The sequence below is a fragment of the Phalangium opilio genome, unplaced genomic scaffold, assembly GCF_054372755.1.
Source record: "Phalangium opilio isolate 3A_F unplaced genomic scaffold, DU_Popi_V2 ptg000246l_1, whole genome shotgun sequence".
Lineage (NCBI taxonomy): Eukaryota > Metazoa > Arthropoda > Arachnida > Opiliones > Phalangiidae > Phalangium > Phalangium opilio.
In genome coordinates, this window is record NW_028324225.1 from 4,666,876 (window position 1) to 4,738,964 (window position 72,089).

The following is a 72,089-nucleotide window of genomic DNA, read 5'->3' on the forward strand; positions in this document are numbered from 1 at the left end:
GTTCCTAAAGAGGGGGGATGTAACATGGCTGCCAGAACTCTTGGAGCTTCCACTCCTTGGTTCTGGCAGGGCATATCTAGCCTCCATGTTACAAGCCACTCCCTCTTCCACAGATGTTATCTAGGATAATTTTGGTTTTTTCAATCAGTTCTGTTTATGATTTCTCCGAAGACGGATCGACTTTTGTATACTAGTTCGGTTACGGGTTTATCCCTACATCGGTTAACTGACGTAAAATTATTTTTGAATTTGTATTAAAACTGTAAGTTGTCCTAATTTATTTTATGGCCCTCGGGAAATTATTCCCTTGAATTAAGTTTATTCTACTGAGGGTTACAATAATATGAAAATATTAAAATAATGAAATGAAATGCGGGTTTATTGTGTATAAAAATAACTACAGAGAGTTAACGGGATTATACACATAAATAAAGAAACAAAAAGAAAAGCACAATAATAATTGAAATTGAAGTTTATTGTGCATATAAAAAGTTGAAGAACAACTCACGAGAATATACACAGAAATGGAATTAGTGCAAAATATACTAGAACAAATCATTCAGAATTATACAAAATTAGGCAGAATTATACGAATTAATACAAAAATATAGAAAAGGCACGTAATTACATCGATCCAAGGAAATCTGATAAAATTAGTAATGGTAAGCATTAAATTTAGTAATTATTTTTTTGTTCGTTTCTAGCTATGGTTTAAACATTAATAACCATCTATAAGATACTGTCGGGTAAGATTTTGTACATGAATTAAACAGTCAGAAAAGAGATCAAAAATATTAACGAAGAAATTACAAGTTGTTTGCATTCGAATAATAGGATTAATTGTTAATTTAGGATTGTAAAATGTGCACTGATTACGAAAATGTATGGGGACCGAAAAATTAAGACCATTTACAAGAGGCGAGAGTGGGATGATATTGTGGATTAATTTGTAAATAAACGTTATATGATTTATTCTTATACAGTCATTAATTTTAAGGAGATCAAGGATAGTTAACAACAGTTCATAATTATACTGAGCCTTGGGTAAAACGTGTGTATGGCTAAATTCTATAAATTTTCGCTGTACTCCTTCTATTTTGTTCAAGAGGGATTGGCTGCAGCCACCCCATGCAACCCAACCAAACAATAATCTAGATCGAACCAAACTTAATACAATATGCGAAAATGACGAAGAGATTTTAACTGGCGACTCATTTTAAGGGAAATCGCCAAGGAACGACGGCAAAGGTTTACAGTCCTAGTGGCATGACTGGAAAAATGTAATTTTGCGTCAAATATTGTACCCAAATTTTTGGTTTCATTTTTCGTGTGGATGAGTTTTGAATCAACAAGGTAGGAGTTCATCAACATTCGACTAACACGCCTAGTTTAGCTTACATGAATTGACTTAGCGGGGTTAATCGGAATATTATTATTGAAACAACAAGTGGAGACTGTGTTTATGTCTTCTTGCAAAAGCGAGCGATGAAGGTCAGAGTCAATACTCCGATATAATTTGTTATCGTCCGCAAATTGCAGTAAATTAGAATGTTTAATTTTATACTGCAGGTCGTAGATAGAAATATTAAAAAGCAATGGCCCTAAAGAAGAACCTTGCGGAACTCCACAACAGAGATTGTACTCCACCGTGGTGAGCCAACTATTGCATTTGAGGACATAAATACGCTCCTTTAAGTAATCAGTAATCCAATCGAGCAAAATTCCGTCAACGCCCAAAGCGCAAAGTTTGTCTCTTAAAAATTTATGAGAAACACGGTCAAATGCCTTTGCGTGGTCCAAGTAAATAATATCTGCTTGCCCACGACTCTCCACAACCGGGGCTACATAGTGCATAAAAGCAGCGTGATTAGTGTCAACTGATTTACCAGGGGAGAAACCATGTTGACAATCATTAGGGAATAAGTTAAACCAGGTTTGTAAATGCTTATGCATGATCATGTCAAACACTTTAGCAAATACGCAAAGTAGCGAAATTGGTGTATAATTCCCAGGATCACACGACGCTCCCGATTTAAATACAGGGGAAACAACGTCTTTTTTCCATAAGGTAGGGAAGGTGCAAGTAACAAGTGACAAATTAAAAATATGTTCCAACAACGGTAAGAGAATGGCCTCGCAGCCCTTTAAAACAATGGCTGGGATGCCATCAACTCCCGTCGAGAACTTGTTAGGTAGCCTAGTAATGGCCTTGTGGATGTCTGAACGTGTAACAACCTGAAATAGATAGGGGCGTAGTGACACACGTAGGAGGTTCATAATGATAGTTCTCCGTAGGGTTCGTTTTGTCAACGGAGACACGTGAAAAATGATCAGCAAAGCTGTCTGCCAGAAGGGTAGGATCAGAAACCATATTGTTATCAAGTTTTAACGTTATAGCTCTGGAATCAGTACGAAGGTTACCCTTGACCAAGTTCCAAAACTTTTTAGGGTGTGTAGAAGCATCCTGACAAACACCGGCAACATGAGTAGTTTTATCGCGTACAATTAACCGTTTAAAAACCGCTCGAAGGCGTTTAATTTCAATGAGATCGGCTAAAGCCCCTGTGCGCTTCTTTTCCCGAAAGAAATACTTCTTTTGTTTAATAGCAGTGCGGAGAGCCAGAGAATACCATCATGGAAACCCGGGAGAGCCGCGACGAACCCTACGAGGAATAGCTAAGTCCATTGCAGCCTTGACGTGATCAGTAAGAAAAGCCACGCAATGATTAACATCTCGCGATTCAAGGAACTTATACCAATCCAAATCCCTAGGTGTGGTGTAAAGGAGGTCATAATCTCCTTTTCGGTAAACATAAGTAGAGCCAGGTGGTGGAAGTGGCGTACAAGTTATAACCGGTAAGGTAAGCAAAAATGGGGGATGATAGGCGTCAATGGGAACCAGAGGATCCTCAAGGCCATCAAAACCCAAATTATTAATATTCGTGAGGCATAAATCTAACAGATTACCAGTATCTAGGGGAGGAATAATTTGCTTAAGATTAAAATTAAAACAAACCTCAAAGATAGGAGCAGCCTTGGAACGAGTGGGAGCACTACAGCCACAGGTGCCGTAGTTCTGCCAGTCGACCCTAGGGAGATTAAAATCGCCCAATAAAATAATGTCAGCAGTAGTGCCTTCCAAACCGCGTGATAAGCTATCAAAATACAGCCCATAATCGACGTCAGTGAGTGTAGGACGAAAGTAAGTAGTGCCCAAGACTAAGGATTGAGTGGACGAACAGCGAATTTCAATAAAAACACTTTCAGATATACTTTCAAGGTCACGACGCCTACAGCAGTGGATGGATTTCCTCACGGCAATCAAGGAGCCACCACCGCGGACATTATTAAAATGGGGATCCAAGCGATCAGCACGGAAAACATTGTAAGAATCAGGAAAATAATCAATTGTAAAATGAGAGTCATTAAACCAAGTTTCAGTTAAACAGATTATATCATAGGCTAATGTAGCAGTGTTTCGAAAAAACTCAGTAGCTTTTGTCCGTAAACCACGAACATTCTAATAGGTTAGTAGTAGATTTTTCATTGCGAGGAAACTCCGGTAGGAGCAACAAGTTCACTGCTATGTTTGTGATTGTCACGGGGGACACCATTAAATTCAGTGATAATACAGTCGACTGGCCAATTAGACGGATCGGATAAGGCATCAAATTCATTGGCATCATCAGAGGAAACGTAGAAGGAGGAATGGTCAGCCGTTGGGTTTTTGGTTTTTAAGCGAATGCAAATTGGTGTAGTAATGCCAACATCATCAACAAGGATTTCCTGTAAGTCCTTGGAAAGTAGGGTAGATTCCAAGCGGCTCACAAAAATGGCCTTGCGTACAGTGCCCCTGGGACCCGACTTTCTAGCGACAACTTTTAACTTAGAGTTAACTGCCGACCCTAGTTTAGCCGTTTTGACGACCCTTTGTGGAAGTGATGGAGCAGTAGATGAGGCGTTAGCTGAACCAATCCGTGGGAATTGCTGGTTAGCGTGATTAAGGGCCGACATATGATTCACAAGTGTATGTGAGAATAGTGGAGAACTACGTTAATCAGGTCGCTGCGCAGTCGAGAGATCAGGATTGATAAAAGCAGCCTTTTTTCAGCCAATTTTTCAGAGAGTGCCATATTTTCTTTCTCTAATATATCAACGCGTTGCGTGAGAGTAGTAGTAAGTGTAGTGAGTGACGTAATTTGGGATTGCAAAGTAGCCACAAGAGTTTCTGTTGAGTCAACTTTGCGCAAAATATGATCCAAAATTGAACTTGGATCACGAGTAAGACTATTAGTTGTCAAAAGTTCCTGTAAAGCCTCGTGGACAGTGGTCAAAGGCACGGGTTAATTTTTTCCCGTGTTGTGTAAAGTTGAAGTTGCACCTCCAACACTTTTCCTTGGAGTAGGGCTACGAGAAGGCCTACTATTCCTAGCAGCCCGTTTGCAGTCATGGCAAGAAAATGAATCAGAATCCGTATAAAACAATGAATGCAGTTGCTTAAACATTTATTTAAGATATGTTCCAGCACTATACGTCAAATGCGATACAAAAAAGCCATACACTAAATTTTGAGTAAGCAAACCATGGAAAGTGATAGCTTCATAGCGCAAAAAGCCTTAGCCAACAACTTGAAAATCGATTGCATGAAGGATATTCAGTATATGTTACTATGTACAGTCCTGGACAAAAGTTTCTGGACATTTTCATTTGGCTGTCATTTTGTTCCTATTTGAGCTAGAGTAACAAAAGAGGACTTTCTAAATAGGTTTATTTCTCAAAATCTTTTAAAATTACAAATGACACTGTGGCGCTAATAGGGAGTTAGCCATAGCGGAAATAGTAAAGCCCCCCGATAATGACGTTACGAAATGATGCTTCAAATGGATCAACAATGCTATCGTTGCACGCGTCTTGTCACGTAGAATCCGAAATTGTTTTCAAATTGTAAATCGGTTCAGACAATCAAAAGTTATGACAAAAAACATGACGATCAAAACATTGGCAAATAAGCCTAACGATTATTTATTTCTTCTATATCAACTTAGCTCAGTAGTAAAACATTACGATCAGAAAAACAGGATGTTCAAGCCATAGCATAGTTTTACTCTGAAATTATAGAAATGAGGTTTTAAGAATCACGTTCAGTAATTTATTTGTTTATTAGTTAATTGCCAGTAGGGTCTTGATTTTAAAAGGACAACAGTGTTCCAACTTAGAAATAACGGTTTTGGATGGCTCTTTGAAAAGTAGAAATTTTGGATTTGTGTGCAGGGTAGTGATAAGTCTGTGAATTTGGAATAATAAGCAAGTTGTGATTGCTAAAGTGGAAGGATTTTTGACATTAAAAATCTAGCAAATATAATCTATAATGCGCGAAGTTTGCGTTTTAAGTTGAATTCTTCTGTGGCTTTTCTGTAGTTAATGTTTTAAGCTCTTAAAGAATAAAATATTTTGTGTAGCTTCTGGGTGGGTGGGTTTTCGATGACTAATGTTTTTGTGTCTTTTCGGTATAAAAATGTTTGGTTGGATTTTGTAAGGATATGTTGTGAGTGCTTGGAGAATAAATATCGTGTCAGAACTCCAGTTTGCAGAATAGGTGAGGTGTCAACCATGGAAATATAGCGGAGAATCGGGGATGAAGATTCACGATGACATGAATTAGAGAAGAATCTAACAACGACAAATTCTTGAAGAAGGATGCGAATATTAATTTTCATTGTGAAATAGATTGTAATATCCGAAGATAATGCTTCGAATTATTATATTATTTAAATTAAAAAGACTCATTCGTCCTAATGGCATGAAAATATTGATATTCGAATACTTCTCCTTTTGCCTGGAAGTTTAATTTTTCCACCACTCTTGAAATTAGACAACTATCTCTTTAACTTTTAGAATGCCATATATTTTTTGTTAAATCTAAGGTTAATTATAGAACGTTGTATTTAAAAAAGTAGTCTTCAAAAAATTAATGAAATGGATTTTTAATGTGTATGTAAAAAACTATATAAGTAGTTCACTGGAATTTACACAGTCATCAATATCATAATAATAATAATAGGGGCTGGGCTTCATGAAACGAGAAAAAAATACCTTTTGTATTTTATTTCCGAGTAGGTAGGCTGCCTTGTTTTTTAAGCTTGCAGCATGGCAATCACTTAATTCATCAGCCACGCCAAAGTGTATAATCACGGTAAACAAGTGCCTGCCTACGTTGGAGATGATGTTACGATTTACGTTTATTCACTAATGAAAATATCCAGGAATTTTATCATGAATGTTTGCAAAAATTTAATCATGAATATTTTTGAAAATTTGATCATGAACATTTTTAAGAATCTCATCATGAATATTTTCAAGAATTTAATCATGAAAATTTAGAAAAATCAATCATGATAACTAAGAAAAAATCTATCATGAATATTTAGAAAAATCCATCTTGAATATTTGAAAAAAAATTCTTCATGAATATATAGAGAAAAAATGCATCATGAATACTTGGAAGAAAATACATCTTGAATATTTTCAAATTATAACGAATGGTATTATAGATGTTAAGCATAAACGTGTCTGACCTTTACTAGACGTCCTTAAAGTGTTAGAGTCACCTAAAATCGCGATTTTTAAAACTAAAAGGTTTTATTTCCATCTGAAAGATCAAATCTTTCTGATTTAGAGTATCTATTTATGTAATGCATTATAATTTTTCAAATATTATTAAAACCCCGGCTTTCAGAACCTACTCGCAGAATTTTTTCAAACTATTTTGACAGTTAAATATCGCGGTACCCCTGGAGACGTCACGATTCGAGCGCGCGTGAGCACGCGGCACGCGCGACTCCGCAAGTCCTATTTTTTTATTGATAGGTGGCGCTTTCAAAGTCATCGAATTTGACACGCACGCGATGTTTAAAAACTAGGCTTAGCTCTAGTAATGAAATCTGTCTCGCGCGCGATGTTTAAAAACTAGGCTTAGCTCTCGTAATGAAATCTGTCTCGCGCGCGATGTTTAAAAACTAGGCTTAGCTCTCGTAATTAAATCTGTCTCGCGCGCGATGTTTAAAAACTAGGCTTAGCTCTCGTAATTAAATCTGTCTCGCGCGCGATGTTTAAAAACTAGGCTTAGCTCTCGTAATGAAATCTGTCTCGCGCGCGATGTTTAAAAACTAGGCTTAGCTCTCGTAATTAAATCTGTCTCGCGCGCGATGTTTAAAAACTAGGCTTAGCTCTCGTAATGAAATCTGTCTCGCGCGCGATGTTTAAAAACTAGGCTTAGCTCTCGTAATGAAATCTGTCTCGCGCTGGTCAACCTCTTATGACGTCACCAGGGGTATATTTATAATTTTTTCCGTCTTAATGAGGTATGTGAAGTATCAATTTTCTTTTTCATATTACAAAATGAATAAATTTCTAGAAGACTTTTTACTTTGGATCTACTGTTATTATAACCCAATTAGCCACTTTTCAAAAAACGTGGCACTAACACTTTAAGATTTAAATTGAAATTCCCAATGTAAAAAAAACTCGATGTCTTAGATTAGTGGTGTCTTTGAAATTTGAGTAACAAATGGTATATAGGGAATTGTAGAACATGGGTTTGATTTATTGGTCTTCCAGTACTTATTTCTAAATTAGTATACTTACGACGGTTTATTTAATTATGCAAAAAACGCGATACAGGATTGATTGACGTATAAACAGCTGGTAGTGTGTTCAATACCTGTTCAATACCTCGATTTACATATTAGAACTGAAAAATAGCTTTTAGGTTTTACCGATTCACATGGGTATACGGACTAAACACTTCCAAGACATAGAACCCCAGGAATAATCTCCCATTACTGAAATTGTACAAAATCCCCCTTCCCCAGACAAAATCCTCGCTTGTTAACCCTATCCGAGGGAAGTGAGAAAAATCCCCCTATAATTATCCCCATCATAAAAAAAATACAATATCAATATAATCCGAAACACTTCAGCAATCCGGTCGTGCAATAGATCAGGCGTTGGACTATTTCTAATTAATTCGTTGACTTTCATTCATTTCAATGGAAAAAGTAAGTTCAACCACTGAAAGAACACTTGTGGGAGTTTTAGAATTACTCATACCATTCACGGGGTCTCAGGAAACTCTTGGCCAAATTTCAACCTTCTGTTTTGGATAAAGAATGCGCGCTAGGAAATTTGTTTTCACGCTATAGGATAGGCAACTCCCCGATCTCCGACAGCAGCTTATTCTGTATATACTCTATTTTCAGCTTCGGTTGTTAGCACGCGCAAAGCTAGGTCTCTATGTTATGTACGTTTGTGCGTGCTGACAATTGACGAAGAAAAAAAAGGATTATAAATATCCGCGAGATTTTTATCTCAAATGCACGGACCTGTAGGCTTTAGTTTCAAATACGTGCATAGTCGTATGTATTCAATTGGTGGGTCCTTCAAACATTATCAAGGAACGTTGTATAGTCTAGTTGTATGTATAGTCTAGTTTAGACGATATATTTAAAAGCTATACCCGTTCATAAAGCTTTTATTACACGTAAACCGACAAGGTGGAATTTGAAGATTTGCAGCTCGAAAATTATATATTAGTTAAACCATAAATGATAGGAGCTATTTCTAAATTAGGTCTAGTATTTTTACTGTCAAACAGAGGTCGATTATTTTTGAGTTCCTCAATGGTTAAATAAGTGGCTCGGGGGCAATTAAAAATTACAGAGCCTTGCCATTGTAAAAATCAGTCTGTCAAAATTAATGTACCAATTATATGGGTTTAACTGTAATTTTCCCAAAATAGATACCGTAAAATTTGCGGGATAAAGTGAATGAAATATTAAAGAATCATATCTTTTAGTTTTTGCAGTTTTGAAGCATTATTATCAGGTTGCCGGTAACACACATATCTGAAAATTATACAAAGAACATATTTTGCTTGTTTAATCGCCAATATACTGAAGTTTTCACAGTTTGTTAGTACCGTTAACAGAGTCATGGTAGCACAATATCTGTAAAATTTACAAACGGCATCTGTTTTACCAATCAAATACGTAAATCTGTCATTTTCACAATTTCGGACTAAAACTAACAGATAATACCATGAAATACTTATTTTAAAAGGTACAGAAAATATCTGCAATACCTAAAAAACAGTCACTCTGTGTAATATTTTTGCAAAATTTACAGAAAGCATCTGTTTTACCAATCAAATAAGTAAAGCTGTTTTTCCACAGTTTCGTACTAAAATTAACAGATACTTCTATAAAATATTTTCTGTAAAATTTACAGTAAATGCCTGCAATGCCTATCGAGCAGTCACCCTGTAAAACATTTCTGTGGAATTCACCGTTCAAAACTGAGGATCGGAAATTGCTGAAACAAATGTGTAATTTTTACAGTTAGAATTAGAAATAGCAGATCAATAAGTGAAATATACAAATGTTTTCCGTAAAATAGTAAAAACGATTTTACTGTGTTTCTATTTCTGCAGATAAACTCCGTTACATCATTTTACATTTCAATATTGTAAAATTCTTCTGTTTAAACTACAGAAATTTCTCTCAGTGTAATAGTCTAAAGCCCCATTCAAATTATCAAACTTTAGTCGGCAGACTTGTCAGCCGGACAAGTCGGACCGAATGGTCAGTTCTGTCTCTAGTCAGGTGACCCGTTCAGACCATACAACTTGTCCGCCTGACTTTTGTTGAGGCTTTTGTAGTTCATATAACGTTCACAAGAGGGGACCATATTATAACTAGTGATTGAGCCTTGCAAAAGTGTCTGCTTCAGTGCTAGTTTTTGTTTTTTTCCTATTAGAGTTTAGGGTAATTGATTGAATTTAACTATGCAGTTTGAAGTAGAGAACCGAAAAAAATAGTAGCTTTGATGGGAATCGCTTTAATAATTGATAGAGAAAATAAGCATAGGGAATTAAAGAGGAAACGAACCGTTTGGGTTAAGTCCTGGATAAAGAGAAGGAAAGAAAAGGGAGCCTTCACTTTAGTGAACGAACTACGCTTGGAGGATATACATAGTTATAGGTGTTACCTTCGTATGTCTGAAGACACTTTCATTTCAATACTGAATGTTGTGAAAAGTAGTATCGAAAAGCAGGATACATCGTTTCGCGAGCCCATCCCTGCTGAAGAGCGATTAGCCGTCACTCTCCGTTTCTTGGCAACAGGTGTGTATTTTCTAAATCACACTGTATTCTTAGTACGTGCCTAATTATTTGTTTTTTTTAGGTGAAAGCATGAATTCATTGAAGTTCCAATTCCGTATGGATTTGAGTACAATACATGGCATTATTTATGAAACCTGCAATTCTATCTTTAATAAGCTTGCTTCCAAGTAATATTCAACGAAAATTAGGTCTAAAACACAACAAAAGCTAGCATTAATGGTTCCTCTACATATAGGAACATTGCATTCCCACAAAATACAGAAGAATGGTTAACAATTGCCAAAGATTTTAAGGACAAATGGCAATATGATCACTGTATCGGAGCCATTGATGGGAAGCACGTGAACGTAACTGCCCCACCAAACTCTGGTTCATACTTTTATAATTATAAGGACACATTTAGCATCGTTCTCCTGGCTCTTGTTGATGCTAACTGCAAAGTATGTATAACATTTTATATCGTAAATACACCAGAACTACATTCAATTGGCAATAATGTTATTAAATCTAGGCAATATTTGTTGATATTGGGATCAATGGAAGGTGTCATGATAGTGCAACCTTCATAAATTCGAAGCTATACGAAGCATTCACAAGAGATGCAGAAAAGCTGCCAAAACCACGACCCTTACCAGGGCGTACTAAACCAGTTCCCTTTGTGATAGTAGCCGATGAGGCATTTACGTTAAAACCCAACGTAATGAGGCCTTTTCCCAAAGCAGAGCTAACCTTTAACAAAAGAGTGTTTAATCTTAGGTAATTTGATTAATATGACTATTGGCTCATCTCAAAGTAATAATTATATGTAAATAAATGTAGACTTTCAAGAGCTATGAGAGTGTCCGAGAACTTTTCCGGTATCATTGCAAGCAGGTTTCACATTCTATTGGGCACCATTCAAGCAAAGCCAGAGCACGTCGAAACCATTGTGCTAGCCATTTGCACTCTGCATAATATACTACGTCAGCAAAGCATTGATAAGGAGGAGGGAACTCTTGATTGTCATTCAGATGAAAGTGGGGAGGAGTGTGATGGTAACGATAAAAATGACCAACCATTGTTAAGGCCACTTGCTCATCAGGGGTGCCGTGCATCACTACAAGCGAAACAAGTGCAAGAAGAATTTATGAGATATTTTTGCAATGAAGGCGCCTTGGATTGGCAATGGAATCGGATACAAGATTACTAAATGTCAAATAAATGAACTATTGTTAACTTCATTTAGAATTACTATTCCCATATGTTTTACGTTTTGAGTCATAACTAATCTGTCACATAAATAATATCATTATTTAGATAATACCTTATTAATTAAGTCATGAATTAAATGTTCAATAGTATAGTTTATTTTGTCAACTACTCAGTGAGGAAACGAACATATTTATTTTAATCATCATTAAAACTTCCATGTTTTTTTTCAAATATCAATTCCATTATTTGGGATTTTATTTTATCTGAATCTTTTGCGGGCAGTAACCTTAATTGAGTAGCAATAAATGCTCCAAAAAGTTAGTGCTCATCTCGTACATCCTCCATTTTCCTAGGTGGTACTGGGTTTTTTAGGCATGCCAAAGCTGATCCTAAAAATTCCTCGGTTCTGTCCGACACTTTTCGTTTCTTCCTTTTCTGCGTTTTGGATGTCTCTTCTTCGCGGTTTGAAGTAGATGTAGAAGCTGTACCTGCTTGCCCCGAAAATGATGAATTTGTGCGAGAATTGTTGTCCTCTTGTTGTTGTTGGCATTGTCGTCAGAATCAATGTTATTATCAGAAGGCTCGATAATCTCATCAGAAAAAAAGCTTGGTAATTCAGCATTAACATTCACTTCTTCAACCTTGTTTTGGTTCTGTCAATATAACAAACCACAATTACTTTAATAAAGTCAGAGAATAGTGTTCCCCATATATTTGTTATTACTCGAACGTTGGATACTTGTTCGACATCCATGCTAGATCGCGCTTTTCGTGGTTGAACCGCTGTCTTGAAAAAAAGTAAATCGGCAAAAATCTCCAATTTGGGCTCTTAAATGTCATCTGTCCCGACTCCGCTCTTTTTGGAGCCTGAAACTATGGATAGCTCTCTTGTAAAATACGTTCTTATACCTTCCCAGCGGGTTTTAATATCAATCACTAAAGGTAGAAAGAAACCAAATACTTAACGTGATAAGGTACTGTAATGTATTATAATATAATGAGTACCTGAACAGCCCACCATTTCAGCAACTTCCTCAATAGCTTTATCTCGAAGAGCTGTCTTTTTATAGTGGTCATGTTTTGTATTGTATATGAATTCATTCTCACGAACGAATTCAATTAATTTTCTAGTGTCATTACTACTCCAGTTAAATTTCTACAATCAAATTATCATATTATAGCCCAGAAACATTATAAATTCAAAGCATTTCGTAATACATACGGCAGATTTTTTTTAGCAGCCACAAGTTGTAAACTTTACTATTTTTAAAGACCAATGGGTTGCCGCAGAAAAAAACCATACGTCAGATGGCCATGTGCTCCGCGACTTCACAACATTCGACGTTTTTGATTCGCTAATTCTCGTTCCGACTTAAGTCGGCCCGACTCCAATTGCCTACCAAGGCGATTAAAATCGGACCGCCGGATTGACAAAAATCAAGTCGGGTGTAGCGTTCACACTACATGACAAGTCAGGCTGACTAGTCAGTCCGATCTTGTCAGCCGACTAAAGTTGGATAATGTGAATTGGCCCAGTTTTCGTTAGTTTGTTCCATAATCTGAAAACATTATAATTATTAGTAGAAAAATCAAGTACCATTATTATTGAATATACGCAAAATAAACTATATGTTTCTTATTATACCTGGGTAGCATCTATTTCCTGGTTTATCTCTGAAGCACTTGCCCCAGCTTGGTTGCTGACAGACTTATCTTTCGGTGAACCTCGGTTTCCTTCGGCTTCTAAAAGTTAAGGTAAGTTTTATAATCCCACTGTAGAAAAAATTTTCCAAAATTGTTACCGGGAAACTTACTTGGTACGAATTGAGTATCTTAAGGTTTTAATCCAGTCTCTTTCAAATCCAATTCTGTGACATGCTGCAGATCGTTCACGTTTTCAACACCGATTACTATCAATTTTGTAGCCTCTACAGATGAATCGATTGTAGTTAAGGCCTTGGTTATTACAGTTTTAAGGTTTAATTCTAGAGAAACGGAATTGTTTCGCAAAGGATCGATCAGTTGAAATTTCTTGTGTTTTTTCTCTGTCCGCCATCTGCAAATATATTTAAAAAATTATTGTGCGAGAATAGCAGAATTAAAATTTTTAATTTCAGTCAATTATATAAAAAAGTGTCTATTAATTACTCCAACAGAATTCTTTCTTGCTAATACTATTTTTCGCGAAGTCCTACAGATGTCAAAAATCAGCACTATATCGCAAACTTATGTAAGATATAAATTTTTAGACAATATTGAAATCTTCTTAAAACCATGGAGGAAAGAAAAAGCGAAGAAGAAAAGTGCATTGCAAGCCCTATCAGGTTTTTGAGCACTACCACCCACAATGAGGCAAAAGAATTGAAAGAAAAATAGCATGATAAACATCCTTGTAGATGCACATTTGGATGGGTGCCTAATCTCCCAAATTATTTCTTCTCCTTGTTTAATTTCTCCGTGTTAAAACAAAGTATATGGGTAATATGAGGATAGGCATAGCTCTTATTAAAACCCCGTCCTATTTTTATATATCAAACCAACCTACTTTAAAAAATTATTTAACAGTGATGTACATTGTGTTTTTTTTTCACCAATCAGGCCAAGTCTCCCCTGACGATTTCAGTTCCTTTTTCAGCGATCAAGCCATGTTCTTTCTTGATGATGTCAGCACCTCTTTCACCAACCATAATGGAGGCGGCGTTGGTATTGGCCGAAACCACAACGGGCATGACTGAGGCGTCAATGACTCTCAAACTTTTAACTCCCTTAACCCTAGAATGCAACGGTTTGAATGGAAATATCTTTGAACTTATAGAATAGTGTACAAACTTGAGTCTATAATCGACGACCGTGGTGGGGTCATCGGGTTGACCCATTTTGCTTGTTCCAGCCGCGTGCGCGAATGACATGGTCAAGTGTCTAGCGAGACACTCGAAGTACTGGTCAGTGGCAAGGTCCAAATAGTAGTTGTGGTTTGTACTTTTCAAAGGCATTCATTTGTGTAATTGCACGCGCCTTTCTCATACCTGTTTCAAAATGTTTGTGTTAGAACATTAATTTATTCACTTACACGGATAACTATGTCGAGTAGTACACGGTAATTCACTCTTAAATTGTCAGTGAGAGTCACCTAGGGTAAGCCTTAGTCATGGTTAGTGACTTAACGCTTCACTAAGCCTCGATTTCTCACCGTAGTCTAGTATATATTAGATCTTGCGCCGTTTATACCCGTCTCTAGTTCCAGGCACCCTTCCAAAGTTCAAGCCTAATAGGCTTAGACATACGCGGCGATCAGCTAGGGTTACGAGAAACGTCTAGCCTCCCAATGATGGTTCTTCCACCAAACGTTCACGCAATTGCGCTGTTTGAAAGGCCAGTTTTCAATCATGATTTTTTCAAAAACGTTTGCTTTTGCTTCAAAAATCACAGCTAAACGAAAAACAAAATATTTCAAAAAAATGCCGTTTTCAATCGCGCTTGGGCTACACCCGACGACTCCGCGATAGCAATTGCGCACTATGCAGCTTCTCTGATTAGAGAAGTTCATCCAAGAAATAGACGTCACTGACACCATTCTGAAATACATAAAGGATTGTGATTAATTTGAAACAAAGTTCCTATTATTCTTCTTCGTACAAATAAATGTTACCTAATTTATTTATTTCTTGTGTTTGTTCTTTTCAAACTCATCAAATCCGACTGCCAGTCGACAGAACCAATTCCTTCAAAATAATTTGCATAATGGTCTCTGAAGGCAGCAGCTTCCCTTCGGTAATTTCGCTCTGTTGTGGCTTTTGGTTGTTGAAGTCCTTCTGATGGATGATTTTTAAGTTGATCATTTCATTTTCCGTTTCAAATACATCCAATTTTTTTGTCCACAGAATCCGCAAAGTCCATTGGGCAATAACGTTTTGTTCCAAAGCTTCTTCGTCAAACATTGAAAAATTATGTAGCATATCACAAGCTCTAATAACTTTGTCGACGTTAGATGGCTTCAAAATTGGAGGTCTACGGAAAATTCTCCAACGTGTGGCTAAAATATCGAAGGCATTTTCACTACACAACCTTTATAATTGAACAATAATCTTGAAAGAATAAAGTCACATTGTCATTTCAAATTTGGATTTGAAACCCAAAAATCAGGACTCGCACAGCCCTGGTTTCAAGTTTACCTGGCTCTGCTTAAACGATAAAGAAAAAATAATTTGAGAATTCCTTGAGGCGACCTTCTCGAAAATAGGGTTTCATGAAATTCTTTAACAGTTGAAAAGCATCATATCCAACAAGAACGTGGGGAGAAGAAACGACCGTCTTCGGTAGAAACACTGGTGGAGAAAGTCCAGTTGTATTGCTTTCAACAGCTTGTCCAAGTGAGAAAGACTCAAAAATTCCACCATCAGAATCAGAAACGTATCCTACAATATCCACAACTAAAAATCTATATCTAGCGTCCACAATAGCCATCAAGCCATCAAGCCATCAAAACAATCGTTTTGAAACCATATAAATAAATGTCCCTGGTGTCAGTTGACTATCATATAACCCGAGAGGGCATATCATTTTTGATCAGGGTGCATTCTAAACAAAGAACAATTATTAAATCAAGATAATTATCACTTAGTTTCTAATTATAATGCAATGTTCCACTGGTGTATCATGACATTCTTGCCATCTACGGCAAGGCAACATTAGGTAGAAAAATTCATATATCTTGTCGGTAATTTAGAGAATAAAGAGAACCCAGAAGAAACGGTAGAAATAGTAGCCGTTGTCCAAAGCTTCTTAGCGTACAATTTCTCGAATTACAATGACCTAGAGATTCGTGAGATTCTCCAATCAAAGGGAATAAAATTAGCAGATAATCCCGTCTTAGAAAACGTCGAACGCCACCCAGATATAGACATCCTAATAGGGGCAGATTATTATTGGGTAATAGTCAGTGGAAAAACTGAAAGGTTAGGACCCCGAACCGTAGCATTATTAACAAAACTAGGTTGGTGTTTAAGCGGACCTGAGAAAAGTTCTGAAAGGGCAAATAGAAGCAGTCAGTGACATCTATGCTGATAAGTTTAGGGGAACAACTGGTGAAGAAAACGCTTAGAACGTTTTTCGATTTGGAAAGTGTATAGATTGATAGTTCTGAGAAAAAAAAGAACCCCAATGATCAAGCCTTCACAACCTTTTTTGAGGATACAAAATTTCTCCCAAATCAGGGTTTTTATATTGTAAAATTGCCTTGGATGGTTAGTAAAGAAACCTTACCAAATAACTTGCCTGTCACTAGAAAAAGAGCTCAAGTTTGGAACGAAAATTTGAAAAAGATCAAGGATATTATGAAAGGTACAAGGCCGTAGTTAAGGAGCAATTAGAGCTAGGTATAGCTGAAGTGGTACCAGAAGACTAAGTGCAATTATCTAAACCTGGCACCTATTATATGCCTCAACAAGGTGTCGAAAGAGAACATGTAAAGACCACCAAAACTCGGGTGGTATTGGATGGGTCTTCACACTCCTTTAAACGAATGTCACCTTCCCGGCCCAAATTTTAATCCTAACTTGCTATTGTTATTATTGAGATTTAGATATGGAAAAGTCGCTATAGTCGCAGACATAGAGAAGGCTTTTTTGCAAATCGCTCTAGATGAGTCCGATAAATATTCTGTGAGATTTATCTGGTTCCGGGAGGAAGATGGGAGGATTAAACAGGATCAGCACGTTATACTTAGAATGATCCGAGTGCCCTTTGGGGTTACATCTAGTCCCTTTTTTCTCGGATGCATTGCATGCAAAAGATTACGAGCGAGGCCAGGTGATATGCCAATCGCACCCTTACCTAGGGACAGAATAGGCCAATCCCCACCATTTTCAATCATAGGGATAGATTTTGCAGGTCCTTTATAGCTAAAACCAACAACCAAGAACAAAAAACTTATGCCAACTTGTCCCCTCTCTTAGTACTGATGATTTTCTGCTAGCCTTCAGACGGATCATATCTAGGAGGGGTGTTCCACAAATTATATACACAGACAATGCAAAAATTTAAAAAAAAGAAAACTCAGATTTAAAAATCATTTGACAAAACATGAAACTGGACCAGTTAAAAGAATTCTTCGGAAGACATGGAATTGAAAGAGCTGTTTGGTATGGTGAATGTTGGGAGTGCCTTGTGAGGTCCACCAAAACCTGCCTTAAAAAGTGCTTATGTAAAGCTTTTTTGAGCTATACAGAGTTAGAGACCGTACTTATAGAATCCGAAGCGCTATTAAATAGTCGACCTATCACCTATAATTACAATGACCAAAATGAACCAATTCCTCTCACGTCCGCTGAATTCCTTGTTGGGCTTAGATTAAATTCACTGTCACTGTCACCGTTAACTTTTAAAATAAATGAAAGTGTACCAACCTCGCGACAAAAACTGAAAAAAAGATTCAAATATCGTGAAATTACGATGGAGAAAATATGGAAGCTCTGGCGCCATGACTATATAATGGAGCTTAGATCAGCCCACCAATCCAAAACCGTTAAGAATTAAACGCATGAAGTTTTCATAATGATGTCAACTAAACACGAACATTATTATAAATCCTTTCAATACTGTGGCAAAAACTAAATATAACTCGCCTCAAACATTAGTCATGATTGAACCAAACTTTATGCAAGGTTAAAGAATATAATAAATTTGATCTTAGGAATTACATGAATATTAAACTATTCGTAACCCAGCTCTCTTGAAATTAAAATTCTTTGGCTACAAAAGTTTGATTTCTAGTCATCTTTGACTTCCTTAAAAAATGTTACAAAGCCGATGTGTTAATTCAAGTGTACTTTACTCTGTTTTTTCAGCATTATGATGACATAACTAATGACTGGATGAAGAAGTTTCAAGATAGGGATACTTTTATCCAAAATAAAATTGCGACCATTGTCTTCCTGCTTTGTAATGATAATCATCAAAGGCTCGAGGTAAGTTTCGAATCGTAATCTTGATTGAAATTTTGCGATAATCGTAATTGGCGATCGATTTTTTGCGATAATCGTAATTGGCGATCGATTTTTTGCGATAATCGTAATTGGCGATCGATATTTTTGCGATGATTGTAATTGCGACCAAAATTTGGCGATAATGGTAAATCGCCATCGAAATTGGCCATAATAGTAACAAATAGCAGTTTACAAAAACGGACAATTAAATTATAATGCTCCTTCAAACTTGCCTATCTTATAATAATTAAATTTAAATGTAAATGATCCTGATTAGGAACTGAAAGCTCATTCGCATACTGAGAAAACCATTCGGAAACTGTTAGAAACCGTTTCCCGCAAATCCTCATTCAAATTGAAAGCCTGTAAAGGAATAATGGACGACCACACAGGCTGCTCATGCGCAGAAAAGAAAACCAAAATGAGACGAAGAAGATCCATAATGAGTCAAATTCACCGACCGGAGTTTTCTAGCCCTATTGTAGCTCTACAACATTTTGTCAACTTGTTATAGTTTCTTTAAATTGCCTTTAGTTTCTTTTTAATTTCAATTTTTTCAAAAAAATAAAATTTGATTTTTCGTGATATTTTCATATAAAACACTACCATATTAAATTGAAGATTTTGCTACAACAGTTGTCTTATTTATTTTGTCATATGAACTTTCAGTTTTAAACCCCAAAAGGGTTGGGAAGTTTGGCAGTCTGGAGATGCACCCAAAATACTCCTCAGGGGCAAGCTCAAATTCTTCACAACCGGGCACTGGACCGATTAGTTCTGGCTTGTATTTCTCAAACGCTGGCATTTGCGTAAATTCGTGACCCTTTATCATCCCTAAAGAAGTACAGGACCATTAAACAGAGTTGGACTGGATTGGAGATACGACGCGTGGTTTTTTTATGGCAGAACCTCTAGCGCCACGGCGCGACAAATATTTAAACTTTTTTGACTCGCGTTTCCACGTCTCTTACCTGCTGCGAGAACCTTCAAGTCAATGGGTTCTTTTAAATAATTGGATTGAATTACTGGAGGGTGCCGAGGATTATTTGATTGCAGCGTAATGGTGCCTCTTGATTTAACGTGCAAATTGGCCGGTATAATTGAAAAGCAAGGAACGTCACGAAATTGTTCGAAATAGTCGCTGGCCTATGGGGTGGAAATATGGATAAAGTGAAATCCTATTGGTTAAAACAGGAATACATCATGTCCCCATGCATCGTATGTTAATTTTGTGGGTATACCGGGCTTGAGAACTTAGTACACGTCATGTGACGCCTCCTAATTCTGATTGCATCTTTCTAACTGTGATTTCATTGGTTGGTATCAAGGTCAGGGGGCAAGGTATAACACGCACCGAGATATATTATTCAAGAGGTAAAATTCGTCGTACATAATGATTAGTCTAGATAGCTCCTCCCACAAAGTCCGCCTAGATGCGTTGAGTGAAAATGGAGTCAGCTAAAACATTTGGAGTGCACAAAGCTACTAAACCGAAACACATACGTGATAAAAAGTTCCTAGCTCATCATAATTCTATTAGCGCTGCTTAACTATTTGCCAAGGCGTATGCGCTGGTGGATTTTGTCCCACGTCAAGACAATCAAGGTTTCTGGGTTGATTGCTTATACTTAACAGTTATAGAATTGACCCTACCACGGTGCGATTCCCATCTGAAGTTTGATGAGCGGGAGAGCAAACAGAAATGGTGTCATGATCCCGGGAAGAATCATGTTTCATGACTAAAGTATACAAAGTGTCATTTTTCTTCTATTATCCCCTTCTGATGACACCAATTCTTTGGGAATAGTATCTAGACTGACAAAGGTTTCCACCCTGTATATTAGATTTTAAAGAAATTATCCTACATCTTTTTCCAACGTCATTAAGTCCATCAAACTATTCACGGGAGAGAAGAAATATTGCATATCTTTGTCATCTCCGGGTAGAGTTTCGTGCCGGGTTTTATAGTAGTCATTTACTTCGATCAGTCCAGGCGTTGACGTTGGGCCCTTCAAGACTGCGGTGTCCTGGTTACTCTGCATACTTTGGCCATGATGCGGACTCACTCCCGACAATTGAGGTGATCAATTTGGTCAATCAATGCGAGAAGAGAGGGGACAAACTAATCATTGGCTGGGACGCCAATGCTCATCACATCACGTGGGGCAGTTCTGACTGCAACAGGAGAGGGTGCTGGCTATCCGGTGGCAGGCGTAGTGGGTGTTGGCGATCCGGTGGCAGGAGGAGAGGGTGCTGGCTATCCGGTGGCAGGCGTAGTGGGTGTTGGCGATCCGGTGGCAGGCGGAGTGGGTGTTGACGCTCCGGTGGCAGGCGGAGTGGGTGTTGGCGATCCGGTGGCAGGAGGAGAGGGTGCTGGCTATCCGGTGGCAGGCGCATAGGGTGCTGGCTATCCGGTGGCAGGCAGAGGGTGCTGGCTATCCGGTGGCAGGCGTAGTGGGTGTTGGCGATCCGGTGGCAGGAGGAGAGGGTGCTGGCTATCCGGTGGCAGGCGTAGTGGGTGTTGGCGATCCGGTGGCAGGCGGAGTGGGTGTTGACGATCCGGTGGCAGGCGGAGTGGGTGTTGGCGATCCGGTGGCAGGCGCATAGGGTGCTGGCTATCCGGTGGCAGGCGTAGTGGGTGTTAGCGATCCGGTGGCAGGCGTAGTGGGTGTTGGCGATCCGGTGGCAGGCGTAGTGGGTGTTGGCGATCCGGTGGCAGGCGTAGTGGGTGTTGGCGATCCGGTGGCAGGCGGAGTGGGTGTTGGCGATCCGGTGGCAGGCGGAGTGGGTGTTGGCGATCCGGTGGCAGGCGCATAGGGTGCTGGCTATCCGGTGGCAGACGAAGAGGGTGGTGGCTATCCGGTGGCAGACGAAGAGTTTGCTGGCTATCCGGTGGCAGACGAAGAGGGTGCTGGCTATCCGGTGGCAGACAGAAGAGGGTGCTGGCTATCCGGTGGCAGACGAAGAGGGTTCTGGCTATCCGGTGGCAGACAGAAGAGGATGATGGCGATCCGGTGGCAGGCGAAGTGGGTGGTGGCTATCCGGTGGCAGGCAGAGAGGGTGCTGGCTATCCGGTGGCAGGCGTAGTGGGTGTTGGCGATCCGGTGGCAGGAGGAGAGGGTGCTGGCTATCCGGTGGCAGGCGTAGTGGGTGTTGGCGATCCGGTGGCAGGCGGAGTGGGTGTTGACGCTCCGGTGGCAGGCGGAGTGGGTGTTGGCGATCCGGTGGCAGGCGCATAGGGTGCTGGCTATCCGGTGGCAGGCGTAGTGGGTGTTAGCGATCCGGTGGCAGGCGTAGTGGGTGTTGGCGATCCGGTGGCAGGCGTAGTGGGTGTTGGCGATCCGGTGGCAGGCGTAGAGGGTGTTGGCGATCCGGTGGCAGGCGGAGTGGGTGTTGGCGATCCGGTGGCAGGCGCATAGGGTGCTGGCTATCCGGTGGCAGACGAAGAGGGTGGTGGCTATCCGGTGGCAGACGAAGAGTTTGCTGGCTATCCGGTGGCAGACGAAGAGGGTGCTGGCTATCCGGTGGCAGACAGAAGAGGGTGCTGGCTATCCGGTGGCAGACAGAAGAGGGTGCTGGCTATCCGGTGGCAGACAGAAGAGGGTGCTGGCTATCCGGTGGCAGACGAAGAGGGTTCTGGCTATCCGGTGGCAGACAGAAGAGGATGATGGCTATCCGGTGGCAGGCGAAGAGAGGGTGCTGGCGATTATCAGAAATATATTACTTTATACGAAGTTCACTTCTCCCTACCTCGCGCCGGCCATCATCTATGAAGTATTTTTACAGGCTAGAAACGGTACCGTTCCTCCCGAACAGCGAGGCAGAGAGGTGAAAATAAAAACACTAGCGTCGCATAGTGAGAAAAATGTGCTTTTCTTACAATCGTATCATGGTTGTATCTTATGCAGCGGTTTCTCACTTGCGCGAAATACAGTTGAATCCCGCCGTTTCTAGGAAACGTCAGATTATCTTGGCAGTGGCCATTTATCACAGTTCTCTCTCGAGAGGAAAAATGTTTCTCTTCGCGACTAGCGCGCGTCGGGAGGGGGAAAAATTCACACCTCTTCACTCTTGCATAGTTTTTTTTCCGATTTCTCTTCATAGATGATGCCCACGGTACTAACCATTATTGAAGTGAACTTCGTATAAGGTAATATATTTCTGCTTTAAGTTTACTGAGTAAACCTTGCTTTTAAGTCGCCAAGGTGATTTCCCCTTTTTTGGGTAGGTCGGAAAGTTTTTGGGGGTAAGCCCCATCCTACTAATATTTTTCCCTAGCGACTCTAGTTTTTCATTTGGAAGCTTGTATTTTCATCTTGGGTGGTTTTTACCAATAGTACCTTTCCATTCACTTCCATACATTTTACTTTCCCCTTACGTCATTGGTATTTTTGGAGGATGGAAAGGCACTAAAGGGGTTTTAGAAATGCTCCAAATGAAAAACTTTAAGCCTGGGTTTTTACATTTTTAACAGAAATTAATTCCACCAATACTTATACAATTTTGATATTAAAATATTTAACACCATCTCACCTCCCTTATCTCTGATCAAACTACCATATTTGGCGAAACTATCAATTCTTTTAGCTATATGCTGGCATTAAGTTATTAGATAGATTTTTTTCCCTCTCAACAAGTCATAGATGGTCAAACTATCAAATCTTCCTTCAATATGTTAGATTGGCTCTCATTGTTAGATAGATTTTTTGCCTATCAAATCAAATTGAAATCTTTAGAAACGACTAAATTAATCGATTATTTAATTTCCGGACTTTAAATTTGATTGTTTTCCATCAAATTCATTTGGTCTCTACCTAATTTTATTCTGTTTAATCGATTCCTGATATTTCCTGATTTTGTAGAATTTCTAATATTTTCATATATTCATATAATTTGCATAATCTCATTTCTCAAGTTTGACTTTTAACCGTCTATAGTTCAAAAGCTGCTATCCAAACTTTTTCAAATTATTCGCCCTTGATTTAATCTAAACCATCTACTATAAACGGTTAACTAATAATAATTAAAGGCAAAAATTGCAATTAAAAACTCTGGGTAATAAAAATCAGAAAATCTACACTTTAATTTATCTACTTCTACGTTTGGATGATTTCGTGGAATCGTTCTTCCTCCTCGAGTAGTCGTTCACATCAGTGACAGCACGGAACTTCTATATACAAGAAGCTCCGTCTTCACAGTTTGAACTGTTGAACCATCGTTTATTTTACTTTTATTTATTTGTTTGAGAGGGTTATAACGACCACCAAGTACAGAATCTTCTTATAGAATAAACGTACACTTGCTAACGTTCAAATATATTAAAAACTTCGATATAATTCAAAAAACGATTTATCTTTCCAGAAATTTTCATAACTATCAAAATTGTCTATCAAAGATTAGCTCATAATCTTTTTAAAATGAAATCAGAAAACAGATGTCGCCAAATAAAATCACTCAAAAAGTCAATATATTTCTTAAGGAATAATGCCTATCATTTTTTATGATTTCAAAAAGATGGGGTTAGTAGCCAGATCATGTTGAGAATCGATATTTTTCTCTAGAAGATTTCAACGAATCAATGAATCATATCAACTTCGAGTGCACTTTCTAAGCTATCAAACTCAATCGATCATTATAATTCAAATTTTTCTCGAAAATAACTATCAAAATTAATACTTTGATTGGGGCAGATTTCGTTTTCTATCGTATGAAGTGGTAAAACTATCAAATGATATGATAGTGCCAATCTATGGTCAAAATGGTGGAAGGGTCAGAAAAAAATATATCTACCCCGGGAAGTGGGCTCGCTAACACGACACTTGTTTACTTTTGGGGCGTGGTTGTTTACTTTACTCTTAAATTACAAGGTTTAACTATTTACAAGTACATTTATTTCTGAACTCATTACTCAATGTGTAGTTGTAGAATTAGGTTTTTCATTATCATGTTAACAATGCTTATTTTGATTGCGTTTATAAAAATAATACTAAATCTTTTTCTTAAAGTTAGTGATCATAAGTGATGATAAGTAATGGATTACTCTTATTAATTAAAAATAAGAGTTCGTTAAATAAATTATCATTAACGTTCATAGGTAAATTTAATCTTGAAACGATAATTTGTGTTTGTCAAATATGTAACTGAAAAGAACCCAATTAAAAGTTAATTAAATAAATTATCATTAACTTTTTTAGGCAAATTCAAACTGAAATGATAATTTTTCTTTGTCTAAACTTGTTACTTAAAAGTGAAAAGAACCTTCGAAAGTGCTTGTGTTTGGTAAAATTTATAATTTAATTAATCAAACGTTTATAGAAGGTTTTTATTGCGAATGCCAATACTTCAAAAATTAACCATCAAATTATCATTTTTGTTTGTCCTAAACTGTAACACGCTTAATGAGAAAAATAAGTTTTTAAACTTTAGCTAATCTAATCCCAAAACTCAAATTAAATGTACAGGTATAGTTAACCTCAAAAATGTATCTGTCTAAAAGCACTTGCCAGTTAATTTAATTAACTTACGATATAAAAATTTAATTCGAACACTTACACAGATGGTAATATCATAAACTTGCTTAGTTACAGAAGTTTCCCTAATACACTCTCCAGAGACTACGGTATTAACTTCTTTTGGTTTACAATTCAAATATCTCTTACGTTAAAAATGTGTTTAGTTTTTATTATATTTTAGACAATTCCTAAAACAATTTTGTAAACCTTCTAATGCTAAAAACGGGACGTATTTTATAATTGTAGCGCTCCCCATTTTTAAACTGCCAATCTACCATTTGCGAATTTCCCGCCAAGATATTTCAATTCAGTCCGCTAGACTCGCTGCTTGTCAGTTTACCTCTCAATTCTCGATATGTATACACGCGCTACCATGGAAACGCCAGACTCTCCGAATCGAACAAAGCCCCCTCCTCCCTGCCCCAACTAAGTGTTAGAGGTGAAAGGAACGCGCCGGCCGCCGACGTGCAAGAGATACTAGGTTAAAGCATGGTTTTCACTTGGCGTAAATCACGACTTTTCGCCCGACGTCAAGCGACAACCGAAAAAAAAAACCTAGTTACGTTGGACAGAAATTACGTTGAGTGTGGCGATATTAGTTTTCTATTTTCTCGGCCGCGTTCAACGTTAACGCTCTGCGCTAGCCAATCAGCAATAAGCTAGAGTCGTGACGTCATTTTCGACCACGCGTGTTCGGAAGGGGCCGTCCGCGGTCCGCCATCTTTTTATTTATTTCGTTCCTGATTGAGTCAATAACTAGTACAAATCCCTGAGAATGCCGAAGTTAAACGCTGAAAGGTTTATTGAAGAGGTTAGGAACGATACAAATATGTATGATATTAGAAACAAAGATTGCAACGAAGAAAGACAATAGATGGGCCGCAATTAGTGCAGTGTTCAGTATATCTGTTAAGCCTTGGTTCCATTATTTGCACGAACTACGCTAAGTGAAAACGCTATAACGCTGGGCGACAACGTAAAAAACAAATCTGACGTTTGACGTCCAGCTGCAAAGTAGTGTTTTTCGGTCAAGTGAAAACCATACTTTAAGCAACATAACTCGAGCTTGGTAATATGTCTAGACATTCGAGATCGTAAAGGCGTCAATCTACGTAGTGAAAGCTCTGTGAGATGGTCCGGGATCGATACCCGGTCGAGGAGGAGAATAATTTCATAAATAAATTAAATTTTTTCATGTGGCAGAGCCACCTAAGTGTGGTTCTGAGTACTATTTAAAAAATTTCCCAATTCCGCACAGGAAAAAACTGGGAAATGGGGAAAAAAGACGCCCAACCACACCAATAATGGGACTAAACCTTTTGCGCATCCGCAAGATGGCGCAAAAACAAATATAATTACGCGTAATCTTTAAGAACCTACTATTGAAAGCTATAAGATTTTAACGAGCAATTCTTAATAGGTGGACCGGAAATCTGAGAGTGATGAGCTCCTCGTTTGGCGCTGTTAATCCAAGTCTTTTATCGTAATTAGAAATGTATGTTTTAACAAACTGATGTCGAAACACTATTAAGGCTATGTTTGCACAGGCTAATGATGATAGCAAAATGAGCGTGCGGAGGTAATTGGACTCGTCGGTCGATTCCGGCGGTAAAACTCGTTTTGACTTCCCATGGTGAGGACACGCTGTAGATTCGATCATTTTGCGTATTCAAATTTAGCATAAATTTGCTTTTGGACAAGCGGCTTCTCTTTGTTTAACATATGGAAGAAGAGGTCTATAACGTAAGCGTTTTCAGTGACGCTGAAAACGTAAGTTATCAACATAGTCGTCTCCAGGGTAAAATTTTATTATGGGCCGCGGTTGTACACATTATCGGACGAATCTACCTTATTCCCGAGGCGTGGGCCAAGTCTTAACGCGAGACTTTCACTTAACAAATGTGGGTCGAGATGATGCGTAGTCTGCTTTATATGAGAAACAAGGACAAAAATCATTTTGCAATACTCCTTCTGGTTTCCAATGCGCTAAGGTTATGCAACACCCTACAACGATCTAAGACTATACAGTGACTCGCATGCACTATAAAGTTACGAATCGTGCCACATAAACTTGAGAAATGCATGCTAAATTCGATACTCGCGAGATACAGGAACCAGAACACTGCCATTTCTACTTTAGCATACATTTTTTCTCCTGTCGTAAATCATAGAAAATCAAAACAAGCAGAAATGAACCCTTGAAGTAACCAACTTCATGATTTCGTTTGGCTAAAAACTAAGTCCATCAGCTTTATCATAAGTTAATAATATGTTAGCTCCCTATAAGTTACTCAGGCTCCATAGGCGTAACGTATCCAACGATTTCTTCTCATTTCGCCGGCGCGGGGAAAAAAATCCGAATGTTGTGCTCTCTCTTGTCGAGAAAAAAATCCCGCTCGTACGGCTCCACGACCTCGAGTCGTCGGCTGCTTTTTCACCAAGGGAGTGTTTTAGTCGTGAATGTTTATGTTTTAACAATATAACATTAAATCATGGCGTTTGCGACAGTACTGAGACAAAAAAAATGCAGGAACTCAATGCAATTTGCCGATATTGATAAAGAATACTAAAGATAAGAGTTGTTATTGTGACTTGAAACCAGAAAATTATTCAAGTGAGCCAAGTCCAATCCACTGATCTCTTAACTGTTTTCATAACCAAGGCTACTGAGCGAAATATTCGGCTGCTTAAATAGCTCCGATATCATTGGCTAGCTTCCACTACACGCGCTTCCGGGGAAAACCGGATAGTAGAGTAAATAAGATTTTCGTTCACGTGGCGGCCGCAGAGCGTCGCATATAATTGGGAAGCAGGCGGCGCGGAAGAAAACGCTGGAGTATAAAAATGAAATGTCTGAGTAACTTATAGGGAGCTAACATATTATTAACTCATGGCTTTATGTAAATTAATGGTGTTCCCGATGTCTATGTGATTTCGAAAGAAAGTAAGAAACGCCACCACATCTAATTGTCTCCCAGTAAGGGAAGGCTTTCTATACATGTATATGTAAACGAAAACTGATTCTGAAGTCGAAAAATTGGTTAATCAGGACCGTAAGGGACAATATAAATTCACAGGGGACTATCAAGCAATGCGAAAATATTAATTCCTAGAAAAGTTTGAAAATGCTTCTACATTTCTAAAAACTTTTATAAAATACGTTGCACACCTCCTTTTAGAACACTATCATCATACTGAACTTTAAAACCGTTCTCATGCCACGATTTTTGAACAACCATGCTGTCACTTTTCCCAGTCCTCTTTACGTTAGAATTATCCATGTAATCGTGTGCACTGCCTTTGTAAGATTTAGTTCTATAATAAATTTTAATTTCCTAGCCGAGGTGGGAGCATCTATATATAACCCGAATTATCAATTACGTTTTTGAAAATAATAAACGTCTCCGGTAAAGTATGAAAGGTAACCGTTAACCAAGAGCAAATCGAGTTGGAGTACAATTCTCAGCTGTTAAAATTCCCTTGATTACGCGTCTAAGTAAAAAACATATTTAATCTTGTCTGTATTTAAGAGCGTGTCTTAGTAAGTATTCTTCTTAACGTAATGTTAGAAAGGTACTGTTTTCAGACAAGGCCACATTTCACAGGCGCGGTACAGTAGAATGAACATTACTAGACCCAACCAAATCTTCACTGGTTTCGGCACATATCACCATCAATTGCGATGGGATGTAAATGTTTGGTGGACATTCTTGGAAACCCAATTATCGGACCCTTCTTCAATGAGAACATCACTGAAGACATTTACTTGGACTTCCTTCGTCATGAGTTTAATGTTTGCAAATGTATTGTTAGACATGGACAGTCGTTCTGAAGAAAGCCTCCACCACGATGGTAGACACATCGAACATTAACGCTGAGGTGTTTACCAAACAGATTAGAGGTTGTAATTTGAGGTATAAGTTCTAAGACTAATCTTTAAAACTCAGCCTAATCCCAAATATTTAATTTTGTGCCTTTTCACAATAAAATCTGTATTGCAAACATTTATTTACAAACCTGTATTAGGGGTCTATAAATGTGACGTCATTAGTTAGCAGTATCGGGGGTTGTCCACTTAGGAAGGTGTTGGTCTGATCACGTCCCCAATTTAGGTCTGATGCGACAATCTTCCATTCTATGTTGCATCAAAGTTGCATGTTCTCTGTTTGTGCAAGTTGAGACAGTCTATCTTTAGTATAGAGAAAAGAGAACATTCATTCTGAATAAAAAAGAATTTTGCTGACGCTTAAAGAGAGGGTAGTTGTCAATGGCATTCTTAATAACGCGTGAATAATATCTTAAAACATTGGAGGAGTAGGCTAACGTGAAGTGTGCTGGGTACTTTATAATGCCAAGCTTTGGTGCTAGACCTCTCTGTAGTGGGCCTAGAATTTTAGCCTCCATTCAAGCTGGTTGCTCCATGTTAAAACAAGTTGGTAAACCAAAATAAACCTCTCCGAGTCGAGACGAGGGCTATCTACGCGCGTAATTTTCAATACCGCATTTGTAATGTTTATATCAAAGATTTTCTTGGAATATTGAAATGAAACAGAGCTTTACAGTTAAGTAACTGCTAAAATAATCGTAATGGCAATGCAATTACTCGCTTTATATTAAACGCGATACAAATTAAAATGTCAAGTTTCCATACTCTCTCGCCCTCTTATTCTTGATAAAAGAAATGGCTGACTGTGGGGGCATGTAGGACATTGCAAAGCGGCACCGACTGACGACTGTTCACATGTCCCATTACGTACCGATCGTTGGAATGTCGGGTAGAATACCAACTAATTAGTCGATACATCAAGTGATCAACTTCGGTAGAGGCAGAAACCAGCGGTCAAACAAGCTTCTACACGCCAAGCGGGTGATCTGTCTAATTCAAAGATAGTATTAAGAAAATTGAACCGTGGCGAGTTTTACCAATTGTCGCGGTTATTGTCTCGCAGGGTTGGCAAAAATTAAGTTTTTTAAAAAAAAAACAAAATTTGTGTGTTTGATTGTTTAAAACATTATTTGTTTTTTAAACTGTTTTTTAAACAAGTAGAAAAAAACAGTAAAAACACAAAAAAAACTAGTTTCAAACATGTTTAAAATCACTTTTCCATTTCTAATAGTCTAAATATTAAATATCGCGGCTCTCAATTTAAGCCACTACTGCTGCTAGCGCAGGGCACTTATTTTCACAGCCTACCTGATTAAAAAAGATCTTGGTTTGGACCAAGACAGAAAGAACAAACGATGAGAGTGACGTTTATCAATTGACTGAAGTTCCGATATATCAACTTTTCTTTGTTTATATGAATTTATTTCTTAATCACTATTTAATTAAATCAACTCATTTAATTGTTAATCGATTTATTCCCTCCAATATAATTGAAAAAATTACATATTTACGGTTTTTCAAGAGCAAATTACATTTTCTGAAATTATTTTATGATTTAATTATTTGCAGCAAGTACGTGTTGAGAGAATAATATTGAATATTGGAAATATTCTACTGACTGTTTATAAAGAGCAAGAACTCCTAAACTTCAGAATTTAAAGGTGTCAGAAATTGTCCGTGTGGAATTAGAACCAGGGAACCCAAAGCGAGTATTATACACCTAGACCATCCGACCACGAAAACGTATTGAGAAGAAAAACACCAAAATCGAAAACTCCTAAATTTATAGGCCTAATATAAAGCTGTAAGACTGGACCCTTCGGGATTTGAACCCGGTACCACAGTGCGAGTATCATACCTCTAGACTAATGGACCACGAACACGTACTGCGAAGTCAAACGCGAAAATCAAGAGCTCCTAAAATTTAGAATTTGAAGATCTAAGAAAGGGTCGTTGCCAGGATTCGCCAAAATTTTTTAAAAACAAAGTTTTTATTGTTAAAATCACGATTAAAATTAGATTTTCCGAAAATATTTTGTCATGAAATTAATTATTTATAAGGGAGTACGTGTTGAGAAATACCAATATTGAATATCTGAAATATTCTACTGACTGTTTAAAAGGAGCAAGCGATCTTTTCAAAAGGAAAATGTAATTTTTTATATAGCGGATACAAAATGAGGGTGATGCGTGAATTTATACATTTAACCTCTAATGCCTAAATGCTTGATTTCTTTTGTGGCCACTATTAAGGAATTTCTGCTTCCGTACTTCAGAGTTTCTTGGTCAGAACTCATCATACATTTGAAACATCACCACCTCTTACTACTTTGTAAGCGCTTCATGTTTTTCGTTTACGGATTAAGCGTATTAATTTTAGCACTGTCAAGGGCCTGGCTTTATATATTATGCGTAATCACTTAAGAACAGTAAAATGTACCAACAGTGTAAAGAAGCCACATAGGAGAAACGTTCTTGCTTTGTTTTAAGTAGACGAAAAAATAAGTTATCCTTAATCATGTATTTTGAATATAAATCTTCAAGACAGATTGGTAACGAATAAATCAACTGATAGGGTTTCCAAACAATTAAGCACACATGTGAAACAGTCGAGTTATTGGAAAGTTTTGACTGAATCTTATTATTTCTGTTATATTATCTTTTCGCTCATTTTCAAATAAAAAGAGTTAAAAATATTCGAAATTTCTCTCCATAAAAAAACATGTTTTAAACTTTTTGTTTAAAACATTTCAAACAAATTTTTGTTTTTTTTAATGGCTGTTTAAAACAAATTTTAAACAAGAGTTTAAAACAAATTGTTTAAAACTTGCCAACCCTGTTGTCTCGTAAGAGAAAACTATTTCAATTAATGACTGAATTGTGCTAAAAATTGAAATTAATTTTATAATAAAAAGTATAATTGGATTTAATTTAATTTGTATCTAATTAATTCAAACTTAAATTTCGATAAAATTTGTATTATATTTAAAAATTTTCAAAGTTCATATTGGGGTACTCCTGCTTGATTTGCTCTTGATGTTATTAAATACGCTTTCCTAATTAAACTTATATTATAAGATACATAAACGTTCAATATGATGGAGGAATCGACACTAACGATTGGGTATGAAACTATACATAAAATATTTTAGTTCTAAGTCTGACAAAAGTGTTCCACCCTCAGTTTCTTGTTGCCAAGCAAATCTGTCTTTAAATTCTGGCCAAGGATAAAGGGGGCAATACTCTAACTTTTTAAATGAGTTATCACAAGTGATAGCTATCGTCTAAAGGGTTTGTGTCAACCTCGTGCAGTCTATGAGAGCGCGATATTAAAATAGGTGATTAGTCATGGGTGTCATCAAACCTTGATTGAAAATCGGTGGATGTCTCGCAAATTCCCCTCATGCTAATAAAAAACAAAAACAAGGTGGTCAAATTAAAATTTACCGTTTATCATTATCACGAGAGTGATAACTTAACAAAAGGGTTAATGTTAATGTTGAAGGGGGTGACGCGTCGCCACGTCGAGCACCGATACCAAAGGTATATTGTGCACCCCGAGCTGGTTACAATGCGAAGAGTCCTATTGCCTCGATGAATCGGAGAATCCGATTGGCCGAGACAGTAGAGAACTGGTGAGGTTCCATAGTATGCATGTCAAAATGCTCAAACCCCATGGCCGCGAGGTAGTTGCAGCTGCAGAGGATATAAGAGGAGGTTTTCTCTGCCCCCCGCAGAACCTACAAAGTGGGTCATCGACGATGCCCAATAAGTGCAGGTGTCTATTCAGCCGGCAGTGTCCAGTGATGAAACTGGTAACCAGCCTAATTTTGCTTTTGCTAAGGGCAAGCAGTTCCTTTGCCCTAGTAATGGAAGGACCCGGGACAAACTCCTTGGCTTGTCTCTGCCTATTCATGTCAAGCCAGAGCTGCAGTTGTAGTGCTGACATCCGGCAGTGAATCCTATGGCGAATGATGCCATGGGGGATGGGAACCGCAGGCTCAGGTCCGAAGAACTTCGCCTCAGCCTATCTTTTGGCATACATGTCAGCCCTCTCATTGCCCAAAAGGGTTAAGCAGGTCGATAAGTTATCGCTTGCTTTTTAACAAAAGACAGTAAATTTCAACTTGACCACCTTGTTTTTTATTCGCACGAGGGGAATACGCGAGACATCCGCCGCTTTTTGTTCAAGGTTTGATAAAACCTAAGACTAATCACCTATTTACATATTGCACTGCCATAGACCACGGAACGAGATTGGCATCAACCCTTTAGACGATAGTTATCACTCGCGATAACTCGCTTAAAAAAATAGAGAATTGCCCCCCCCCCCCAATGTGTCCTTATAACACGTTTTCCATATAGAGATTGCAACCAGCAACATTTTCCCCCATGTGCTAACGCCTTGACAAATAAACTTAGTGCTAAAATATTTACTAATTTTATTCTCACTTCGCTAATCAATTAACAATTTTCAAAAAGAGCGTGAAAGGTTGAAGAGAGCAACTCTGAAAACAAGCATCATAAAAATTGTTAAAAATAATAAACGCATTGTATTTCATTAACGTTTTTGATTTCATAGTATAATTTTAAAGCGACTGAGTACAACTTGTTTCAACCCTTCATGCTCCCATTACCAACTAACTACTAACTATTCTTCACATACGCATTTCCAGAAATTTGACCTGTTACCAGAGCCAGTGAATTACGGACTTTTATATTTTTTGTCTTTTTTCTCAACATCGACAGTGCCGTTCATGTACGACCAACAAAGATTACTGTCTGCAAAACATCTGACGTTCGACACTGCTCCAGTCGGAGCCTTCGACGATTTAAAAACTATTTCCATAGATGTAAGCTCTTTTTCCGGGCTTCCCTCTCTATTTCTACTCTTCTTACGACATGCTTAGTGTTGCGTGTGTGGGTGCTAAGACCATTAACAACCCCCAGGATTCGCAACGCAAGATTTCTACTATTCATTGTTTTCTATTACGCGCAATCCTAGCGATCCTTGCGGTATATTGAGGAAACTTTTAGGGGGTACTAAATTTCCGGTTTACAGGTTCCTCTTTGCTATATAAAAATGGCGGATCACGACGAGAAAGATGAGAATGAAAATGTTATCGTGTACTTATTTTTTTAACTACCATATTGCGGATATCAAGCTGATTTAGCGGAGTCTGCCCATTCAACCGAATACCATTGGAACGAATCCCATTCGTCCGAAAATTTCTAGCCAGTATTTTAAAATCTAGCCCAATGGCGGTTTTCTATAAAAAAGGGAATATTTTCCCATTCAATCGAATCCCATTGGAACGAATTCCCTTCAACCGAAAGTTCCCAGCTAGTATATTAGTTTTATAAATCATTTATCAATGTTACGCCATTTCCAAAATATTGATGTTTAGCTTCCTGGACTTCTCAAATAATATGCCTTTTCCAAAACATTACTGTTAGGTTAGGTTAGGTTAGGCTAGGTTAGGTTTCAAGGCAAGAGGGAACGAAGTATAATAAGACTTGTTCCGTTTTAATTACGATTAATTAATACCCAAAAGGTTATAAGTCCAATATGACCATTAATTTTTCATTTATTTAGGTACAAAATATAATTCAATTAGATATGAAAATCTACGTTCACTGCTATGGCATTTAGAAGTTTTAATGCGGCTTGAGTTCCGTTTAAATTGGGGTTCTTAATTTCGGTATTATAAAGTGAAACAGCATTTTTGTATCTTTCATTGAATTTGAGGAATTTTTTTTGGGTGGATTTGGAGGTTTTCCGACATCAATATCAAGTTTGTTCCCACGAAAATGGACTTGTAATTTTTGTATTTCCGCAAGAAACGGAAACAATGCTGGCTTGGTAGGAAACTTGCTATTTAATTTGAAGTGCAGTCCTTCTAAATGGTTGTTGGTGCGTAATTCGTAGCATGAGAAGTGATTCCACGTTTCCGGTGGATGCAGGGTGTTTTCCATCCAAGGGTTTACAAAATAATTAAGAAAATCCCGTCAGGGATTTTCTATTTATACTCAATCCGAGATCGTAATGTTAAACTCTATGGAGCTTAACATTATGAGGTGGAAAAATTTTTGCGAGTTAGACCCAAGGTTTCGCGACCAAGGGGGTACACTTTTTTCACAGCCTAACTTTACAGCACTAGCAAAGGCTGAAAAGGTATAGTATCTCATTTCTCGTAGTGTAAGGTTAACTTGGCGTTTTTCAAAAAAAAAATTTTTAAAACACGCGCTAGCTCACGCGCCACCACGCGCTGAATTTCAAAAAAAGTTTCAATTCAAATCTGGCGGTTAAATTCACCATTTTGATTCTCCAAGTAAGTTCACGTGATTTTTTTAAAACTTTTTGGGCCTATTTTTTGTCTTTCTGAGCCTAAGGTTAAATGATCACAAAGAAATAGTTGGAGAATTTTTATGATTTTCACATGGTTTCAACGAATATTTAGCATAGTGTGTTTTTATACAGTGCATTGTATTATCCGACCATTCCAATTTCCAAATGTAAGTTACGATTTAGTGAAATACTATATAATTAGTCTTAAAAAATTGGACGATTGAGTTTGACTATTCCAGAACTAATTTATTCCCAAATAACGTTTCTCCCCAAAAAGGGACAGATATTATACAAAAACGAGTTTTGCTTCGCAGTCCTTAAAAAACTGCATTTATACACAATCCGCGACACTTTTTCAAACCCACAAAGGGCCAGAAACTAGAAATTATTATATGTATTGCAATTTGAAATGAAGTTTAATGGTTATGAGAAATTTGTTATGATTAGAAATTTTACAACAAAAACGGGTATAAATGCGGCGTTTCGGAACAAATCAAGGACGATTTTTTCTCGAGTTCGAATTGAAGTTTAAAACTTATACAAGATGTAACAACACACATATATGAACACCTTTTCTGAATATATGATAAATGTCAGAAATACGACACTGCTTTTAAAGCCACAAATCAGAATGAGGAACCTCATTTAAGGAGTAATAAAGCGACATTTTACTCGAAATAAGCGTTCTTCTTACCTGTTCCACCCTGAAAAATTAAAATACTAAAAGCTCATTTTGTATTTTTTCGCCTTAATTATTTGACAGGGATAAGTTTTTACGGGAACAGATTCTATATATTTTCATACGTGAAAATCTAAGCTCTCTTTATCTCGAAACGCCGCATTTATACCCGTTTTTGTTGTAAAATTTCTAATCATAACAAATTTCTCATAACCATTAAACTTCATTTCAAATTGCAATACATATAATAATTTTTAGTTTCTGGCCCTTTGTGGGTTTGAAAAAGTGTCGCGGATTGTGTATAAATGCAGTTTTTTAAGGACTGCGAAGCAAAACTCGTTTTTGTATAATCTAGAAATTTCGTTACACTTGGGTCATTTGTTGGAAATGTATCTTGCAGCACTAGCCATAGTTCGTCGAGTTCGCTCGGTGGAACTAATGATAATCCAATGAGCTGGCGAACCATTAGTCTAACGTTTTTGTTATTTTTATACTGTCCCGAGAGATGATTGCTATTGACAGCTCTCCACACGGATTGTTTGAAGTGAAAGAAGCATCCTTTTGTTTTAGCTTGACGAAAAAGTCCATTTATCGTTGAAAGCATTGCGCTTTCAAAATCTACTTGAAATGTTTTAGGCGAAAAAACTAATCCTTTGGTGGTTGTTGCGGCGGAAATTAAATAAAACATTCGAGAGTATACACCTTTGGAGTGACCGGGTAGCAAGACATATACGATAGGCAACATGCTACCACTGTAAGGTATATGTAGGATGTACAGTTGCTTGAATTGATTCGGGCAGGAGTAATGAGTGCCATCCATGAAAACCGACTCAGACTGACAGTAATAGGAAAAACTCATTGGTGGCGAGGGCCAAAATTTTTTTTGGTTCCGTCGTTAAAAAGAAGAAAAGGCTCGTTCGTTTTGCCGACGTTCTGCCATCGTTCATTGATTATTACATTTTCCCTACTTTATGGATTCTGAGGCATATTTTTGCTTTTGTGACGATAAAGAGCAGTGCGAACAGACTTAAATTCAGGTATTATGGCATGAATTTCCAATTCTGCAATACCATTTGACATAGCTTTCCTCTTTGCCTCGGTGCAAACATCAGTGAAGACGTCGCGAATTCGTTTTCTGCTACTGGATGATTGGTCAATTTCTGTTAGCATACTAGCTTTGGCTTTTAACTGAGTAATGATTTTCATATCCGATTCGTGCGTAGGGTGAACGGGAATAGAACCTTGAATAATTCCATTGAAAGAAGTTACTTTTATGTTGCATGCCTTATTTCTACAAACATAGTAGTAAGTTGTGCCGACATTTTTATTAAGGTTAAACAAAAAGCTGTTAAAGTTATACACATATCCGCCTTTATTAACAATTCGCTCCATAATTTAAGTACATAACAGACAGCCTAGTAAACTTGTGAACCTTTTCATTACTAAAACGCTAATTATATACTAAACGAATTATGTAAAAAACATTAATTGGCTAAAACATTTTTATAAGAAGATAACTACAGAGGCTTTTTAGACCAAATTATTGCAATAATTTACCGCCAAATTCGGCTACATTTCGGTCGAATGGGATTCTGTCGAATGGGGTTTCGGTCGAATGGGCCAGGAGCATTTTAGCGATATATTATTTTGCTATTTTATCATAATTGTACATTAAACCGTTGCGGCCTCGGCCTCCGAATTTAGAAGAAGACCATTTTATTTTTTAAGCGATATCCGGAACCGGAAGTTCTGTACACCCGATTAGTTTCTATCCGTTGCCGATTGGTGGCACCCTTGTCGCGAAAACAACCGTAACTCCCGGGGTTGTTAATGGTCTTGCGTGGCAACACGGCTGGCAACTCTTTTTCCGGCGAACCTTGAATGTTAATTCCACAAAGTCTAATAATGTTTTGTCAATTTTTCGTCAACTTTAGTTACGTTGACTGGCAGCTTTACACATGAAGTACGTAACTTATGCCTAGGGGAGCTACACGATATTCTCTAAGCTCCTAGGAAAGAACATCCCCTTACGCGGAGGGAAATAGTTCTGTAACGCGGTTCCTTCGGATCCATGCGATCCTTCCGCCTCAAGAACCGATTTACCATTAATTCAGGAACTGCTATAAAGACTGAGCAGGGTGTCTAAAATATTCTTTAGATAAAACTATACACAATACCAAAGATTATTTGGGAGTTAGAAACGAGGATCTTATCAATCTGGGTAGCTTTTGCTTGAACTATTTAAGTCGCCGTGTATATGTTTTTTATGAGGAATGTTTTCTGTTCTCGCGGCCACGGTAAGCCCAGCCGTCGGTGGCTCGGGAATCGGGAAACCGAACATACCTAGACAAGGCTTAGCGTAGTTTTCGAGTCTACGGTTATTCGCAGAGCTATTTTTCTCTTGCAATTAAAACAATTCTTATAATATTTAGTTGAAGACTTATTAAGTGACTCGGAAATGTTCGGAATTTCAGCTTTGAAACGCTGAATATACTATAAAGACTACCGAACGCTACCGCAACTTTGCCTTCCGAGCTTCCCGGTTCGGTTGACGGCGAAGTCGAGTCGAGGTCCCATGGAAGAAAATAGTAATAGCCGTCGCCGATTGGTCTGGCATTAAAGAGGTTATCTATGTTTAGGGGCTCGTGATCGGTTAAAAGATTTTTGTTCGTCTGCTTAGTTTTTACTTCGGGAATGTCATGAAATCCATGGCCAAAGCTATAGAAAAGTGGGACTTACGTACTTTATGTGTGAAGCATAATCCGCTTTTGCTATAATTCCCTTAAAAAGCAAGGACTACATGAATAACGTCAGTTTCTTTTACAAAATTGAATAGGATACAGCCTCCATGTTACGTCTATGACAGAATTTTATGGACCGAGCTATGACCTTTGATCGCTAACCTAGTTCAATTACCCTTCGTCGCTAACCTAGTTTAATTACGCTTGATCGCTAACCTAGTTTAATTACCTTTGATCGCTAACCTAGTTTAATTACCTTTGATCGCTTACCAAGTTTTGTTACCTCAATGAAAACCAGAATTGATTCACCTCAACCCCCCCCCCGCCTTCACCTAGGCACCAGGGATAATTCGCAAAAACTTTTTCCACCCCTCTCGAAGCAACCTTTCTTCCGACGGGTGATCCCCATCTGCAATTCCCTTCACGCTGATGTGGTATACTCGACTTCATTGGGATCCTCTAAACGGGGCTAAGTTTCAAAAAAATTCTTCGGTCTTATCTTTAATAACCTTATAATTAACTTATAATGTCACCCTAAAATTCATTATCGACTCTTAATATAATGTATTTCTAATTTTAAAAATATTTTGAAGCTGTAAGGCAGTTTCAGTCCTACCAAGAAACAAATAAGCAGCTCAGAACACGATAGTAATAAGTTGAAATCCATAAATCAGGGTCAGATTCCCAAAATACGGTTCATAATTCTAAAATCCTGGTCAAAAATTCTAATTCTCTCCCAAAATCCCTACAAATTCTAAAACCCTGCAATGCTGGTCAAAATTTCAAAATCGGTCTAAAAATTCCAAAACCATGAAATCCCGTATATAAACTCACTTCATGTCCGAATCAAATTTACTCGTCGAACAAGGACTTACAATTCGGGGAAAACATTTTCCATCAGTTCCAAATTATCCTCTTGTTCAAGAAAAATCTAACATTCAAAATAATGATGTAGAATGACAATTCGGGGAAAACATTTTCCATCAGTTCCAAATTATCCTCTTGTTCAAGTAAAATCTAACATTCAAAATAATGATGTAGAATGGAGTGTACATAAAAAGGGTAGAAATAAGTCTTCGTGTAAATCCGTAGAATGTATCTTCATGTCAATCAGTAAGGATGTGCAGCACATCCAAGAACTCTTGTTTGTGCCGGTGATGTAAGCCCATTGCTTGAGAGCCATCTAGTAATTACGTCGATGTATTTGCAAAGTAATTCATAGTCGTTGCTTCTCAGAAAACACTTTTTCAGGTATGGACCGGGTTGCTTTGCGTCATGGGAGTCTTAACGATTATTGATATCATTCACAAGCGAGTCAAGGGAATTCCAGGATCAATGATGTCCTTCGCTGCTCAAAAACTCTTTCTTTATTTCGGAGCCATTTTGGGAAAAGGTAGAGCTAATGGCATTTCGCGGAAGCTAGATTGGGCATGATTTTTCTTTTCATATTGCTGACTAGCTGTTGCCCGCGGCGTCGCTCGCGTGTAATAAGAACTTCAATCAAAATGATATAAAGAATGGACAGATTTTACTGATGACTAATATTTTTTTAGCACCCTAGGAGCGAAGGCACTCGGCGTTGCCCGTCAGCCCGTCGGAACATTTTTTATTACTTTTCAAGCGGACATTATTCCATAAAGAAGGGTTTTTAAATTTCTGGCCGCCATTTTAAAAGACGGCAACAAATCGAACCCGAAAGACCATTCAGCCCGTCTATAAGTTAAAGGAAACCAGTGTACTAAATATTTGAGAAATTGGTTGAAACGCGCGGACTTTGTAGCATAGAGAAGATTTTTTACATTTCAGGGCACCATTTATTAAGATAACGGCAGACTGGAAAAATCTTTCTTTGTACACACCTAATACTTATGAGTAACTTTCTTGCAAATTTTCAGCCTTCTAGAGCAAGCGGTTTGGGCTGGGCGTTGATTATCAGTCAGTCTGTCAGTCAGTCAGGACTTTGATTCATAAAGATATAGATAGAATAAGGCACTCTCTTTAATGTTTCTCAGAGAAGCAAAAGCACCGAATTCGAATTTCAAAAGTGCTAATTCATGGGCGCCCGACAGTCTAATTGCTATTTTAAACACAACCTATAATCCATTTTAAAGAAAAAAAATGGTCAAATCCGAAAAGGACTTGAAATTATAAGATTGGACACCAAAATGTTAGCTCTCTGAGCCGAGTGGACTATCATTATCGAATTATTATCTCCTATTTATCGACAAGCAACTACTATTATTTCGACTCCCCACTCTATTTCGTAAATTTTATGGAATTCATTTCCATTTATAACCATCAACACTTGATTGATTAACGCCTTTCCAATTCAATACTCGCGGGATACTGTGACCACGACATTATTAGGTGCCATTTCTAAACAAGCATACATTTTTTCTCTTTTCGTAAATAGTAGAAAATCAAAACAATCACAACTTCAGAAATATATCCTGAAATAAATAATGTCAGAATTTTGTTAGCGCTCCGCTTAGTACAAGCTAGGATTTTCTGGTTCTTCCAAAATGGCGCTGAACGAAATGGAATTTCTGGGAAATAATCGATATTTTAAATACAGGTACAATTTACATTTTCAAATCTTAAATGTTATTGTCGATTTGAAATTTAATTAAAATTATAGGTACACCCAAAAGACTCCTGTAAAAGTGACGACAGTAGAGGTGAATTTATCAAGGTTAAGTGGCGTGTTTCTGAGAATTGTTTTCTCGATGGCAGTTAAATTTTCAATATTTCATGTTAGGAAACGTAGGCGATGAAGAACTAAGTGCTACGATACTCTATCATGAAGGATTACATGAAACGATCCCTTAACACAACGTATTTTTCGCATTCCTTGCATTTCGATTAGTGTAATTGAATCAACGCGCTAGTTTTCACTCGTCGGCCAAATGATTGTGAAATTATTCGCGAATTTGAATATTACACGTCTGACAGACTAGTTTAATTTGATACGTACAGAACTGGCGATTACTCGAAATATCTAATCATTAATCGATTTATTATTAATTATATCTGTTTTCAAACGAAAAAGTTTTTTCCTATTTTTTCTGATAAATTTAATATGACGCTTATTTTATGTTACGAGCTTTCAAGAGCTTTTAATCGAAATCGAAACGAGTCTTCAAAAGTATCTCGTCTTAGTCGAAATGTAATTACAGCTAGGAGGTAACGTAAAATTGAGTTTACAAAGAAACTGAGTCAAATAACCAGGAGGCGGAGAAGAAATACTAAGCGCAAAGGAATTCGTTTCTTCACAAGTTCATATAATTAGGGCTGAAATAATTTATTTTTCCAAAAATTTTAATCGAGCCGGTAATGGTAATTCTTCCGTCAGTGGCTAATGTCGTAATATTTTTCACCCTGATAATTCCTATCATTTCCCAAGAAATCAACCACCCTTTAGAGGAAATGAATAAACTTATAAACCAATTAGAATGCCCAAAAGAAAAATCTTCCTCTGAGTTCCTCAAAAACAAGTAATGTTTTTATGTTTTATCCTTTTTATAAAAAGATAAACCTTTACAAATATTAGTGTAGAGTTTAAATAATATTACACTGTCTTGTTGCCAAAACTTTAATACACTTTCTCTCAAAGGGCGCCGTTGCGGTTAAGTTGCCGGTTTTGTTTACATCAACCGCTCTCGTCCCCATGACTGATTGTAAAAAAGCCAAAGAGAAAATGAGTTTAATTGAAAAAGATTTATATTTCGTTTGCAGGAAGTCCAATCAAAATTTAAATCAATTAAAAGTAGAACTGCAAATCGAAATTACACTGTTAAAAAAAACTGTTCAATCTTGGACAAAATCATGCGCAGAGTAGTGACTCTGAGACAGCACAGATTTTCAACCAAATCTGCACAGATTAAATCATGTGCTAATGTGCACATTAATTTGATTGTGCGAAGTTACACAGAAGCACGGCCAGCTTTGAGCGCACAACCGACCATCGTTGAACGGTCTACCGACAATAAACGGCAGGAAAATCAACCATCTTTGAATGGACATTCGACCATCAACGGCAGGCTCATCGACCACTTTAGACTGGAAATCCGATCATATTTGAACGGAGTATAGACCATATTTGAACAGAATATCGGCCATATTTGTACAGAATATCGATCATCTTGGATCGGACAACCGACCATCGACGGCTTATACTTCGAATATCTTCAATTGGATAACCGACAATTTTTGCATGGAATATCGACGATGGCCACGTTTATACCACTCCCCACCTCCATGAAGGATATATAGCAAAGCAGACAACATTTTAAACCAGTTATTATACTCCATAAACAGATATAAATCAGACAAGGGTACATTTTGGTGAGATATTGCTTTATGCATTGGTGAAGGCTTAAACGTAAACAGTTTCCGGGTATACCAAGAAATATTCTAGTTTACCCGGAAACAGTTTCCGGGTATACCAAGAAATGCTTTTCGAGTACGCTCCGCCTTCCACAATACAAAATTCCGGGTATACCAAGAAATGCTTTTCGAGTATACCCGGAAGTTACATCAAATTATACTAGAATATTTCTTGGTATACTCTGTTATTATTACTTGGGGTAGTTGAATAAATATTTGAGAGTAGTCGGAATTAAATATGGTTGTATGGTTTAAATTGTATCACAAAAAGGCAGTTTCGTACTTTGTCATTGAGTCAGGGACGGATCATTTTTAGTTTTTCAAACCCGTTTCGTAGTCAAAGCTAATTCATAAAAGAAACGACTTATATTTAATGAAATATGTCTGAGACATCAAATGACCTTTTCGTAGTCACGAACTAGTCATCGGGATCTTCAGTTTTTGTCCATACAATCATATATGAACGTCAGTTCTTTTTGCCAAAACATTATCAGTAAGGGACAAGTCATAGTTTGGAGATTCGAGCCTCTATAATTATTTCAATGAAACATATGAACAAGACATCACATAAACCGTTTCGTAGTCGTGGACAAATCATGGAGGTCTGTAGCTGGCTTCCTAAATTTATAAATGCTCTCACCATACAGCATATTTCTGGGTGTAGTCATGGTTTTGCTGAGCTATGCCGTTATGAAAAACTCCGACCAAGTCATCATTGATCCAGTTGCGTAGTCATAGTCAAATCATCGAGTTTCGCCGTTATTCCATAAAGTCAGCCTTATAGACGTATAAAAATTTCAGACCAAGACATCATGGATCCAGTTGCTTAGTTATAGTCAAATCATTGAGTTTCGCCGTCAGCCAAATTCACTACGCAACTGGATCAATGATGTCTTGGTCCGAATTTTTTGAAACGTCTTAGTGAAATAATCGAGCTTCGCCATTATTCCATAAAATCAGCCTAGTAGCTTGCTAATATGTATGCATGAAGTCATAGTTCGCTGACATGAGCCTCTATAAATATTTCAATGAAACATATGACTAAGGCATCACATAACCTGTTTCGAAGTCATGGATAAATCATCGAGCTATACAAGGCAAGACATAATCCGTTTCATAGTCATGGACAAGTCATGAACGCCTGCAGCTCCGTTCCTAAAATTTATTTTTGCTCGATTTTGAGTCGAAAATGATCTTTGACATTTTGTCGTCCGGGCAACTGTTTTCGAGTTATGATTTTAGTGTTTTAGGGATGACCCCTTAATTATATTAGCATTGTATTTCAGTTTCTTAAGTAAATTTAGGGGGTCATTTATAAAATACTCAAATCATAACGCGAAAACAGTGGCTCGGACGAAAAAATGTCATAGAACATTTTCGACTCAAAATCGCCCATAGAACATCTCCCATTATTTATGCCAGACTTATCAGAAACACCCTTTATGCAATTAAAATTTATTTACTTATTTTGCTATAAAAACTGCAAATATATAAGTCTCGTTTTGTTACATGGTTCGCATTTCTTATAAAACCTTCGTACACTTAAGTCGTTGAGTTATGTTTTATCTGGTTTTTTAAAATTTACAGCGAGCTCCTATGTTAATCCCTTATTAGAAACGCACTGAAGTTTCTTAACTGGAAGAATTGGTTTTTTTTTTTGAAAATCGTCTAAATTATATGATAAAGTTGAAGCGTCACGAAAATGAATATCTGAGAGATATCGGACGTAAAGCGCACCGGTAAGTTGATTCCTTCTAGTCACATTGTAGTTTTTAAATCACCAAGAATTCAGGGTCTTTGTTAATGCTGTGCACGATGTCCGAAGAAACAGTGAATTAGCTATTAACTATAACAACAGACAAATTAGTCGAATCCTGGATCGATTTCTAAGCCAAGAATGCGGCGATGTTCGAAATCATTTATTTATGTATGTAAACTTGTTTTTAATTTATATATTTAACCAAAAACTTTGAAAATTGTAGGTTAATTAACAATTTTTATGTTCAGGCGTTTGAAGCCCTTTTTCATTGACAGAGAGTAAGGATGTCGGTATAAACCCAAAAATTTTACCCCCTTCTTTCCGCCCTTTCAGGGGGGGGGGTAAAATTTTTTGGTTTATACCGACATCCCTGGGGTAGGGGGATATGGGGGGGGGAATTGATGACGTCACGTGATGGTGTTGCGGGGGGAGGGGGGGATTGACGACGTCACGTGATGTTGTTGGCGGGAAATTTGAATTGGTGCGTCCTTGTTGGTGGATGTTTTAGGGGTATATTTTAGCGTCTTTGGTGATGCTTGTTGTCGATTGTTGCGCCACCTGGTGTTGGGGGTTTTTTTTATTTTATGATGTGGCTAATTTTAGGCTTATTATATGGTAGATCTTCCTTGTTGGTGGATGTTTTGGGGGTATATTTTAGCGTCTTTGGTGATGCTTGTTGTCGATTGTTGTGCCACCTGGGGGTGGGGTTTTTTATTTTATTTTATGATGTGGCTAATTTTAGGCTTTTTCTATGGTAGATCTGAAAAAAAATAGGCTTATGCTATGGTAGATCCTGAAAAGATAGGCTTATGCTATTGTAGGCTTAATTCATGGTAGATCCTCTTAGGCTTATGCTATTGTAGGCTTAATTTATGGTAGATCCTCTTAGGCTTATGCTATTGTGTATCCTCAAAAAGGTAGGTTTTTTCTATGGTAGATCCTGGTTGGTTTATGCTATATTAGATCCTGAAAAGATAGGTTTATGCTATTGTAGGCTTATTTTATGGTAGATCCTGGTAGTTTTATGCTATATTAGATAGGTTTATGCTATATTAGATAGGTTTATACTATTGCAGGCTTATTCTATGGCCGATCCTGGTAGGTTTATGCTATATTAGATCATGAAAGATAGGTTTATGATAGGCTTAGTCTATGGTAAATGCCGAAAAAGATAGGTTTATGCTATTGTAGGCTTATTTTATGGTAAATGCCGAAAAAGATAGGTTTATGCTATTGTAGGCTTATTTTATGGCAGATCCTGGTAGGTTTATGCTATTGTAGGCTTATTTTATGGCAGATCCTGGTAGGTTTATGCTATATTGGATCGTGAAAGATAGGCTTATGCAAAGTTTATTCTTTTGTAAATGCTGTAAAAGATAGGCTTTTGGTATTTTAGACTTATTCTATGGTAGATCCTGGCAGGCTTATGCTGTATTAGATTCTTTGGTAAATGCTGCAAAAATATACTCTAATGCTAGGTTATTCTATGGAAGATCCTAGGCGTTTTAAAATAGCTTCGTACATGCATTTTATAACTTGATCATTCAAAAGGTTGTAGTGAAATGAAAACTAAATTTATCGTTCAGTTTCCATGCCTCGGTCTTTGTTAGAGTGAAGACGCTACCCGCGTTGAATACTATCTCCCCTCAAGTTTAAGTAACGATAATTACCCCAGTCGCTGAATAGATCTTCGTCCACTCCTCCATAAATTCCCTCAAAACGTCTTCTGATATGGTAACAATGAATCTATCCTTTTCTGTCAAAAGTAGACGGCTCGTATTCACCCCGAAAACGGCATAACATTCATCCCCAAAGTCTAACGAGTGCATTTGCGTGGTTTTCTTGAGAGTTCGGGTTGATAATTAGCCTGAGGGTATATTGACTGATGCTTTTTTATTGTCCTTTCTTGGCTACATACCAGGTGATTTAGGACCTTAAAAGGGGGCGTGGCTAAAGCGTAACGAATGGAATTTATCCCCGTCGGCTTTTTATTTATAGGTAGAATAACCTGGTGGTGGTTTTCTTGATGGCGTCAGCACTAATTTTTGATGACGTCACGTGGCTGATACCTGTAGGGGTAGGCTTATGCTAGGCTTATGTTATGGTAGATCCTTAAAAGATAGGCTTTTGCTAGGTTTATTCTTTGGTAAATGCTGAAAGATATGCTTATGCTTGGTTTCTTCTATGGTAGATCCTAGTAGGTTTATACTATATTAGAGCTTGAAACATGGACTTTTGCTAGGTTTATTCTTGGTAAATGCAGAAAAATATAGTCTTATGCTAGGTTATTCTATTGTAGATCCTGGTAGGTTTATACTATACTAGTTCTTGAACCATAGGCTTATGCTAAGTTATTCTATGATAGATCCTGAAACAATGGCTTATGTTAGGTTATTCTAGTTGTATAGGCGGAAGAATAAGAGTTTGTATTAGGTTTAGAACATTTAATGAGCACGAAAATCTGATTTTTCATAGAAAAATTACTACCGTTTTTTCATACGAATACTACTAAAATACACATGAATATTGATAAAAATACTGGCATTTATATAATACTACCTAAAAAATCACCAATTTTATCCTGCACGAGTGGCTTATTAGAAACTAATACTGAATTTCATACGAATAATACTAAATTACACGTGATTTATATAAAATACATGCAAACGTTATAGCTGACTACTACTAAAATACACATGAATATTGAATAAAATACTGGCATTTATATAATACTACCTTAAAAACACCAATTTATCATGCTCAAGTGGCTTATTATAAACTAATACTGAATTTCATACGAATAATACTAGATTACACGTGATTTATATAAAATACATGCAAAGGTTATAGCTGACTACTACTACTAAAATACCCATGAATATTGATTAAAATACTGGCATTTATATAATACTACCTAAAAAAATCACCAATTTTATCCTGCACGAGTGGCTTATTAGAAACTAATACTGAATTTCATACGAATAATATTAAATTACACGTGATTTATATAAAATACATGCAAACGTTATAGCTGATTACTACTAAAATACACATGAATATTGAATAAAATACTGGCATTTATATAATACTACCTTAAAAAACACCAATTTTACCCTGCACAAGTGCCTTATTATATACTAATGTTGAACTTAATACAAACAATACTAAATTACACGTGATTTATATAAAATACATGCAAAGGTTATAGCTGACTACTACTACTAAAATACCCATGAATATTGATTAAATTATTGGCATTTATATAATACTACCTAAAAAATCACCAATTTTATCCTGCACGAGTGGCTTATTAGAAACTAATACTGAATTTCATACGAATAATACTAAATTACACGTGATTTATATAAAATACATGCAAACGTTATAGCTGAATACTACTAAAATACACATGAATATTGAATAAAATACTGGCATTTATATAATACTACCTTAAAAAACACCAACGCAACGTCTGAAGTGCGCACAGTCACGTGATGTGCAGAAATAATTTAATTGGCCGCAGTCAGGCACGTCTTTTAAAGTCCCATCACAATGAGGGCAGTGTAGATGACCCGTACGTGGCATGGGGGCATACCCTAGTTTTTTGAGGTTTTCATGAACATTTTCGGCCATACCGAAAGAGATGTGGTCAGATGAATGAAATATACCGGAATATAACTTATTATGCTAAAAAACTTACCGATCTTAACATTTCCGAGTAAAGTATACACGAATATGGCTAGACTGTCTCATATGTTTTCTATTTAGCACACATTTTAAGGGACATTTTTACCAAAACAAGAATTACATATTACGTAAGGTGCATCGGAGGAAACACGTGATTTCTTACTAGAATGTCACCAACCTTTCTCTAGAGAGTTCGGAAGTGAAATGACTCTCTATAGTTTACAAAATCCCCTTTTGGCCACCCAGGTGTGTGTTATATGACATTAAGGGGGAGGAGAGGTTGAACATGGTTCATAACAAAAGAATTTATCCCAATCTGTCTTTTACTTATACGTAAACACGTTCAGACGTGTCGTAATGGCTTTTGGGGGCGTGGTCGAACCAGTTGTATTGTTATTAAAGGAATTTATTTTGTCCTTTCTTTAATTGGACCACCCACCAGGTTTTATGAAATTGAAAGGGGGGGAGGGTAAACCTTTATCTCCATCTGTTTTTTATTTATAAGTATACACGTTCAGACGTGTCTTAATGGCTTTGGGAGGGGGGGTAGAACCATTTGTAGTGCAAGGTTATCAATGGAATTTATTTTTAGAGTGATTTGTTGCTTTATTAATAGGGGCTGGTGATTCATCCTACAAGGGGATTCAAGCATTTAATTGATTACAGGTGTTTGCCCCGAGGGCATTATTAGAACAAGTCTCAACAATTTTGAGATGTTTCCGTTGCGTCAACAAAAAGGCAATATATCATTACACCGAAGCATTGACCTAAACGTACTATATTTATCAAAATTATCGGCAGCGTAATCAAAAATTGGGGGGAAAACGTAAAACGGTATTGAAAGAAGCATCATTCACAACGCATTTCGTGTTAGAAGTAAAAAACAATCGAAACGTTTTTGATCAACTACAATACATTTCTTCGAAACGAAAACGCTAATTTACAATTCCTAAAATCCCATAGAAATACATGGGAAAATGAATAAACCACCGAAACGAAATCAGTCGTTTAGGATACATTTTACTGAAACGAAAAGCGGCATTTGAAAAACATTTCAAATTGTTAAAAACGTTGAGTTAAATTTTAGCTAAATTTATCAAAATTACTCTATGTTTCACCAAAAAAACTTTTAATTTAGCACCGATTAAGAATTTAGGATACATTTCTAAACGGTATATACTCCACCCAAGGGGGTGGGAGGGGGAAGGAGATAAACAAAGATGTTAACGGCATGATTGTAAAAATAACTCACTCTGACACGCTGAAGGGTCCGTTACCATTAGGTGCGGGAGGTTGCTACGTTCTCCCCATCCCCATTGTATGTTTTGAGTTGTTATGGAGGCAAGTACACAAAGGTTGACAAGAATACGCCAGATCTTGGAGTACAACCCCCTAAAAACTACTTATTGTACTATTTATTTCATTGATCTTGCGAATGCTGGAATTCTTTAATCTCTGGTTTCAGAGTTTGGACGAGATTGTTTGAAGAATGACGTCATCTTACAAACATCTTGAAACGCGCCCGTAAAGAATAACTTAATCCCTTTGTTAAGAAATACTCTTTGTAATCTCTTTTGTATTTTTAAAAAATAAATGTGTCACCTTTTAAAAATAATAAGCCACTTGTGCATGGTGAAATTTGTGTTTTTTAAGGTAGTATTATAAAAATGCCAGTATTTCAATCAATATTCATGTTTATTTTAGTAGTAGTAGTAAGCTATAACGTTTGCATGTATTTTTTATAAATCACGTGTAATTTAGTATTATTCGTACGAAATTCAGTATTAGTTTCTAATAAGTCACTTGTGCAGGGTAAAATTAGTGAATTTTTAGGTAGTATTATATAAATTCCCGTATTTTAATCAATATTCATGGGTATTTTAGTAGTAGTCAGCTATAACCTTTGCATGTATTTTATATAAATCACGTGTAATTTAGTATTGTTTGTATGAAAATCAGTATTAGTTTCTAATAAGGCACTTGTGCAGGGTAAAATTGGTGTTTTTTTAGGTTGTTTTATATAAATGCTCTTATTTTAATCAATATTCATTGGTAATTTAGTAGTAGTCAGCATAACCTTTGCATGTATTTTATATAAATCACGTGTATTTTAGTATTATTCGTATGAAATTCAGTATTAGTATATAATAAGGCACTTGTGCATGGTAAAATTGGTATTTTTTAAGGTAGTTTTATATAAATGCTAGTATTTTAATCAATATTCATTTGTATTTTAGTAGTATTCGAATGAAAAAAACTGTAGTAATATTTCTATGAAAAATCAGTTTTTCGTGCTCATTAAATGTTCTAAACCTAATACAAACTGTAAATCTTCCGCCTATACAACTAAAATAACCTAGCATAAGCCTATTTTTTCCAGGATCTAACATAGAATAACTTAGCATAAGACTACATTTTTCAGCATTTACCAAGAATAAACCTAGCAAAAGCCTATGTTTCAAGAATTACTAGAGCATAAGCCTAAGGTTTAGACACGTGACGTCATTAAAACTGGTCTGGTCGTGTATACCTATAAATAAAAAGCCGATGGGGATAAATTCCATTCGTTACGCTTTAGCCACGCCCCCTTTTAAGGTCCTAAAACACCTGGTATGTAGCCAATAAAGAACAATAAAAAAAGACAAGCATCAGTCAATATACCCTCAGGCTAAATATCAACCCTTACTCTGAAGAAAACTGCGCAAATGCACTCGTTAGACTATGGGCATGAATGTTATGCCGTTTTCGGGGGTGATACGAGCCAAGCCTACTTTTGACAAAAAAAATGGATGGAACCATTGTTAGCATCTCGGAAGACGTTTTGAAGGAATTTATGGAGGAGTGGACGGAGATCTATTCAGCGTTGGAAACTGGCTACTTGGGTAATTATCGTTACTTAAACTTGAAAATAAAAGTAACCGTTATGGAGGGGATTATAGTATTCAACGAGGGTAGCGTCTTCACTCTAACAAAGGCCGAGGCAGGGAAACTGAACGAGAAATTTAGTTTTATGAAATTTCACTACAACCTTTTGAATGATCAAGTTATTAAATGCATGTACGAAGCTATTGTAAAACGCCTAGGCACTATCATAGAATAACCTGGCTTAAAAGTATATTTTTGCAGCATTTACCAAAGAATCTAATACAGCATAAGCCTGCCAGGATCTACCATATAATAAATCTATCTTTTTCATGATCTAATATAGCATAAGCCTATCTTTCACGATTACCATAGAATAAGCCTATCATAAACCTATATTTCAAGATCTATAATTGCATAAACCACCCAGGATCTAACATAGAATAAGCCTAGCATAAGCCTATCTTTCAAGATATTCCATAGAATAACCTAGCATAAGCCTATCTTTCAGGATCTACCATAGAATAAGCCTACCATAAGCCAATCTTTTTCAGGATCAACAATAGCATAAGCCTATCCCTACAGGTATCAGCCACGTGACGTCATCAAAAATTAGCCATGACGTCATCAAGAAAACCACCACCAGGTGGCTCAACAATTCAAATTTCCCGCCAAAACCATCACGTGATGTCATCAATCCCCCCATCTCCCCCCGCCAACACCATCACATGACGTCATCCATCCCCCCAATTCCCCCTCCCCCAAAGGGTGAAGCTCCCCCCAACCCCAGGGATGTCTCTATAACACCAAAAATTTTACCCCCTCCCCCCTGAAAAGGGGGAAAGAAGGGGGGGTTAAATTTTTGGTGTTATAGGGACATCCTTACTCTCTGATGTCTCAAAAGTTATACCTGACAATACCATGGATTCACTTGATGAACTTGCCCAATTCCCTAAAATCCAGTCCCCTACCATCAGGCAAGCTAGTTCGGCCTACATGGGAGGGGTAATTCTTTGCTTCTGTGAAAAGGATGATAGTTTTGAGGCATGTTGATATGTAAATATAAGTGTGCCAGCATCTGATTCACCTCGATTTGGCCTCATTAACATAGCTACTAGGCGGAATCCTCGGTACCTCATAGTAGAGCTTTTGTAGCGACACTCGAGGTGATTCAAAATTTTGTCGAAGCTACAATACCGTACTTGCCAAGATCAAGAATCCTGAAAAAAAAGTAGAGTCTCTATTAATTCCCAAGCTTGAAAAGAGCCCTGTATTAAACTGTGGAATTCAACAACACATCCAGAAAATGGCAGAGACTATTGTGAAACGCCTAGTTCCCCCTCTTCCGGACAATTTAATACAAAACATTTCCCAAAAGTTTGAAAAGGTTAAACACCTCCAATATAAACCAGTTAGTCGTAGAGTATTAAGTTGTAACTACAGATGACATGACGAACATTCACAGTTTAAAAATTGTTTATTGAAATGCAATATACTTATTAACATTACGCACATATATAATGTTTAATGTTATTTTAGAAAACAAACAATACCGGTGTAATATTTTTAAATAACACAAAAAAGTACCAAGAGCCAAATTTAAAATATTTAGTGAGAGTGAAACAATGCAGTTTAAAATAATGAAATTATGTTCAAAATGAAGCTCAAAACCTACTTCACGCCTCATAACCCCAAGTTAATATAAATCAGAAACATTTAGAAAACGACTCCTAAATACAGTTCACTTTCGAAACCATTTTACATAGGAATAGTATTAGAAACTTATTTTAGCACGTCCCGAGTTGTCCCGGCTTGTAAAAACATGCCAAACGAAATAATTTAAGTAAAATTATGAAATTAGGTTCAAAATGAAGCTCAAAACGTACTTCACGCCTCATAGAATACCCCAAGTTAATATAAATCGGAAACATTTAGAAAACGACTCCTAAATACAGTTCACTTTCGAAACCATTTATATAGGAATAGTATTAGAAACTCATTTTAGCACGTCCCGAGTTGTCCCGGCTTGCAAAAACATGGCCAAACGAAATAATTGAAGTAAAATTATGATATTATGTTCAAAATGAAGCTCAAAACCTACTTCACGCCTCATAGAATACCCCAAGTTAAATACCGGACGCAACTAACACCCTCAGCTATTCTTAACAGAATAAGGGAAGGATATACACCATCAAAATGAGGGAAAGTAGACACCATACCGTAGACGATTTTGAACATCTGTTCTTAAACCAGGCGGGGATGGGACATATACAAACTTACTCGGATCAAAGTGTAATGAGAGGGTACGGATTAGGAAATTTCATTTCTAACGCCTTTCGAAGTGCCATGCCCCTACTCAAACGGGGTATGACATATTTAGGAAAAAGGTTTCTTAAAACGGGGGCTAAAGTAGCCTCAGACACGGTAAGAGGAGTACCCATTCAGGAATCTCTAAGAAACAGGCTCAAAACGGCAGGGAAAGAAACCATTATATCAGCCGCTAACCAGATAGATAAAATGACGGGTAGCGGTTACCGTAATAAAAGGAAACGACCCGGAAAAAATAATCTCACGCCTAGAAAAGCTGGGAAGAGAAGAAGAACAATTAAAATACCTTCTCTCGCAGATATTTTTTCGAGGCAAAAATGAGCTTACTACACCCTAATTCACAGAGCTGTGTGAATTCGGAATTGAATATTTTCGATATACCTATGACACAAACTGGTATCACATCCGGAGAATGTGTAGAATTCAATCCAATTTCGAGCATAACCAACAACTCACCGATGACGTTTCTCATTAGCGGGAATTCCGAAACTTACATTGATATATCGAAAACACTTATTCCAAGTACAGGTAGAATTCAAGAAAACGGACGGTACCCTACCGAAAGCCGCAGTCACCGCCGTCGATGGGACGGTGATATCGCCTGCAGACGTAATAGCATCGATTAACTTATTTCTGCATAGTCTGTTCCCGGAAGTCCATCTTTTTTTTGAATGAAAAATCGTTGACACCCTCAGCTCAAAATTATCCTTAAAAAAGCTATATTCAAACGTTATTGACTTATGGTGATCAGGCTAAAGATAGTTACCTCACTTCGAGTTTGTATTATAAAGACTCCACGCCGCATTTCGACAACTTCGATTCGAAAAAGGATTCCAAAAAAGAGCTAAATTGGCTAGAAAGGGTGTTATAGATTTAATAGGTTCGCTACATATTGACATATGCAACCAACCTAGGTATCTAATTAATTTGGTAGATTTAAAATTCGTTTTCGGAAAACCGAATGCCGACTTTTGTCTGCTCGGTACAGAACCCTGTACGGTAAATATAAAATCTGCCTCTCTGTTTATAAGACGCGTGAAATTAGTGTCCGAAGTGCCCCTCGCCCACGCTAGAATCTTGCAAACAAGTAGGGCCAAATACCCATTTACTAGAACTGAGTGTACTTCTTTTTCAATTCCTAAAGGTAATATGAGTGTGGTGCAAGACCATTTATTTACAGGGGCAATTCCCCGCCTGTTGGTTGTAGTCATTGTGAAGCAAACAGCTTTCTTGGGCGAGTTGAAATCGAACCCAATTAACTTCCAACATTTTAATTTGAATCACATTGGCGTGTTCGTGGACGGTAGTTCCATCCCGCATAAACCTCTCACCCCAAATTATGCCGAAAATTGCTACATTCAGTCGTTTTATAACTTAACGTTAATGACCGGTCAGTTTCAGTTGGACGAGGGGAATCAGATAAACAGGGAAGAGTACCCCGCCGGGAATTGTTTCTATTGCTACGATCTCACCCCCGATTTGGTATCTAACGCATCCCATTTTCATTCGATTAAAAACGGAAATTTAAGATTAGAATTAAAATTTGCAGTTGCACTTCCAGAAACGGTCGCGGTAGTTTTATACGCCGAATTTCAAAGTTTAATGGAAATAGACCGTAATCGAACGGTTACGATAGAATAATGGACACCATTCAAATAAGAAACATTTTAACGAAAGATAAACATACTAAGGGAATTTTCAAGGGGGTTTTTGCCGCCAATACAGTGGCAAAACACGTTATCTCATTTCCCTCTTTATACGTTATAAATACCGCCCTCGATAATAGTAGCGGGGTCCATTGGTGTGGGTTGTACTTTTCAAGATCCGGAAACGCGGAATTCTGGGATTCTTTCGGGAATCCACCCGACATCTTTCAGTTTTCGGATTTCGTCGAAAGAAATAGTAAAACTGTCACGTATAATTCAATGCAGTTACAAGGTAATTCTAGTATGACATGTGGGTGTTTTTGTATGTATTTCGGTCTTTTCCGCTGTAGAGGTATTGAGATGCGTGAAATTATATCTAGATTTTCAAAGAATAAAAATTATAATGATTGTATGATTCGGGTATTTTTCTATAAAAGATATTCAATAAAACTATAGATTTTTCCATTACTTGTTTATTTATTCTTTTTTTTTTAACATTTTTATGTAATAATGCCCGTAGGCTAGCGTTCATATACCCGAAGAAAGTAAGTACTTTTTATTATCACATGGGTTAAGAGCTAATTTCTTCTGTCTAACAGTATATATTATGTTTCTCGCTGGCAATCCGCTGCATCGTACACATTGACGCGGTTCTGTTGAAAAGACAATCCCGGTAGTCTGAATGCGTAATACTTCTTTTGACGGTTCTTCTGCAAATGCTTTTCGCAGTTTTCTTCTCTCCTCTCTCACTCAAAATCGAGTAAAGCTTGGGTCTCAAACCGATAAACTCTAGAAAATTTAGATTTTAATGGCTTCTCTAAGTAGTAGGGACTATATAGAAAGACATGGATCCAAGATGGCCGCCACCCCAAGATGGTCGCCCTCTCCCCATCCACCAAACTTCCAACCAAAAATTGTGTTATTTAACAAGAAAATCTTACCTGCCTTCCACCCTGCTAAGACTATTCAGAGGGGATTTACCCATTTTTAATAAACCAGTCCAGTTATTTTTGTCAGATCCCTGTTTGAATTTCCCGCCATAAACCTTTTAAATATGTCTGAGAAACAAAGCCAAATATATAAATAAAGATTTTTTAATAACAATATCAAATACTATAGACAATAAAATAATACAGATTAACAAGAATATAGATATAACAAAAATAATGACATTGTTTGCCAGCGTCATCAAGAAGGTCAATACTTCTTTTCTTTGAGTTGGGAATGGCTTGTTCGCCAACAACACAAAAAACATGTTACATGTTGAATCCTAAATTAGATCGAAACTATTTACCACAAAGTAAGTTCGTACGATCTTGTGGATGACGTCAACCACCATCAGTAAACTTTGTTCGTGCATTCTGATGGCTGACGTCGAGTGGCGCGGCGTAGGATAAACAATGCCGGATGAATTTTGATAAAAGACAAGCAGGATAGTAGAGGATTGTTAGAAATGACCTTTTAAGTGAAATCCTCCATTGGCTCTTGAAGATCTTGGGCCTTTCGACTGGTTGTTTTCGCTACTTCTTGTTCCCGAAATGTATCTATCGCCGAAGGTTGGGCCACGTTGATGTCGTGAAATTGTTGTGCCTTACTGAAGAGAACGTGCTCCAACTGGTGCAAGGTACGCAGAACTTTATGCGGTAGCAGGGCTTGTCGGGTTGTACGGGCCATGTCCCATAAAATTCTTCGTTGACCCTTTACCTCCCGAAGGAAGTTACATCCGAGCCACTGTGGGGGGCCTGGTCTTCTTGTTCTGGTCTGGTTGTTTGCGCCAGAACTTCTCCTTCATTGCAGTAGTCAGTTGTGTGGACGCAAATGACCACTGCAATGAGGTTCGATTCATGAACCACAGCCAACATGCTTTGTTCGTGCATTCTGATGGCTGAGGCAACTTTTTAAGTTGGCTAGGGCATACGTAACCCCCTAAAGATTCTATGAGGCCCTACGTAAATCTAGCCCATGAATCGAATTTGGTCTCTTCTCAAGCTATGCCCGAGAAGAGACGGATGGAAAAATCGAATTTGGTCTCTTCTCACACGACTTTTGTTGTGTGAGTCCAGGAGCGGTGGAGAAAGACATCATCGTAAAAATAGTACTGCACACGGTTAAACATGAGAGCGTAGTCAGGCAACTGATAACTTTCTTTTCGAAACACCGCGCTTATATACTAAGATACGAAGGGCAAATTTAATATTAAAAGAGGTTTCGAGGCAATGCTTTCAAGAAATTTATTTTTTACCGACCAAACCCTTTAACGTACTATTAAAACCGCGTGTCTTATATAATAACTGCATCAAACAAGTTGAAAACCGGCTCGAACTAGTCAGGGCGTTGTCTTTTTTTATTGGAATCGGGGTAAGGTCAATTACCTAACTACGTAGATGTTTCAAGGGTAACGACTTTAAAAGTTTAAGAATTTTTAAAGTTTTTGAGGAAAATAAACGGCGTGTTTTGTAAGATTGCCAATGGCTCAATGGGTTAAGGCAGGGTTTACTAATGTGATACCAAAAGGTGGCGAGTTCAAATCCCGGCCAGTCCACCGAGCCATTGGCAATCTTTTTTATGTATAAAATAACGTTAGTCTAAGAAGTTGGGGTTAGTTGATAAACAGGCGTTAGTCATGAATGACGACTTTTTTTAACGTGAGCGTCTAATACGTGTTTAGATATATATCCAAACAATACCCAATCAAGTTTTAAAAATTAATTGCATCAGCCGTTAAATTTGACTAGTGAATATGAAGTTGGGTGGGCGGAAATCATATTTCCAAATCACTGGGTGAATATAAGCGAAGAGTTTAACAAGTTTGAAATTCAGGTCGTAAGTGACCCAAACCGTGACAACTATGCAGCTGTTAGAGAACCTGTTGAATATCAAAAAGTAGAGATACCAGTCAATCGTTATGTTAAGAACAAAGAGTACGAACTACCCCAAAATTTTGTCGAGCTGTTAAATGATGATGTAAACAGTCATCCGTATTTAAAAGGCAAATTATCTTTTAAATTAGTGAATAAATATAAAGATGGGGCCCTAGGAAAACAGTTAGATACAAACTTTCCCGTTTACCTGCAAGTTTTAGGAGAGGCGAACATACGGTTTAGAATACCAGATGGTTCACCTTTATCTACCTTATTCGAGTTTAAGGAGAATAATTACAAAGATGTTCCCTATATATCCAAATTTCCTGTATCAAAGCATGCTAAAAATATAAGTTTAAATTACACTAACAATTACGTGGAAATCGAAATTGATAATGTTGGAGATAGTTTTAAAAAAAATTTAATTACAAGTACATTCCTAAGGCAGCCATTAAACGTAAAACAAGCCATGAGGTTCCGCCAATAAGAAAAGAACCTCAACCAGAATATAAACCTCTACCGCCATCTATACCTATTTTACCGCGAACTACGCCTTTTCTTCCGATACCTATTGCTACGACTGAACCCGTAGTATTTGTACAACCACAGCCATCCAAAATAACCCCTCCCCCACCACCACCACCCAAAATAACTATTCCAAAACAAACCTCTCCAAAGCCTTATTATCCAACATATTCAGGGCCTGACCCATCTAAAACGTTACCTCCAGCTTCAGGTAAACCGTTACCTCCAAGTTCGACTAAACCGTTACCTCCAAGTTCGACTAAACCAATACCTCCAAGTTCAAATAAACAGTTACCTCCAACTTCGAGTAAACTGATACCTCCAACTTCGTCTAAACCGGATCCACCAACATCGACTAAGCCGACTCCTATTACAACAACAAAGCCGATTGGTACTACTACAGCAAATAAACCAACCCCGCCTACTTCAGATCCTCAGAAGCTTCCTTCTACAGATTCTACGAAGCTTGTTAATCCAGACCCCTCGACTATCGCTACTCCTGAGCCACCAAAATCTGTCCTACCAAAACCGGAGTTATCAAAGCCAGAGCCAAAGCCAGATTCTACAAAGCTTGTTAATCCAGATCCCACAAATCTTGCTGCTCCCGATTCTCAGAAGCTTCCCACTATAGACTCCACAAAGCTTCCAACTCCCGAAACCCCGAAGCTTCCTGCTCCCGAAACCCCAAAACTTCCAATTCCCGAAACCCCGAAGCTTCCCGCTCCCGAACTCCCGAAGATTCCTGCTTCCGAGTCTCCAAAGATTCCAGCACCAGAGGCTCCAAAACCCTCTACCTTCGAACCACTTACGCCCACCCCATCGCCAACGGAGGTTGAGGAAATATATATATTTACAGACCCATCAAAACCTGACTTACCGAACCCCGACCTATTGAAACCCGACCCATCAAAACCTGACCTCTCAAAATCTCCAGACTCTACAACATCCTCTACTTTTGAGCTACCCATATTACCGACCCCCTCCCCACCACCGGTTGATGAAAAACCCTTGTTTCCGCAACCGGTTGATCCGCCGAAAAAAAAGCCTCAACCAATTATTCCCGAAGAGCCCAAGCCAATTAACCCTGAAGATTATGACAATTACACAGTATTGTTCTTACCGCAAACTTTTAAAGCCAGTAAAACGCCAGAGAAAAACGCCGATGGGCTTTATCGAGCCGTAGCCAACACTTTAGAAAAATTAGTATTTAAAAAAATTCAAGTAACATACCACACAGTAGATAATTGGGGTAATGCTATCGTGTATAATTTTAAAACACCGGAATGGGTGGAAATTAAATTTTCTCCCCAAGTAGCTAAATTGCTTGACGCTGACCCCGATAGATATTATTCCGGACGACACCAGCTTGGTCCCTTGAGCATGACGTTAGAAGAATATACCATAGACAAAGACAATGCATACATAGAATATCGAGTCAATAGAACCATAAAGCGCTATACCCCCTGGGAAGAACCCTGGCTTTATTTCTTTTTTAAAGTGTCAGGCGAGTTTAGATCGACAGATGATTATAAGATTTATGATGATATTGCCGAAAACCTCCAAATAACGGCGCGCAATTATGACGCTTTAAGATTGCAGCAGGCCGAATTTAGCGTTGTTAAACAAGGAGCGGAACGTTATTTATAGAGTCTATTGTCCGGCAAAAATTGAAATGCTATTCCCAAAGGAATAGCGGGATATATTAAATTTAGAAGCTGAATACGTTGGTGGGACGTTTCTATCCACTAAACCTTTAGAGCGTAATTTCACGCATTTCAAAACAACTAATGACACATACGTAAATTATCGCGTCAACGACTCGCTAATGTATCTATTTACTAAGACTAGTTTCACAAAAATCAAAATACCCGCGGGCGAATATACCTGTGATTATACCGCGGCAGGAGCGGTAGTCCCCTTCTCTTTACATTTAAAAATTATAAACCAGTTATTGGGCGTTCAAGAATATATGCCTCGCCAGTATTTTAAAATAAACATTCTCAAAACGGCGGTGGAAGGTAGATTTTATGTTCGTCTCGAAATAGAACCAGGTGTTCGCGTATCAATAGCTGGACCAATGGCCCAGTTATTTAACATTCCCGAAGAAGGAGAATTTTTTAAACACAGTCATTCGGGAGTAGCTCTGGTAAATCCTCGATTAAGATCAATGACCCTGACAGCTAATAATAATTTTTGGACTAGCGAATACGATGTTGACAAATTTCCAGAAGACCCAGATATGGCTGACCAACCTTATATTCTTGGGTCCCAAGCCAGACGAGTTGATAATTTCGCGTGCGAGATTCCTCCCGGGGTATACTATCATATTAGCGATGTCCTAGTGGCCATGAGCGAAGCCATGTCGCCGACGCACAGAAAAAGTCTAAAATTTACGCAGAATGTAGACGGAACCGTGACGGTTTCAAAACTGAACGATACGGTCTCAATTTTGTTTCCCAAAACAACACCCGGACGAAGTCTCGGGAGATTGTTAGGTTTTAGTAGTAATCAGTTGGATCGGTATATTAATAACGAGACGTCGGAGTACCCCGCGGATATCATGAGAGGCGTCGATGCCATGTTTGTCTATACCAATATTATCCGTCAACAAGTAGTGGGTGGGGGCAAGCCCCTCTGTTACGCTTCATAAAAATGCCAGCTTTTTCGTTGCTAGACGAGGAGAACCAGGAAATATTTAATAATATCGATTTTTATCCAATTTCAACCAGCGATATACAAGAAATTGAAATTGAACTAAAATCCGATTACGGGGAAAATATCCCGTTTAATTTAGGCAAAGTATATATTAAACTGTTTTTTAGGCGTCGACGTCAATAGAACTTGAGCAATGGTACCCAATAGATATACTCTGTATTTCCAAAGAGGATCGTCTCTTCCGGCTTTACACGCGAACGTTTTCCAATCGGGGGGTCGTTTTAGTGTTGGCGGTATCTTCAATTCTTTATTGCGCAAAATTACACCCTTTATTAGGCCGGCCATTAGTACTTTAGCATCCGAAGCTGTTGGGTTAACGAGCAGAGTAATTAGCGATGCCCAAAACCCAGGAAAATCACCTCGAGAATCGATTAAAAGAAATGTCAAACAATCTATAAATTCCCTACTACATAAAGGCGTGGACCGGTTTGTCAACACTCAGAGCGGGACGGGCCGAAAACGAAAGAGGACTGCTAAAACAAGCCGGAGCAAACGTCTTAAGCGACGCACTAAACGCGATTTTCTAGACTAAACATGTCGACCTACGAAAGTTTTCTCTCTGATTTTGAAGTATTTGAAAAGCCAGTGGTGAATAATAATATTGTTGGAACTAAAACGACTGCTCATTATCCAATTGCCCCACTAGCTAATGCTAAATATGTAGAATTTATCATTCCTCCCTCTAACAATTATCATGATTTGACAAAAACTCTTTTGAGATTAAAATTTCGCGTTTTACACGAGGACGGCACGGCCGTTCCAGATGCGGAAAAGAAAGTCTCGGTAACAAATTTAATAATTGCCTCGCTATTTTGTCAAGTAGAATTATTTTTTAATGGCGTTGCTGTCCAGCAACCTAATAATATGTATCCATATATGGCCTATTTTAAAAAACTTTTAAATTATGGACAAACGGCGGCCAACTCCTGGTTAATTTCTATGTTATATTATTTGGATACCATTATCGATCCGGCGAAGGCTTTAGAATACGCCAATATTAACAAAGAAGATAATGGTATAGGCCGTCGCGCTAAACGCGTAGCAAAATCAAAGACGTGCGATGTAATTGGCGAATTATTTCTGGATATGTTCAAAACGCCCAAATTCTTGCTAGATAATATCGAGGTGCGAATTAGACTTCATCGAAGCTCCACGGATTTCGCTATTATTCACAATGAAACGGGCAAAAAGTATAAGATTGATTTAACGGAATGCACTTTGTTTACGCGCGAAATTGAGGTTAATCCCGAACTGCAACTAGCTCACGCTCAGATGTTAAACTCGGGAATAAACGCTCGCTACGAAGTAAACTCTATTGTTATGAAAAATTTCTTAATAACCACCGGAACGCAAGATTTTATTAGGGACAGCTTGTTTACAGGGCAATTACCCTCGCGAACTGTCGTGGCTTTTGTTACTAATAAAAAATTTGTAGGGGAAGCAACTTCTAACCCCCTGGATCTCCAACACTTCAAACTCGATTTCATGCAATTTTCTTTAAATTCTCAAAATTATCCTGATATTCCCTTTACGCCTAATTTTGACGACGATCAATACGTTAGATGTTACAATTCTTTATTCGAGGGTCTCGAGAAATTAGGTCTTGACCGGGGCAATGTAATTTCTTACGATTTATATAAAAAAGGCTTTTTTGCCGTTGTTTTTTATTTGAGTAGAGAACATCTCGCTTCGTTAGGTCTAAATTCCATGCCCCAGACTGGTAACTTGAGATTTAGCTCTCCGCTCACCGAAAACGTCACGTGCATTGTCATGGCCGAATTTCCAAACAACCAATTAATTATATCTAAAAACAGAGAAATTATTTATAATCACCCCAACGTATAAAAGACTAAAACTTTATAAATACAATATCAGTCGCGCGTCAATATGCACCAAGTACACACCGTCACGCCAAAGCTCGACATTTGCGTCATTGAGTCAATTGAACCAAAAATTTTAATTCAAAGATCGGATACGCGTACAAAAACTATATTAAAACCTAACGCCTGGTACGCTTTGTTTCGGTTTCAAAATGAACTCACGTCCTTTTTTGACGGAAAAATACCTCGCTATCATATTTGGTTGCCCGTCAAAGAGCGCATCAAGCTGGAATGCTTTGTCAATTCGAGAGATGAACGTATAATCGATCTTCGATACTATGAACGAGGCAGCGGCAGTCGTTATTTCCTCAACTTTAGCACCAGCGAAGGATTCAGCCTGAACAAAACAGGATGGCAGACATTGATCGATTTAAAGCCGCTGATTGACGAGGCTCTCAAGGCTAAAGGGATAGCCGTCTGTCGCATGCGCGAATTAATTTTAAACGAGCTCACTACCATTTTGTTTGACGTCACTTCCACTTGCGCCAACGTCGAGTGTCGAAAACAAATATGCCACTCTCAAAGCTGCTCGGAATTTGACACAAATTTCAGCGATCGAGTCGAACGTAATTTGCACGAAGCGCTGCCTCAACTAGATCGAGAGAAAATTTTGCATCAATTTGAGACCGACCATGGCTGGATTGAAGATCAAGAGGATATTTACGCTTATTTTGTCAACAGTTTTGCCGATTTAAAGAATGCCTTGATATATGGCTATTAAAAAATGTACTGATATATAGTAATTGTTTAACTGATATTGTTTTTTCATAAAATACCTTTGTGTGTATTAAATAAAGTTTTTTATTGGAAAACCATTTAGTCGTTATTTATACTTGTTAAGGCATGGACGCTAAAATTAGAAAAATTTATTACGATGTGGCTAATCCGGCCGCCTATGGGTCGCTAGCGAGGCTGCAAAAAGCCTTACCGGACGTGCCAAAAGCAAAATTAATCGCCTTTCTCGAGAAACAACCCGCCTACACGAAACACCGATTTCGGCGCTTCCGATTCAAAACCAACCAGGTGTACGCCTCAAGTGTCGATGACGTTTTTCAAGCTGATTTGTTGGATCTACCAAAATTAAAACGTTTTAATAAAAATATTCGCTATGTTCTGTGCGTCATTGACGTTTTAAGCCGTTACGGATGGACAGTACCTCTCAGAAACAAAACATCTGGCGAGGTTATCGAAGCTTTTAAAAAAATATTTCGAGAAAGGATTCCTTTAAAAAATATACACCGATTACGGGGGCGAATTTAGTTCGCGCAACTTTGATTCCTTCTTGAAACGTCACAATGTGCAAATACATTTTGCCCGGAGTCAACATAAGGCCAGTCTAGCGGAACGTTTTATTAGAACAATTAAGGAACAAATTGCCCGGGTTATTACGGCCACAGGAAATAAAAATTACGTTAAATATTTACCTTTAATTACTCAAGCCTATAATGAACGGGTTCATTCAACAATTGGAATTGCACCGGCTCATGTTAATATAGATATCGAATCAATTTTTTGGAATAAACTGTACGGGAAATCAAACGGAATTAATCGATACGCACCAAGGCTTAAAGTTGGCGACTACGTGCGTCTTTCTATAGCAAGTCGGGTCTTTAGAAAAATAAGCTCGGGAGGCACGTTTACTGACGAAATATTTCGCGTTGTTGACGTTATACCCAGGTCACCACCCGTCTATCGCGTAGCGGATTTAAAGAGGGAGCAAATTTTGGGTGTTTTCTACGGCGCCGAATTACAAAAAGTCTCGTTACCCAAGACTAAATTATGAACACTTCGCAAATAAACGCTCTCTTAACTTGCGACAAAAGAACACGACCCTTCTATTTAGGATGCTTCCCAATAGATAAACTGCCAAAGCATCCTGAGAGACCCAAATTTTGCTTCATATTCAATAACGAAGCAGCTGGAGAGGCCGGAGAACATTGGATAGGAATCTTTGTTAATAACAATACCGTAGAAATGTTTTGCACGTACGGAAATTCACCGCGATACTATAAAGTTAATTTAAAACGATACGGGAAACGAGTTGTTTACAATAAACAGCAAATTCAACATCCATTTTTTCAACTGTGCGGTTTGCATTGTAGTCTATACCTAGCACTCCACTGCCAGGGCGTGGCTAGACAGACGATATTAGACGCTATTTACGCTAATAACCTTAAACTTAACGATTACGTCGCTTTATTATATTTATCTTTACATTTAAAAAAACATGTACACAGATATTGTTTGCAATAAAACAATTTTTTATTTGTCTTAATATTACATTTTTTATTAATCAATATCACGCCATTTATGGTGTCGACCCCTTCGTTCGTTAGATGGAACTACTGGGCCGAGATTTTGAAGTTCGTCTTTCTTTTTCCGAGGTTTTTTCTGTTTTTTCTTTTTCTTCTGTTTAGCGGAGGCCGTCTCAAACAGGTTTTCCAAGTCCGTTAAATTGTCCGCTTCCGCTAGATTCTCTTGTTCATCGGAAATTTCTTCTTGAAAAGCGTCGTCGGGATTTGCATAACCAACAGCCCCTTCTTCTAGCTCCCTTTTTGGCGTAATAAAATGTGTTTTGCAAACGATTTGCCAGAACTTCGGCTTGCCGTTTCACCAGGTCGCCAAGATAGGTCGGTCCAAATTGTTGGTAAAAATCTTCTTGTGTTGGTGTCCCAACAGCCGTTTCACTTTTAAAAACCTTTTGCTGAGGCTCGGTTTTATAACGGCTAGGTGTGGTGAACGAGCTGTCAGGCGTGCTTGTTGTAGCTGATGACGTGGCATAGCTCGGCCATGACAATTGTTTTTTTCGCGGCGGCATTTTAGGGGTGACCGGTAATGGCAACGCGGTGGCAGTTGCTATTGAGGGGCTCACAATTTCAAATTTAGGTAGAGGAATTTGTTTCTCGATACTTAAATATTTCTTAAAAGCGTCTAAATATTTATATATTTTATCGTAAGCATTCAATGGCGATTTTAAGATATCCTCAATCTCTCGGTCCAAGGCCGAATGTTCTTGGGCAGCTGTTGAAGTTACGGCGGAAGCCGGTACAAGAACCATTTGTTTCATAGTTTAGCAGCTATGGCTTGGACAATTGAAGGCAAAATTGCTGCAAGCAACGTCGTAAGAAAGCCACCTGATTGCTGCAACAACAGCTTTTTTTTGCTTTTCTGCGACAAGGTACTTGATCCGAGTTGTCTAATAATTTTCTTGTACTTTGCTAACCTTTTCTTACGGTCTTTATTCAAATAAATGCCCCCGCCCTTTAAATTCTTACAAATTGTCTGAATGCTCTTTAATTGGGGCGCGCTACTATTGTTTAAGAGGGTTCGCCGTTGTTTACAGCTAGTTTGACGCAAACTTTGTAAATAAGGGACAAATTTGGCAAACTTTGTCGAAGGACGGACTACGACGAGTCGGGAGCGTTTTCCTGATCGACGTTTAACGCGTGGGGCCATTATTCAAATGACAATTAAATTTAATCGACATAGACATACATAGGTGATTCGTGAGGTAGAACACGCGACCTTAATCGTAAATTTTCCGGAGTTTCTTGTTTTAAATCAATTAACAAATAGCTATAGGGTTCTCTAGTGGCTAGTCTGTACGCTTCCGTAATACGCTTCGGGTTATCTGGACATATTTGTCGCGCTAAATATCTAATAGAGGCGACATCTCGAGGATTTTTCATTATTATGGGGCGCGCTACTATTGTTTAAGAGGGTTCGCCGTTGTTTACAGCTAGTTTGACGCAAACTTTGTAAATAAGGGACAAATTTGGCAAACTTTGTCGAAGGACGGACTACGACGAGTCGGGAGCGTTTTCCTGATCGACGTTTAACGCGTGGGGCCATTATTCAAATGACAATTAAATTGAATCGACATAGACATACATAGGTGATTCGTGAGGTAGAACACGCGACCTTAATCGTAAATTTTCCGGAGTTTCTTGTTTTAAATCAATTAACAAATAGCTATAGGGTTCTCTAGTGGCTAGTCTGTACGCTTCCGTAATACGCTTCGGGTTATCTGGACTTATTTGTCGCGCTAAATATCTAATAGAGGCGACATCTCGAGGATTTTTCATTATTATAAAATAGGAAGAGTTTTGAGAAATTATCCGCGATTGGCTACCCTTGGGAAACAGTTGTTGAGTAATAATAATGACCGTATACCCTAAGTGATGCGACGTCACGCAAACTAAATCGGCAATATGAGTTTGCTTAAATAATTGGCTAGCTAAGTCGTCTAGTATCAAGTAGGAATCGCGATTCATTTCCCAAAAGTCCGGATCAGCCGTTGGAAATCCTTGAATAAATTGAATTCCCGGAATCAATTGTTTCAATTTTTCGTAGTTTGGCTGCCAGGCCGCGTAGCAAAAAAATAACCTTTTTATGCGGTGGGTCAAACATAAGCTGATGATTTTGCAATAAGTTACTTAAAAGAAAACTCTTCCCCGCTTGCGTTGGCCCCACGATTATAAACTGAGCGGGTGTTTGGAACTTTAAAGAATGCGAGACTGACTCGGTTGGATTCATTTTAAATAATAAACATTTTATTATTGTTCACATGTTTTTTATATTAAAAACATAGATATATATTTAAAAAACATTAATAATCAAAAAATTAAAACACTATAAACCCAAAAAACCCTTACATATTTAAACAGCATTAAAAAAAACAATATAAACAAAACCCTTTTACCCAAAAAAAATCCCTATTAATTAATTGTTTTTTAAAAATTTTCTTTCAAAGTCCGTAATCCGTTGCCGAAACCGTAGGGCGTTGAGCAGGTCAAAGTTTATGCGAGACTCGGAGGGTAGGCTGTACACACGCACTACAGTAGAAAACACGACGGATTGATGCGCACGCGCATTTTTCGTTTCCCGACCGTACTCCGTTGGTGGCTGGGCATGTTTGGATCAGAGGCTCGCAAACATCCGTGCCCTCGCTGGTCGGGAAGTCGGGAAACCCCTGACGCAGTGGTTTGTTGTTGCACGGTTTTTTGGAAACCATCGGACACGATGGACTGTGCTTCCGATGTTCCCTCAATGGATGGTCCGTGCAACGCCACTGGTACAGGGCGATACCGCAAAAGGCGCAGCGCGTCGTCTGTGTTTCTAAATCTGCAAGATAGAAACCGTCTTTGGCCAGGGCTTCGATAGGAACGCAAGATTCCCACAAGCCCTCAAAAGTATGTCTTCGCCAGTAGTATAGGGCTACATTTCGTACTACGGTAGAGGTATAAAGTAGGTGCGTGGGAACTGGGTCATGGGAACTGGGTCATGGGAACTGGGTCAAGGGAACTGGGTCATGGGAACTGGAGCGTGGGAACTGGAGCACGCCGCCGCCGCCGCGGTGAATCTTCGCGAGTTCCCCGCGAGTTCCTTCCCCCCTCACCCCCGCGGGGTTTACCGCGCGCGCCGCGAGTTCCTTCCCCCATTTTAACTCCGCGCGCGGCTCTAGTTTCGTACTATTCAATTCCAGGAAAAATTCTATTGTTAAATTTTTACTATTTACTGAGATTTTATACTGAGACTATCCCTTTAGTTTTTTATCCTGAGACTGTCCTTTTAAAGAATTAAGAGGTGTTTTCCCTCGGTAACATCAAACCTTAACCTTTCTGTTTTCATACCTTGCGTGTGACTAATCAGTAATAGGGATTATTTATTCAACAACACGAACTGGCTATAATACGTTTTATTCAATGCCTTCAAATATATATCAGTTTAGTTTTTAAATCATTTACATCGTTTACAATGTAGTTGTAAAGAAATGGTTCATCAATAGGTAGATTAGTACCAAAATCTTTGCGAAACTTTTCAATGACATTATCGTAGTTAATTACTTTTAAAGCTTTCACTAGGTTTTTTTCGACCCTTTCGTTCCAGTCAGTTTCTTCGGACTCGCACATAATGTCGTGGGCTATTTTGTTTTGGCAAGAGGTATTGTCGCAGCATTGGGTCATCTCCAATAAGATTTCCGTTACGTTTTTCAGAATCGCTTCTCTCATAGTTTCAACGGCTCTTGTTTTTTCGTGTAGCTCTAAGTCTATGAGGGCTTTAATTTTCTTCAAATAATCCCAACTAGATTGGTTAAAGGAAATGCCCCCGCTTGTAGCGTACAAAATGTTGTATTTTTCTCGACATCCTCTCGTGTATTTTCTAATGTCAAATATATGACCTTTCCGGTTTACGAAGCATTCTAGCTTTAAATTGGTAGTAGTTGGATGTAGCCAGACGGAAAACCTCGGCGAATTTCCTTTGAAGAAAGCGTCGATTTCGTTGGAAAACTCCCAAATATTAGACCAAACGTGTTTCTTTAATGATATTTGTACACGAGTGTCGGTACGTCTAAAATATACCTTTGGGGTCGTGACATTACCAACCCAAACTTCTACTTTCTCCGAAATATTGTGAACTTGGTTCATTTTAAAGCGGTTAAGAAATGACGAATTCGACGTTGAGTTCCTACCTAATATAGTTTTTCCTCAAAGTTCAGGTGATCTCCAAAAAAGAGTAATACGAATGACGTCATATCTAATTCAACCAATCAATGCGCCTATATTATAACTGTTCGACGAATGACGTCTATTATAACAGTTCGACGAATGACGTCATATTTGCCTTAAGTTTTACTCTAATGATACAAACGTTTTTATTGTTACATTGGGACTATTTGTTACAAACTTCTATTGTTAAGGTTAGATTTTTTTTTTTATAAGCATTTTCTAATGGCATAGAATTAAGGCGATATTTACAAAGTCACGTACTGTTCTTATGGAATATTTACAAGTCAGCTATATAAAATATAAATGGAAAGACCTTTGTTTGTATTAAGAAGTGCTAAGCTTATTGGCTGACTTAACCATCTGGGTAGAAGGTTTAAAAAACTAACCAATTACAAATTATGTACTAGAACGTTTATAGCACGTGATTTTACTGTTACAAGCACTTCTTGGAATCGGATGTTTCTTAGAAATCAGCTAAAGACGGTCATTTAGAGGTCTTACCAAGTTATCTAAAATTTCAATAGAAAAATGGTCAAAATTTTTTAAAAAAGGCTTTTTGTTTTCAACTTGGTTTAAAGTTTTTGATGAAAATGATTTTAAGTACGAGTGCAAAATATAATTTGTGTGGATATAGTGGTTTCAAGCGTGTAATTTTCGAGTAAAAAACCACGTTTGTTTTTGTGATCATCAACTTAAATAAGGAATACATATATTCACATTGAAAGGTAACATTTTTTGCTATATTTAAATTAGTTTTGGGGTGCCTAGTGTTTGAAATGTGCACTTTAATAAATTTCAAGAAAAATATTCTAAAAGTGAACTATCGTTATGAGTTATAAACGTGCCAGGGTGTTAGCCACTAAAATAAAATCAATATACATGACAAAAATGGGTAATGAACGAAAAATAAACGAACTCCTCCTCCTCTTCATTTAAATTAGCAATGCGTATAGAGCTTCATCTATTTAGTTGTCTTAAACGGCAGAAAATCCAACCCTTTTCTTATGAAACAAAAGTCATACCATCCTGTTAACTGGAAATGGTAGCTGTAAAACCCTTTCGCTAGGAATGCGAGATGTAAAACCCTTTTCTCTAGAAATGAAAACAATGTATCTGACTGAGAATTTAAGTTTATTATACTACAATTTACAATAAATAAATAAAAAAATTAATGTAAAAAAGATACACGAGCCACTTTAGTATGAGTTACCTCTTCTTGGTCTCTAAATGTAAATGATCTACGATTGCTAATAGTATGCCAGCCGGTATTATGCGAACAAAATTCCTCACTATACATATTAAATAAAGGTTTTTTTATGCAATTACTACAGAAACTTTTCTGAACGTCCCAAATTACTTCTACCATCATGTCGTCTCGATGCACTACTGTATGAGTTTTTACCGCTAGATATTTCGTATTTGGTTCGTCCATATCGCTAAAAAAGACAAAACAGTCTCTGCAAACTCTACGTTGGCATTTCCTTTCACCTTTTCTCCATGTTTTTAAAAAATAGTCATATTCTATGTGGTGGTACCCATCCAATAAAAAGAAAGGGATGGTAACTCTATTCCTTTGCGTAGCTTGAAATTGAGCAAAAGTCAAGCGATTATCCACTTCGAATTCAATTTCTGATTCTGTGATCCAAAGCCAATTTGGCATTCCTTCGGGGTATAGATCCTCTTCGCCCAGGTTCCCTCGTTCACCAATAGCTGCTTTCCAAAATACCTGTTCAGATACTCCCCAAAGTTGGCGTGGAATTGTTTTCTTAATATCATTAAAGGTTTGCTCCGTATTAGCTAAAACGAATTCCATTGTTACTACCATGGCTCTAATGGCCATGGATCTCAAAGACATGGGTGACCGAGATTCCATATTGATTTTAAATATATGAAGAGATGCTTTAAAGTTAATAACTGAATGTTGTATGTGCCCTTAAGTTTTAAATTTCCCCTTAAATACCTACTGTTAATTAGATAAAAATATTCGCCAAAAGTAACATTAGGTCGATTGAAAGGTTACTTACCGATAACTGGAATCGAACCAGGATCTTTCGAATTCCATATTTAGCAGCCAATACGCTACCAATCGACCTACTGTTACCTGTGATCTTTGAGTGTGAAACTATAAGTCTATTTTTCCAATAACTACTATTTATACAATGTATGACGGAGGTGATATTAGATTTTTTGGCAAAGGTAGTTTAAGTATAGTAAAGCATATATAAGGCTCATTAGACTTCAAAGTTAATTGTTGCGTTGAGTCATAATTCCAAGAAAAATCCTTCTATGCCAGAACTGCGAATTAACTAAAACGTCATTGTTTCTAAGGCTTGAGTTCCAAGAAATTTTAATTTTATTTAAAGGTATGGTTGTTAAGTTTTATTTCTCTATTCGTTTAAGTATGTAGCGC

At 37.7% G+C, this 72,089-nt stretch overlaps 3 protein-coding genes across 3 annotated transcripts; 1 reads left to right on the plus strand and 2 right to left on the minus strand.

The window, feature by feature from the left end:
• Window positions 1-1,389: 1,389 nt before the first annotated feature.
• On the minus strand, window positions 1,390-4,014 carry LOC149611577 (uncharacterized). The gene is made up of 5 exons (XM_089858545.1): window positions 3,633-4,014; window positions 3,518-3,583; window positions 2,663-3,462; window positions 2,312-2,593; window positions 1,390-2,235 (listed from the first exon to the last, which is right to left on the minus strand). Exons 1-5 carry the CDS (start codon window positions 4,012-4,014, stop codon window positions 1,390-1,392), a joined length of 2,376 nt encoding a protein of 791 aa, XP_089714671.1.
• A 13,996-nt stretch (window positions 4,015-18,010) lies between these two features.
• Window positions 18,011-18,868, plus strand: LOC149611578 (uncharacterized). Its single transcript, XM_089858546.1, has 2 exons — window positions 18,011-18,336; window positions 18,632-18,868. Exons 1-2 carry the CDS (start codon window positions 18,244-18,246, stop codon window positions 18,866-18,868), a joined length of 330 nt encoding a protein of 109 aa, XP_089714672.1. The 5' UTR covers window positions 18,011-18,243.
• A 96-nt stretch (window positions 18,869-18,964) lies between these two features.
• On the minus strand, window positions 18,965-20,396 carry LOC149611579 (uncharacterized). The gene is made up of 3 exons (XM_089858547.1): window positions 20,220-20,396; window positions 19,326-19,500; window positions 18,965-19,188 (listed from the first exon to the last, which is right to left on the minus strand). Exons 1-3 carry the CDS (start codon window positions 20,394-20,396, stop codon window positions 18,965-18,967), a joined length of 576 nt encoding a protein of 191 aa, XP_089714673.1.
• Window positions 20,397-72,089: the final 51,693 nt, after the last annotated feature.

Coding starts and splice junctions, on each gene's coding strand:
- LOC149611579 (XM_089858547.1), bottom strand. CDS start 20,396: ATGCAGAGTAACCAGGACACCGCAGTCTTGAAGGGCCCAACGTCAACG. Junction 19,501..20,219: donor TAATGACGTTGGAAAAAGAT/GTAGGATAATTT, acceptor TCCACCCCATAG/GCCAGCGACTATTTCGAACA. Junction 19,189..19,325: donor CTTGAAGGTTCTCGCAGCAG/GTAAGAGACGTG, acceptor GTACTTCTTTAG/GGATGATAAAGGGTCACGAA.
- LOC149611577 (XM_089858545.1), bottom strand. CDS start 4,014: ATGTCGGCCCTTAATCACGCTAACCAGCAATTCCCACGGATTGGTTCA. Junction 3,584..3,632: donor GTCTAATTGGCCAGTCGACT/GTATTATCACTG, acceptor TCACAAACATAG/CAGTGAACTTGTTGCTCCTA. Junction 3,463..3,517: donor TACTACTAACCTATTAGAAT/GTTCGTGGTTTA, acceptor CTGCTACATTAG/CCTATGATATAATCTGTTTA.
- LOC149611578 (XM_089858546.1), top strand. CDS start 18,244: ATGAAGAAGTTTCAAGATAGGGATACTTTTATCCAAAATAAAATTGCG. Junction 18,337..18,631: donor ATAATCATCAAAGGCTCGAG/GTAAGTTTCGAA, acceptor GATCCTGATTAG/GAACTGAAAGCTCATTCGCA.